The sequence below is a fragment of the Erythrolamprus reginae genome, chromosome 4 (genome assembly GCF_031021105.1).
Source record: "Erythrolamprus reginae isolate rEryReg1 chromosome 4, rEryReg1.hap1, whole genome shotgun sequence".
Classification (NCBI taxonomy): domain Eukaryota; kingdom Metazoa; phylum Chordata; class Lepidosauria; order Squamata; family Dipsadidae; genus Erythrolamprus; species Erythrolamprus reginae.
This window is the reverse complement of record NC_091953.1, coordinates 92,501,592-92,561,984: the sequence shown is the minus strand read 5'-3', so window position 1 is coordinate 92,561,984 and position 60,393 is coordinate 92,501,592. Positions and strand designations below refer to the sequence as shown.

The 60,393-nt window shown below is 38.5% G+C and overlaps 1 protein-coding gene across 1 annotated transcript; it reads right to left on the bottom strand.

Moving 5' to 3' along the window:
- Positions 1-18,855: 18,855 nt before the first annotated feature.
- Positions 18,856-46,362, bottom strand: CRLF2 (cytokine receptor like factor 2). The gene is made up of 10 exons (XM_070751816.1): positions 46,287-46,362; positions 45,057-45,107; positions 42,571-42,697; positions 36,771-36,937; positions 34,658-34,791; positions 32,336-32,489; positions 30,394-30,511; positions 26,889-26,973; positions 23,152-23,272; positions 18,856-18,918 (listed from the first exon to the last, which is right to left on the bottom strand). Exons 1-10 carry the CDS (start codon positions 46,360-46,362, stop codon positions 18,905-18,907), a joined length of 1,047 nt encoding a protein of 348 aa, XP_070607917.1. The 3' UTR covers positions 18,856-18,904.
- Between the last annotated feature and the right edge of the window lie 14,031 nt (positions 46,363-60,393).

Genomic DNA, 60,393 nt, shown 5'->3' with positions numbered 1-60,393 from the left:
TTCAAACTAGTTTCCCAGTGGAAAAAGTTTTGAAAAAGACCAAATTCAAGTACCTAAAAAAAATCATTTTGGTCCGGGTCGTATACGGCCCGAAACAGACTCAACATGATTTTTTTCTTTGCCCAGAAAAAAATTAGCCCCACCCCCACAAATATTTTTATGATGATCAGCAATGTTAAATTGAGTAAATGAATGCCTAAGATATTAAAAATATTTCGGATTTGGAGCCTAAAAATGGATTTGGAGTGAAAATGGTTGCAAGCAGCCAAGTTGGGGGGGGGGCTTATTTCTGATTTTAAAAAAAACAATAAGAATCATTTCTTTCAGTTCATTTATATTTTTCTTATATTCAGAAATATTCAAACTACCAATCCCACACCAACTTTAGTAAAATTGAACACATTTTGCAAGCTAAACTATCTTTAAATTGAAAACAAAATCACCAAAATGGGGGGGGGGCTTTTATAATCAAAATAAAGCATTTTTTCAGTTCAATTTTCATTTTTTTCAGTTCAATTTTCATATCATTGTGTGTAGAAATGTTCAGACCACTTTCCAAGTGAAAAATGTTTTCAAATTGACCAAACATAAGCACTTCAAATAAAGAGGTTTTGGTCCAGGTCGGGGTGACCCGGGAACAGAACAAATGTGACTTTTTTTTCAGCAAAAATGAAACACCCCACCCCACCCCAAAAAAGAATTCTCATAGAGAGAACTCCTGAAATGATGAAAAGTCATGAAGTTTCAAGTTTCAAGTTTCAGATATGCAGGGAAAATTTTTTACAGGGTCTCAAACTTTGATTTCGTGTCTCACTGACCCGAACAGCACAGCAAGGTTTTAAGTAATTGTTAAATAACTTGCAGACTTTCTTTCTTTTCTTACAGACCGTTAAACCTGAAATGCTTTCATTTCCCCCTTTCTTTTGAAGGCATTAGATTCACATGATAATATTCTACAGCTCAGCATTCTGAAGAAAAGTGTGGTCTGATTCAAAGCTTTGTCAAACGCAATTCAAAGAAAATCTATGCAAAGACTGTTTCTGTCTTCAGATGGGGCTATCTGGTAAAGGTTATAAGGAACAGTCTATTTTGTTGTTGTTGCTGCAGGAGTAACTAAGGAAAGTAGTTCTCTTTAGACAGAACACTTCATTTCTATCAATAGTTCAATTTCAAGAATCACTTCATAAGCCCAAGAATTCAAACATACCACTTCCACCATCAGTGAGGAAGAATCTGGCACTGCTGTTCTGCTATTTTGATATTTGCTCATTGGAAGCTGTTTATTTGTTTTGTTAAGTATGTATTGTTAGTATACAAAGATGTAACAATGTTTATATACATGATACTATTTATTTATTTGTTTGTTTGTTTGTTTGTTTGTTTATTTATTTGATTTTTATGCCATCCTTCTCCTTAGACTCAGGTCGGCTTACAACATGTTAGCAATATCACTTTTTAACAGAGCCAGTATATTGCCCCCACAATCCAGGTCCTCATTTTACCCACCTCGGAAGGATGGAAGGCTGAGTCAACCTTGAGCCGGTGATGAGATTTGAACCGCTGACCTACAGATCTAGAGTCAGCTTCAGTGGCCTGCAGTACAGCACTCTACCTGCTGCGCCACTCCGGCTCCTAGTAAGAGAGAAACATTAGGACAGGGGGCGGTAGGCAAAATCTAGAATAAGATGGGAATCTTAGCTAGCTTATTATCAGCTCTTTGAGTCTTACAGGTGTTGTGGTTAGCTCTGGCCCAGCTCCTACCCCAAGGACTGTGGATGTGGGGGAGACATCCACATGCCGCAGGCCTGTTTTGCTCCCGGTGGAATCTGCTGATGAAGGCTCCTCTGACCAAGAAGACATGAGTGACAGGGAGGAGGAGAGTGTGGCAGACAGCTCAGAAGGAGATCAATTATCTCTCTCCTCCTTGGATTCAGAACAAGAGTTAATGATACCTGTGGTTGGGTGGGGCTGTGGTAATTAGTGAGGCTGCTATAAAGAGCAGCGTGTGGGTTTGGCCATTGTGGAGGATTATCTGATCATTGTGTTTCGTGCCTGCCTTGCTGACTTCGACCTTGGTGTGTTGCTTTTTCCCCGCTTTGAAACTAAAGCAGAGCAAAGGGTGTTTCACTTTGTGAAAGAAGAAGGACTGTGAATTGCTTCACAGCTGCAAGCTAAGTATCTCAGAACTGATAAGGGACTTGTACCAATTACCAGTTTGTTTGGAGACGAGTGCTCTTTGCTATACAAAAAGAGGGTTTAGTTTAAGTGAATTTTCGTTATAAAGAACATTGTTTTGAATTTTCAAACATGTGTGTGTCTGAAATTTGTATCTGAATTTTCAGGAGGATTCTGCCAGAGAGCTCGACAGAACAACCGGGAACTGTTTACTAAGTTTGTAATGACAGCTATATTGCAAATGTCCAAATCTGTGATTTTAAAAAGACGTTTGCATACAAAATATGAAGATTTTAGTGTATATTTACATGAAAACAAATGTACATATTTTGAGAAGCATTTTTCCTAATATTATTGTCTTTCACATGTTTTCACAAATACACCCATTATAGCAGGACCTTTCAAAAGTGTGACATTTGCATTAAAATGTGCACACAATAATGTTTCTGTTTTCTTATCACAGCATACATAGAGGAAAGTACCAAGGTATAGCTGCTGGAAGTACATGAAGTTAAATAAAACATAAAGGTTTTAGGAAAGTTTATACTTACTGTAGTACAAAATCTTGTGTTTATTTTACTTAACAATGCTTCACTGTTATAGTTATGAATCTCTGAGTGATCTCAACTAAAAACAACTATATATAAAAATTAGCAGAAGGTTCTTTGTAATGATATTTTATGTTTGCACCACAAAAATGTATGTGATCCAACCTTCAATTAACTTCAGATTTATAGCATCTCAAACATGTATGTATGTTTGGTTTTTTATATTAATGGGTTTTTAATTGTTTCTAACATCAGACTACTATTGTACACTGCTTTATTATTGCTGTTAGCCGCCCCGAGTCTCCGGAGAGGGGCGGCATACAAATCCAATAAATAAATAAATAAATGAATGAATGAATGAATGAATGAATGAATAAATAAATAAATAAATAAATAAATAAATAAATAAATGTTTATAATGACCTTGGATTACACCCTTACACCCTTAAAACTAGGACTCTGCAGCACTTCTTCTGACTAACATATTTTATATACTTTTTATGAGTTGCAACTCACAAACCTTAAATCTTTTAATAACATTTATCAGTTTGAAAAGGTACTGCTCCCTCTGATTTTTTCTACCATAAACAAGCTTTTATAAAGCTTGAAATATCTGACTGCCATGCTTCTCCTTTTGTTCAATTACATTTTTGCATTTTTAAAGCAGAATTTGTTTCTTTTACACAATAGATAGATTCCATTAAATGAAAAAGAATAGAAAATATGATATATGGGTAAGATCTTGGAAGATAGAGAGACTGTTCAGACATGAAGTAGCTTAGCTTGCAAAAGGAATGTGAACATGGCAAGAGGGACTCTCCCTACTTTCTTGAGTTGTAAATGTGATGGGGAGAAAATATACTTGCAAATCTCTATTATTTTAGCTGTACAATACATTAGTCATTCTTCCTGTCTGGATTACATTGTTAGACTGCCATCACACTTGCAAATCTGAATGTACATATAGCACATAAGAGTGTCATTTTTCTGTTCTTCACTTGGAAAGAGCACCTTGTTGAAACTTAACCATAATGTTAGAGAAAATGTCCACAGATAAAGACTTAGGGTCTGAATAGATGACAGAATTCGTATAGTTCAATAAATCTCCATAAACCATCATGCTTTACTTTCTTCTCTTCCCCTACTATTGCCATGTGTTCCCAAATCTATAACATCACTGACAAATTTGAGAGTGAATCCATTCTACCAGAGTGTCTGTTTGCTGGTAAATAAACTCTGTTAGATGTGGTCTCATTTATGGCTCATGTTACCACTGATAGTGTGACTTTTCTAAATAACATATTTTTTAAATTAGATTTTTGAATGGCATTTCTATATATAAATATCTGACCCTATATAGTAAAGGAAGTTCAAATCCTGTTGGACTTTATGAAGAATTTTCCAAATAATCACAACACATATCTGAACATTGCCTCTCTCTCTCTCTCTCTCTCTGTGTGTGTGTGTGTGTGTTTGTGTTTGTATGTGTAAAACTACCAGCATGAGCAGATCTTGTTGCCTAGCAAGGCACATATGATACCAGTCAAAAACAAACATTACTAACCATATTTCTAGAAAGGTTGTCTGATTCAGATTATTCTAATTTCTGCAATCTTCCCAAATGTATTCCCAAACTATAACCTTGTATAATATTATGCATTTAATATTTTTCAGGCTAATATTGCATGTAGTTTAACATTCCACCTTTAGAACATGAGAGTTTCTTTCCTCCTGTACTATATGTGGACAAAATCTATGGTTAAGTGAAAGCTATTGCCATGTTTTAAACTTACTTTTATGTATATTAAAATTTCTTTACTAAAACTGGCTGCTGAAAGCGATGAAGAAAAAAGACCAAGAGATTGCATAGTCTTGCAGATTAAACTCACAGAAGCTGGGGGTGAAGTTACTGGCTGGAAGTTGAAAATCTGAATGACAGAACCAGGAGAAATGTAGTGGCCCACGTGCCTAACATTGCACGAATCATATAACTGTAAACCAAAAATAGTAATACATTTAGGGTTAGTGCAGTGTAATGCTTGTTTTGCAGCTGTGTATTGAAGTATTCTTTTCAAATTTAGATACTGACCCCTTTGTAAACAAATTACTAACCAAAACAGATTACCTATCTAGAATTTTTAATCTGAGGACTAAGGTAATTTGTTTCAGGAGGAGGAGTGAAGGACTCTTCTTTTAAAGTATTTCTGGACTCTCTCAATTGTATTAATGTCAGTTTTGCAATGTGGGTTCCATACAGATGAACTGTATTCAAGTATTGGTCTGACAAATGTTTTATATGCTCTGGTTAGCAGCTCAGTGTTTCTAGAGAAGAAACTACGTAACATTAGATTTGTAACTCAATGCTTTTATGGCAATGTTGTTACAGTGGGCTCTAGCACTTAGGTTATTGGATATGAATACCCCAAGGTCTTTGACAGAGTGAGGGTCAGCTACAAGTTCATTTTTTCCAAGTATGTATTAAACCATTCAGCTAGATGATCAAAGTCCTTTTGAAGGGTAGCAATGATGTCAGTGGTATTAAGTAGTTTATTATCATCAGCAAAGAGACACACAGTTGCTTGTAATATGGTCACAAAGATCATTTATGTAGAGTATGAAGAGAGTTGGTCCTAAAACACTGCCTTGGGGTTCTCCACTGTTGACAGGAGCAGGATTAGATATGGCACTACTTGCCGTATTTTGACCATTTGTTGTCTTTTGGGTAGGAATGCTGTTAACCAATCATGTAGTAGTCCAGAGATGGCATTGGACTTTAGTTTATGAATCTGTGAACTGCTTCATTGAAGGTTTTACAAAAGTCAGTGTAGATTGCGTCTATTAATTTAACCTGATCAAGTTGAGTAGTCCATATATTTTTGCAATGTAAGCATTGCAGATTACAGGAAAGTTTTTTCATGAAGCCAAATTGTTTGTTGGAAAGTAGGTTATCAGTTTCAAGATGGAGTGTGATGGATTGGTTTATAATTGATTCCATAATTTTGCAAGCGACACAACCCAACAAAATTGATCGGTAATTTTCAACGTTACTTAGTTCTCCTTTTCTGAAGATAGGGATGACTGTAGCTAGTTATCATAGTTTGGGTAAGGAGCTGGTTCTGAAAGATTTATTTAAAACTATCCTTAGAGATTCAGCTAAGGTTGAGGAGACCTTATGCACATAGACCATCAGGTCCAATTGATAGAGATGGTTTTAAGTTGCGTAATGACTTGGTTTTCTTCTGTAAAATCAATTTGTGTTAGGTCATTGAGGTTGATTGTGGTGCGACTAGAAAATAATGGACAAGATGTGGTACCTTGCTCAATAGTAGTAACTGTGAGAGGAACCTTGGAGTCCTAGTGGACACCCATTTAAATATAAACAAGCAGTGTGCAGCAGCTGCCAAAACAGCCAACTCAGTTCTAGGCTGCATAAACAGAGAGAGAGAATCAAGATCATGTGAAGTGTTAATACCATTTTATAATGCCTTGGTAAGGCCACACTGTATGCATTTTGGTTGTCACAATGTAAAAAAGATGTTGAGACTCTAGAAAGAATGCAGAGAAGAGCAACAATGATGATTAGGAGACTGGAGTCTAAAATATATGAAAAACAGTTTCAGGAACTGGATATGTCTAGTTTAATGAAAAGAAGGCCCAAGGGACACATGATAACAGTGTTCCAATATCTCAAGGGATATCACAAAGAAGAAGGAGTCAAACTATTCTCCAAAGCACCTGAAGATAGAACAAGAAGCAATGAGTGGAAACTAAACAAGGAGAGAAGCAACTTAGAACTAAGGAGAAATTTCCTGACAGTAAGAACAATTGATCAGTGGAATGGCTTGCCTCCAGAAGTTGGGAATGCTTTAACATTGGAAGTTTTAAAGAAGATGTTGGATAACTATTTGTCTGAAATAGTGTAGTCTCCTGCCTAGGCAGGGGGTTGGACTAGAAGACCTCCAAGGTTCCTTCCAACTCTGTTGTTGTTGTTGTTGTTGTTGTTATCTTTTACTAAGAGGAATAATTTAAGATCTTAACCCTGCTGTTCTGTTCGGGTCTGTGAGACCCGAAATCAAGGTTTGAGACCCTGTAAAAAATTTTCCCTGCATATCTGAAACTTGAAATTTCATGACTTTTCATCATTTCAGGGGTTCTCTCTATGAGAATTTTTTTGGGGGGGTGGGAGGTTTCTTTCTTGCTGAAAAAAAAACACTCCCTAATGTTATGTTTCCGGGTCACCCTGACCCGGACCGAAAACTCTTCATTTGCAGTGCTTATGTTTGGTCTTTTTGAAAGCTTTTTTCACTTGGAAAGTAGTCTGAACATTTCTTCACACAATGGAATGAAAATTGAACTGAAAAAATTAATCCTTATTGGTTTATTTTGCCCATAAATGTGCCTCCCCCCCCGTTTTTGTGAAAGTTTTTTCAATTTATGGATAGTTTTGCTTGCAAAATGCAGTCTATTTTACTGGAGTTGGTGTGGGAATGGTACCTTGAACATTTCTGAATATAAGAAAAATATAAAGGAACTGAAAAAAATGATTCTTACTGTTTTTTTAACATCAGAAATAAGGCCTCCCCCCCCACCTGGCTGCTTGCAACAATTTTCACTTTTTATTTTTTTATGCTCCAAATCCGAAATATTCTTTAAAATCTTACGCATTCATTTACTCAATTTAACAATGCTGATCATCAAAAAAAGATTTGTGGGGGTGGGGGAAAAATTTTTTTCTTGGCAAAAAAAAAGTCACATTTACTCTGTTCAGGTCATATAGACCCGGATCAAAATGATTTTTTTTAGGTACTTGAATTTGGTCTTTTTGAAAACTTTTTCCACTGGAAAACTAGTTTGAACATTTATGAACATAATGATATGAAAATTGAACTGGAAAAATTGAGACTTATATTTTTATTTTGATCAAAAAGCCCCTCCCCCCATCCTTTTTGAATTTCGTGTCAATTTATATTTTTTAAGGCTACAAATCCCTAAGGAATTTTCCCCCAAAAGGTTTGATATACTAAATTGAACAATCCTGAACATAAGAAAAATATAAATGAACTGAAAAAAAAGACTCTTATTGGTTTATTGTTTTATACTCGAGTATAAGCCTACTCGAGTATAAGCCTATTTGAGTATAAGCATGGGGGCCCATTTATGAGCAAAATAAACCAATAAGGATCATTTTTTCAGTTTAATTTTCATATCATTATGTTCAGAAAGGTTCAAGCTACCAATCCCACACCAAAATAGAATAGTAAAATAGAATGCATTTTGCAGGCAAAATTATCAATAAACTCAAAAGTTTTGATATACTAAATTGAACAATCCTAAACATAAGAAAAATAGAAATGAACTGAAAAAAAATGATTCTTAGTGGTTTATTTTTGAATATAAGACCATATCATTTTATACTCGAGTATAAGCCTACTCGAGTATAAGCCTATTTGAGTATAAGCATGGGGGCCCATTTATGAGCAAAATAAACCAATAAGGATTAATTTTCTCAGTTCAATTTTCATATCATTGTGTGCAGAAATGTTCAAGCTACCAATCCCACACCAACTTTAGTAAAATAGAATGGATTTTGCAAGCAAAACTATCCATAAATTGAAAAAACTTTCACAAAAACGGGGGGGGAGGCACATTTATGTGCAAAATAAACCAATAAGGATTAATTTTTTCAGTTCAATTTTCATTCCATTGTGTGCAGAAATGTTCAAACATGTTTCCAGGTGAAAAAAGCTTTCAAAAAGACCAAACATAAGCACTGCAAATGAAGAGTTTTCGGTCCGGGTCAGGGTGACCCGGGAACATAACATTAGGAACTTTTTTTGAACAGAACAGCAGGGTTAAACTGATTTTGTATTACTGGGAAATAAGGCTGAAATTAATTTGCATGATAAATATGTTTTATAAATTTAACCTCTGTGAATTTTGTTATTGAATATTAATTATATGCTTTCTAATTAGATGTAAACATTCACTACACAAATATTTTAATAAACTCCATGTGAAGTGTAACTATTATAATCTATGGAACCAATCTGCTTCAATTTCAGGACTTCTTTTCTGACAATCCATTCCACATGTAGTTATGGATTTTCCACATAATTTTTCAATTATATTGTTGTAGTAGTTATAAAATGTTTGCCTCAAAAAAGAATAAGAAGCCCTTACATGTATAAAAAAACTACAAGTAATTGTAGATCATGGATGTGGTTAAGTTTTCTTCCTGAAAATATTAGTTTTAGTCTATAATGTCTATGATTACAAAATAGGATTTCTAAATTTTCTACCTATACGTGAAAACCCCAGACACATACACAATGGGAATAACACACAGAAAGACATCAGTTTATTAAAAAATATTCTTAATTATATGTATGTTGCAAAAAAAGGCAATCAAAAATATATATGAGTTTTCATAGGTACAAAAATGTATACTTTTCATTCTTTTAAAAAAAATTCAAACAGGGTGTAAATAATTTATGCTTGAGAAATTAAAAACTTTATGCTTACCCTGAGATTAAAACCCAGGGTTAATAATTCTTGTTTAAAGTTGCTACCAACATTCAGTTTTCAGAAGTCATATTTGTTGGGCTGTTTTATATGATACTAGTAACTGGATACCCGTGCTTCGTTATGAAACTATGTGATCGGGGCTTGATAAATTGACAGTTAAAGCTTAAAAATGTATACAGAATGTGTAACTCCTCAGTATCAGAATGTGTTAATATAAAGCAACTGGCAGTTGAAACAGAGTTCTTTTTAGGTGGGGAATGTGAGTAGAATGTCTAAATTTCCAGCCTGCAGGTCAGATGAATCATGTGCTGGCTACACCCAGTTTAGCATGTTAATATAAGGCAACTGGCAGCTGAAACAGAGTTCTTTTCAGGTGGGGTGGGGGAGTAGACTGTCTGACTCCTTAGCATGTTAATATAATAATGTATAAAAATACTAATGATCTGATGAACATTTTGAAAACTCTTTTCTTAGTGAGCACCTAGAATCCAAGAGGAACACATGTGACAAGTTTAAGTTTTTGGGTTTTACAGTTCTGTAGATTTTATGATGAGCGAGCAGTATTTGGATTTTATCTGCATAGATAAAACTGAGTTTTATCTATGCAGATAGATTCTCTATTTTTAGAGAAAATATCTAGCTATTTCCTAAAATGATAAAAATGTGTATGTCTACCTTCTGAACAAATGGTTATGAAGAGCAACCAGCAATTTGATAAATGTTTATGTGTGCTATGGAGAAACCATGGAAAAATAACCAGACATAATGAGCCAGTTGGATACAATATAAATAAGGTCACCCAGATGATAACCCTAACCCTAACCCTAACCCTAACCACTACTGGCTCTGCATTAATAACCAAACACAGAGTATAACATCTTTAAGAGGCATATCTCTGAGAGCTTCTCTTTCTCAGGTGTGCAAAGTTGTAATTTTGGATGAGAAAGATATCTGGAATTTTTTTACTATTAGCAGCAACAATCGAAGGAAAGTTACAAGCAAAGTCATAAACCAAAGCCTATCTATTAGTCTTTGTGATCTGCAGACTCTCAAGATAGTCTTACAATTGGGTAATTCTTATATATGAGAATACAGTGATCCCTTGTTTTTTATGGGGAATGCATTCCAAGACCACCTGTTAAAAACAAATTTCAGTGAAGTAGAGGAAATATTTTTTTTATGTATTTAATGAGTATTTGAATGAGAATAATTTCCGGTTCCGGTGGGAGGAGGAGGGTGGAATATAGCTCCACCGGACTACGGCTAAATATCAAGAAAAATATAGGAACACCCCCCCCCCCCCGTTGAGTCAGCAACTGCTTTGAAGTTCTGGGGAGGCGAAGTGTCCCCGTTTCCAGAAATCCTAGATTCGGCGGTGTTCGTGGCGGTGGCGAGCTGTTTGGCCACGAACACGCCTGGAGTCGGGTTGGCGGAGACACGGAGGAATGGCGGCTGCTATTTACAACTGAGCCGCGCTGCCGAGAGTGAGTCGGGTGAGTCGGAGAAGGGAAGAGTGGAGGACCGTGACGGCCAGGGAGAGGGAGCAAACCAAGAAACAACTGGCTTGGACGACCCAGACTCCGGGGGAAGCCTTTTTTGGAGGAGGTCTCCTGAAGCTGATGGTCCCCTGGAGGGGTCTGGAGTGTGCAAGGAAGGACAGCTGACGGGAGGAGAGAGCGTGCACCGAGAGGAAAGGAGAGAGGGGAGAAAGAGGGGCGACGTCTGAAATTGCCCTCCCCCCACTGCATAGACCCGAGACGCCAAGGAGCTGTATGGTGGGAGCACCTGGCGTCGGAGGGACTATGAAGGAATTAACTAGTGGGAGGAAGGAGAGGAAAGAAAGAGGAAAGAAAGAGGAAGGAGGAAAGAGGAACTGAGACTGAGGCTGTGCCTGAAGCTCGCCCCACTGAGCCCACATGGAGTTTCTATTAAGACCTCATAAGACTGCAGAGGGTCTGGAGACCTGGAAGCATTGTAAGAGCAGAGGAGAGGAAGTGACTGAGAACCCAGAGAAAGACATGAGAGTGCCAGCCAGTGGCAGTGGCTGGCACCAAAAACTTAACAACAATATGCCAAGATTTCTCCCTCAACAACATTTTTCCCCTGATCAATTCTTTTTTCCCCCAGAACTCACCTTTAAGAACTGGTGTCAGTATTGCTGGCTTGATGGATAGTTGATTTTTAATTATTTCCTATATTTTTAGCACTTTAGAACTTTGCACTTTACCAACTTTAATTAATAGCTAAGCTCTGATTTTATATTATTAACTATTAATCTATGAACTTTTTATTCCTATTTTATATTGTGATATATATTATTAGTATTTTAATTATTATTAATTTAATTCATTTTAATATCGCTAGGGGGTTTTGTAATTAATGGATGATTGGGGTAAATATGGGACGAATGATTGGTATGAATGCAATGGTTGGGGCGGGTGGGATTATGGTATGAATGTGATAAATGGAAGCAGTATGAATGATAGACTTGGCCCACCTGACGCCGGAGAGGCGGGAGGGGAGGGGGCACTAATCTCTGGGGTGACAGAGGGTCAGAATATTCCTGTGTTGCTGGGGAGAGGCAGATATGGCGGGGGCCGCGGAGTTAGCCGTTCCAGGGGAACGAGGGACCGTTGCTTAATAACGATCCCTTTTTCTGGCTCCGTGAGCCCAATCTTGGGTACTGGTGATGAGTGTAACTCTGGCCCTGGGCTCAGGTTGCTGCTGCTTAATGCCAGGTCGGTGGTAAATAAAGCTCTCCTCATCCGGGATCTGATCCTGGATGAGGAGGCCGACCTGGCATGTATTACTGAAACCTGGCTGGGCCCAGAGGGAGGTGTTCCTCTCTCTGAAATCTGCCCAGCTGGGTTTCAGATATGGCATCAACCTCGACCCCAGGGAAGGGGGGGAGGAGTGGCTATTATAGCCAGGGAGAGCCTTTGCCTACGTGGACTCATTGCTCCGGAAATTGCGGGTTGCGAGTCACTCTTGATGAAGTTGGACTTAGGGGTTCAGGTGGGCTTATTTCTCACGTACCTGCCTCCCAGCTGCGTGTCAAAAGCCCTGCCTGTGCTACTCGAGGAGGTAGCCGGGTTGGCGGTGGAGTTCCCCAGACTTATTGTCTTGGGGGACTTCAACCTGCCGTCACTCGGCGAAACCTCTGGGTTGGCACAGGAGTTCATGGCCACCATGACAGCCATGGACCTGACTCAAATAGTACAGGGTCCGACTCATGAGGGGGGGCACGCACCCGACATGGTATTCCTTTCCGAGCAATTGAGTAATGGTCTGAGACTAAGGGGCTTTGAAGCAGTGCCTTTTTTCATGGTCAGACCATTTTCTACTACGGCTTGACTTCCTGGCTCCAATCCTTCCCCGCAGGGAGGCGGAACCAATTAAGATGTTCCGCCCCAGACGCCTGATGGACCCAGAGGGCTTTCAGACGGCGCTTGGGGTTATTCCAGAGGCACTCGTCCACAGTTTGGCAGAGTCTCTTGCGGAGGCCTGGAACACGGCTGCTGTGGAGGCTCTCGACCGGATTGCGCCTTTGCGACCTCTCCGAGGCGTTAGACCCCGTAGAGCCCCATGGTTCAACGAGGAGCTCCGGGAGTTGAAACGCCAGAAGAGACGTCTAGAGAAGCGATGGAGGAAGAGTAGGTCTGAATCCGATCGAACACTTGTAAGAGCTTTTATTAAGACTTACAAAGTGGCGCTCAAGGCGGCAAGATGCGCGTACCATGCCGCCTTGATTGCATCAGCGGAATCCCGCCCGGCCGCTCTGTTTAGGGTGACCCGCTCCCTTCTCAACCAGGGGGGAGTTGGGGAGCCCTTGCAGAGTAGTGCCGAGGATTTTAACATGTTTTTTGCTGATAAAGTCGCTCGGATTCGGGCCGACCTCGACTCCAATTGTAAAACAGAGTCGACTGACAACGAGTCAGTCGAGGTGACTGGGGCACATACTTGTCCACCTGTCTGGGAAGAGTTTGATCTGGTGACACCTGATGAAGTGGACAAGGCCATTGGAGCTGTGAGTTCCGCCACCTGTTTACTGGATCCGTGTCCCTCCTGGTTGGTTTCGGCCAGCAGGGAGGTGACACGGAGCTGGGCCCAGGAGATTACCAACGCTTCCTTGGGGAGGGGAGTTTTTCCATCACTCTATAAAGAAGCGCTTGTGCGCCCCCTCCTCAAGAAGCCCTCCCTGGACCCAGCTGTGCTTAATAACTATCGTCCAGTCTCCAACCTTCCCTTTATGGGGAAGGTTGTTGAGAAGGTGGTGGCACTCCAGCTCCAACGGTCCTTGGAAGAAGCCGATTATCTAGGTCCCCAGCAGTCGGGTTTCAGGCCCGGTTACAGCACGGAAACCGCTTTGGTCGCATTGATGGATGATCTCTGGCGGGCCCGGGACAGGGCTTTATCCTCTGTCCTGGTGCTCCTTGACCTCTCAGCGGCTTTCGATACCATCGACCATGGTATCCTTCTGCACCGGCTGGAGGGGCTGGGGGTGGGAGGCACTGTTCTTCAGTGGTTCTCCTCCTACCTCTCTGGCCGGTCGCAGTCGGTGTTAGTGGGGGGACAGAGGTCGACTCCTAGGTCTCTCCCTTGTGGGGTGCCTCAGGGGTCGGTCCTCTCCCCCCTGCTATTTAACATCTACATGAAACCGCTGGGCGAGATCATCCAAGGACATGGGGTGAGGTATCATCAATATGCGGATGATACCCAGCTTTACATCTCCACCCCATGCCCAGTCAATGAAGCGGTGGAAGTGATGTGCCGGTGCCTGGAGGCTGTTGGGGCCTGGATGGGTGTCAACAGACTCAAGCTCAACCCGGATAAGACGGAGTGGCTGTGGGTTTTGCCTCCCAAGGACAATTCCATCTGTCCGTCCATTACCCTGGGGGGGGAATTATTGACCCCCTCAGAGAGGGTCCGCAACTTGGGCGTCCTCCTCGATCCACAGCTCACATTAGAACAACACCTTTCAGCTGTGGCGAGGGGGGCGTTTGCCCAGGTTCGCCTGGTGCACCAGTTGCGGCCCTATCTGGACCGGGACTCATTGCTCACAGTCACTCAGGCCCTCATCACCTCGAGGTTCGACTACTGTAATGCTCTCTACATGGGGCTACCTTTGAAAAGTGTTCGGAAACTTCAGATCGTGCAAAATGCAGCTGCGAGAGCAGTCATGGGCCTACCTAGGTATGCCCATGTTTCACCATCACTCCGCAGTCTGCATTGGCTGCCGATCAATTTCCGGTCACAATTCAAAGTGTTGGTTATGACCTTTAAAGCCCTTCATGGCATCGGACCAGAATATCTCCGAGACCGCCTCCTGCCGCACGAATCCCAGCGACCGATTAGGTCCCACAGAGTGGGCCTTCTCCGGGTCCCGTCAACTAAACAATGTCGGTTGGCGGGCCCCAGGGGAAGAGCCTTCTCTGTGGCGGCACCGGCCCTCTGGAACCAACTCCCCCCAGAGATTAGAACTGCCCCTACTCTTCCTGCCTTCCGTAAACTCCTTAAAACCCACCTTTGCCGTCAGGCATGGGGGAACTGAACATCTCCCCCTGGGCACATTTAATTTATGCATGGTATGTCTGTGTGTGTGTCTGTTAGCATATGGGGTTTTAAAATATTTAAATATTTTAAATTTGTCTGATTGCTTATGATTTGTTTTTACATGTTGTGAGCCGCCCCGAGTCTTCGGAGAGGGGCGGCATACAAATCTAAGTAATAAAATAAATAAATAATAAATAAATAATTTGGACTTTTAAAACCCACCCTTTGCATTAAACAGTCATTCTATAATGTTTCTCAGCTGGAACTACATGTGATATCCTACCAGTTTCTTTAATAGAGTACAATAGTACTGTAGAAGAAGTTTATGGAATTTTAATGGATTTAACATTTTAAATTTTCAATGTATTTAAACCCCCTTTGAAAACATGTGAAGTAGCGAATCCGTGAAAGATGAAACGCGAAGTAGCGAAGGATTACTGTAATACTCTTGATCAAAAAGAGCTGCATAAAGAAGTATGTAGCAGACTTCCAAAATTATTGTATTTTGGAATATAAGGCACATTTTTTTTCTCCCTAAAAAAGGCTGAAAATTTTGGTGCATCTTATATTCTGAATGTAGTTTTTTCCAAAGCTTTTTTTTTCCAGCCCTAACTAGGTGCTACCGATGTTCCCAGCTCTTACTGGCTTGCAAACTCTTTCATTGTTACTCTCTACAAATAAGGGTTTTTTAAAGCCCTAACCAGGGGATAAAATAATGTGCTAAAGCTGACCAGACTAAGGACACTAGCCAGGTTAATATCTGTTGGGCATAATTTTCCCCTATTTTCCTCCCCCAAACTAAGACACTGTCTTATACTCCTGTGCATCTTGTACCCTGAAAAATACTGACTAGTTATTTCTGTGCACTTGCTTCATGCTGAAGAAATGAGGGTCTAACTTTTTAATCATGACAGATTTTAAAGTAACTAGTATGTTTTGAGGAGAGGAAGACTTTCTGATCTATAATAAGATATGTAATGACATTAACAGGTTAATGAAATAGCATGATTGTATAATGTCTACAGATATGCATTGAGGTCGGTGATAATTTAACCACAGAGAAAATACAATATGTAGATATTTTTCTGTGGAAAAGATGGCTTTATCATTTTCTGTGAATCAATTTGAAAACATTGAACAGACTATACTGGTTATGACCTCAAAAAAAATACATTTTTTCTAATAAATTTCCTAAGAGACTTAAAGTGGTAACAGCACCAATTGTTAACTTCCTAGTTCTAACTTGGAAGGCTATCTTGGGATTTCTTACTCAGAAGTTTCTCCAGTAAATTGTCCTTATTGCAACACAGCAGAACACACTGGCTGAAGCATCTTACATACATTTGGGTTGCATCAAAACTGTGAGTTGAAAATGGAGAATGCCAATCTTTCTTTATCATTGGGTTTTCAGACATGTTGATAGACCTTCCTTCTTGCAGAGCCAAGAATTTAGCTTCTTATCCTAGTGCTTATAAGATCCAATGTGTCCATGGATGCTTCATTACTGCTACAGAAGTTTCCAGGGCTAACACTTTAATTTTAGAAACTTGCCATTCTGCAAAATAGCAACATTCAGCATTTTCTCTAGTTATGGAAATGTTTTTTGCAAGTTATAGCATCATAGATATACTGTATTTAGAAAAAAAGTTTTTTAAAAAAAAATGGATGTAGTGCTTTGTTTGGTCCACTTGCTTCCCTATATAGACACACAAAGTCCAAATAGTAAGTTTTAGCAAAAGGTGAATTTAGAGAACATACTACTTTGCTTTCTGATAAATGGCAGTCTGTAACTGATTCATTGGTGTCATCCAAATTCTACGACAATGCAGAGAACATATTTTAAAAACTCCAAACCTGACCATTTGACCCCACTAATAAGAAAGAAAGCTTAAACACTAGTACTTATTTCTAAACAACAAAATGGAGGAGGATCCAAAGTTAATTGTTGATTTTCAAAGATATTGAAGCTTTCCAAAGTCAGTAAAGCTGGGGAAACAAGAAACAGAAAAAAAATAATGTCCAGCTAGTTAATGAGCCATTGTGGGATTACAACCAGAAGGAAATAAAATGCATTCATATTTCATTATGTGAAATGAGAATGAAATATTGTAATTGAAAAGCAAATACCCCAGAACATATTCACTAGAAAGAAGTTTCCCACAATTCAGTGACATCCAAGAATGGAGTTTTTATTTTTGTTTTGTATTGAAGAATCTCACTTTAAATACATCACTAAAATATTTTAATATCACTACTTTCCTGAATATAATTGGATCTTTGATTATACTAATGCAGATTGGAAAATCACTAGGGTAGAGAGAAGATCTTTGCTTTTTTTCCTAGAAGTAGGGTTTACACATTAACTCATTCTTTTCAAGAAATAGACCAAGGGTTTATTGACCTTCCACAAAATATACCATATAGAGTACCAATGATGTTGGTTAGGAACAGAACATCAAATAGACAAATTTAGCCTGGAAGTATTACATTTACCCAGCTGAGATTTATTCTGGAATAGCGATGAGATTTTTGACAGCATTCCCGATGAAAAGCATGTGCTTAATTACGGAAATATGGATCCCATGCTAATGAAGAGGAATCCCAAAAGCAGATGGAGACCAGTAAACTTTCACTTTAATCTCTTTTGAATATCAATAATATTAAGAGCCAAGCAAGTTGAGTTACATATGAATTGACAGAGTATTCAAGTTCAAAATTACAGCAGAAAGTTATAATTACAAAGACGTAGTTGATTAGAACCTCATACATTCTTTAAGTTTTTTTCTGTTAGAATGCTTTTCTGTTTTTTGAACTGATAAAAAGAACAAATCATTAAAAATTGTACTAGTTTAAAGTCACCTAACTAAATAATATTTGCATTTCCAGAGACAAACAAATTTGCAAAATTTCCAAAGCAAATTGTATATCATCTAGATGAGTCATAGTAAGCATTTTAAATTTTTTTTACAAATAATAATACTTCTGGGGAACTGCATACCTGGAAAAAGTAGGAAATCCCCTTAGTACATCTAGTTGGTGAATCTTACTTATAAAATTAAATGTACGTATGAATATCTTACAGCAGTTCAGGTGAAAATATATAATGACTAGAAAAATATAATTTAGAACAACTACAATAATAATTGTTGTGCTTATTACAGTTATAATCCTTACAGCTATTTGGCAAGTGTAATTTAATATTCTGGCATAAAATTCACAAAATGGAATGGCAAACTGTCTACAGAGAAGAAACTTTAGGAACAAAACTGAAATGATTGCAGATGAGTCATTCATTGCTGCTTCAGGAAGAGATTGTGAGATACATGCTATCATGTATTTGTTGTGAGTTGTCCCCACAACAAATATGTGAGTCACAGATTCTGAGGATGATGAACCGGGTCTGTCTTGGTACCTTAGGCCAGTTTCTTGACAACTGAGTCAGGGAGTGAGAGTGAGGGAGAGTGGGAACCTGCAAAACCCGAGGAACCAGCAGAGATTGCAGTGACTCCAATGATGGTAGTATCTGACTCAGAGGAGGAGGGGGACATTGGGGATCAGGAGCCACTATTAGATGCCAGGTTCAGAAGATCAAGAAGCAGACAGGAAAATCTTTATGGGAAAAATTCTAGAAGGTGATATCTCTATGAAAAAAAGTCTAGACAATCATATCCCTAGGAAACAGTTGACCACACCCAGACAGTATATAAATGAGGATTTATGGGTAAGAAGGTGTGTTTGTAATGGTGAATGTCCTAGAGCCGAGATTCCAGAAATGCTTTGCTTGCAAACTGCTGTTATCCCTTTAAATTCATTGTGCAGAGATGCAGCTGTCTGAGGAACATCTGAAGTTTGGAAATGTGTGTTTTGAAAACATTAGAGCACTGAAAAATGTTTGGATTTGGCTCCCGGCATCTATTAATCAATTTGCCTGGGAACACTGCCAACATGGAATAAGAGACTGACCTTGTTTTTGTATAAATCATTTTTAAATATAGATGTGTTTGATTTGAAATCCTTGTGAGTAAGTTCTCCTTTGTTCCGATCTGCGTAGGCCCAAACAGAACAGTATTAAGCATCGTGATACAAATTATACTTCTTGATTCTTAACACCAGAATGCTATGGAGAAAAAATATCAACAAAAATGAGTAATTAATTATCTGAGTTAATCATAAATTCAGTTCAAGTTGTTTTGCAAAATATGCACTCAAATTTAGGATAAGGCCTTAAGAAGCAAGAACCAACACTGCTCAGGCTAGGCAAAACCACCAAGCAGTCTTATCCAAACCTCAAGATTAGCATTACAAGAACACTCTCAATTCTATCTTTAACTCAAATTTATATGTAAGTCAGAACTTGTACTTACATATGGACTGCCATTTTGCTGCCATTACTAAAAATGGTAAATGGCATTGTCCTTCCTCAAGCTGACAAACCCCTGAATCATGAATGCTGAAGACTGCTGAAAACACATTGCATATTAAGAATATGCAGCAGCAGTATCTGAAAGCAAATTATTCATATGATATATCTAACTTCTTTCTTACGTGCACTAAACCAGTGCTTCTCAAATAGTGGGGCGGGGGCCCTGGGGGGGCACAGAGTGCTGCCCTGGGCGGGGGGTGACCCTGGAAACATGCTTTTTTTTGCCATAAGGAGTAGGACGCACATCCTTGTACTGGTACCTCCATTGCATTCCTCGGCATTGTGTCCAGGGCATCCTGTTCTAAAAGAAAACATCTTGCAAGTTCAATCAAACTTCTCAAACTTGCGAGATGTTTTCTTTTAGAGCGAGCTGCCCTGGACGCAACGCTGAAGAATGTGACGGAGGTACTGGCAGAAAGTGTCAGATAGGATGCATATCTCATGGTGGGGCGCAATTTTGCATATCTCATGGTGGGGCACAATCAGCGGAGTGTTGGGGGCGTTAAATCTTCACTTCTTCCTGGGGGGGGGGCTAACAGAAAATAATTGAGAAACACTGCACTAAACCCACTTATCTAGCTGCAATAAAGACTATGAAGCTTCTCTGTTAACTAGTTCCTGAATGCAATCTTGTTTCTGGGAGAATTAAGATTTGAAATCTGATCACAGAGCACCTCTTACTGCCACCAATTCCACTCTCCAATTTCTCTAAAGCTATTGAAAATCACTACACAAATATTTTCATGGATGACAAATATTTTCATGGATGACGTTGAAAGAAAACAGGCATGCATACATCCCTTACAAACTATCAGTAGTCTGTCCAGGTGACCAAAAAGGTCATTCAGACAGCTCTCCATTTCCTGAGTGGTCACACTGCCTGAAGTTATAAGAAGTCCTTCACTCTTTCACTGCATAACAAGCCAAAAAGAGCTGTTGATCCATTTGCTTACCCGTTTATATTTTCAATATGTATTTTGTGTACATTTACCCCATGCTTATTTTTCAAGGGGAAAAAAGTCTGAGCAATTATAAAACAGCACCAAAACCATCAAGCTATCTTTTTATATGGCATTCAAGATCCTCTGTAACACATTTTCAACCAAGGCTGTAGATAGGGAAAGGTGCCTTCTCTTCCAAAGCCAAGAGATAACTGCTGTCACATCACAACAGTAGTCGGTTTATTTTACCTTTGCTACTGGTTCAGGAATGGGAGCACGTGGGCATGCTTCACACATGCACAATATCTCTGTGCATGCGTAGAACCTTCTGTGCTTGAGCAGAGTATTTTTGATGAAGTTCGGACAGGTGGGCGGAGCCTCCCACTGCCGCCGCTATCAGTTTCCCCAATCTCGGGTGAACCGGCAGTGGCCAACCACTGCATCCCTCCCTACACATTTTATTGAGACACAGCACTACATAGGAAAGGAACTTTCTTCCCAGTTTAAATAAACTGGAATAGAACTAGTGACTAGACATTAAAGGACTATATGTAGGTCTGACTTCTTCTGAAGCAACACAAATTTTCACATGTTACTTTGCATAGTGAAGAAACTGCAGAGGGCTCTTCACTACATGGGACAAGAGAGACTTAACCACTTTATTAGATTATATTTATCTTGCCTTTATTACTTTATAATTAACTCAAGACAATAAACATGCATAATACTGCTTCCTCCTCCATTTTCCATATGGGATGAATTGGGCTGAGAGAGAATAATTGGTTCAAAGTCACCCACTTTCTCTTGATTTCCAAGCCAGCAATTTCATCACTACACCAAAGTGGCTGACCCTTCACATAAAGTCCTTCCCCAACCCCCAACCCCGCTTCAATTCCAACATGGGAGATTCTTCTCTTTCACACAATACACTATTTCGTGGTCCAGCTATTGTTTGATTAGTGATTTCATATTTTGATGTCACTCACTAATTTGATTATATAGGGAAGAATATTCTAAAGGCTGCATTCAGGGTTTCTTTAAAAGCTTCAACTCTGTTCTTACTTTTGAAAACAGTCAAGAGAGACAGACAGTTCACTTCTCAAAATTTGCCAGCATAATTTTACTTATTGGCTAAAATGTCTCAGGGCATTTGAAACAAGAATTTAGTATACTGTATATGGTGAGATATATTAGTTCAAATAATACTTTGTTTACTCCAGAAATGGGGTCTTCAGAGATCTATTTTTACCAGAGACATCATTATGGTTAAAAAGGAGCTTAAAATTCACATTATAGATGCATCTCTGCAGAATGATTTTGTTTTGCTTAGGGCCATAAAGTTAGTCTCTTGGTATAACTTACTTAAATATATTCTGAACCCATAGGATTATCTCATCAGAATTAAAAAGTTCAGTTTGTGAAGAGTACTTATCGTTAAACTAATAAAACTAAACTAAATTAAACTAAACTAATGGATGCTCCTACATTTTTGGAAGAAAGGTTTACCAAAATCTCTGGTTATTTGTGTTCATTTATCCCTGTAGGCTAGACCTGGTAAGGATTCTTTTTCAGTATTTATTTAATTGTTCACTGTCTCTGGGAAATTTACATTATAGAATTCCTTTATTTCCCCTTTTTATTAAATTAATTATACAAATTGGGATTCCATTGTTCAAGGTAGTAATCTCCTGTGTAGCAGAAAAATAGGACTCATTCTGTTCCATTAACATGTTTTGCTCGTCCATGATTCCAGGTGTGATCTTACTAAAGATTTATAAAGTGTTGCTAATACTTCACGTGATTTGTATTCTATGCCTCTGTTTATACAACGAAGGATTGTATTAGCATTTTTGGACTGCTGCTGCTAAACATGAACTATAAGTGATCGTTCACTAGGACTCTAAGGTCTCTCTCACACAATTACTGTTTTTGAGCCAGGTTTCATCTAATCTGTTCTTGTACATTTTGTTTTTCCTGCCTAGGTGTAAAATTTTACTTTTCTCCACATTAAATTTCATGTTGTAGAATAGGCTCTTTTGTTCAAGTCTGTCAAGATCTTTTGGATACTGAGCTTGTCTTCTGCAGTGTTGACTATTTCTGCCAACTTAGTGTGATATAGATTCCCTCATCTATATCATGTATGAGATGTTGAAGAGTACTGGGCCTAAGACAGAAACTTGTGATAATCCACTGCTTACTTCTCTCCTTGTAGATACAGTAGCATTAAGAACTAATCATTGAGCATGGTTTGTCAGCCAGTTGCAAATCCATCTGCTGGTGATGCTTTATATTCCATATTTGTCTAGTTTACCAAGAAGTGGTTTACTTTGTCAAATGCATTGCTGAAGTTATGTTTTTGGTAGGTTGGGCTAGAGTTTCTTTTTGTGTGAAGACTGATGCAAAGAATGAGTAAAGCAGCTATGTTGTCTCTCTACTGCCTGTTACTTCCTTGCCATCTTCTCTTTTTAGTGGACCAACTGTTTCCTTGACTTTTTTCTTGTTGTTTATTTAACAATTTATTTATATATTGAAGTAAAGTTTTTTATTATTAGCCTTGTGTTTTCTTGCAAGTCTAGGAAGCCAAAATCTGCTGATGACACTGGTTTTTAAAGCAGTGGTTTGTTTCTAAAATTCTTTGCTCCCTCATTGGGTGTTGACCACCAGGGACCCACAGTTCATCCTTGAACTACAAATATTCTCTTCTATGGGTATATGGATACTTTTATATACCTGATTGTCTGTATTTCTATTCCTTTTAATAAGTCCAGATAAGGAATTTGTTGTAGTTATTGTTTATTCAAGTTGTTCTTTTCTACAACTTTCTCATTTTTGAAACACTAGCATTGCTTCACTAATAGTTGGTGCAATTTGGCATTACAAATTGCTATGTTTAGTTCATAAGTTTAATTTCAAACAAAAACTGTAATTTAAGTTGGAAAAGGGCAATACAGCCTTCATATTCATACATTGGATTTCAAAAACATACCTTTGGCTTCCATTTTAGCTTGTTGGAGATCTTCCACTTTTTCCTCTTCAATTATACATTCTTTCTCTTTACATTCTAACTGTGTTTCAGGCAGCACATTCTCAGTTTTATTAATCCATTCCTTGAAAAAAAATCACCAACTGATTACCATGATTTTTTAAATGTTAACTTCCAGGAATGTTTACAGGTAATAAAAAATAAAATCCTCTTTGGAACTGATATTTGATTTCTAGTGATGCCATGCTCATGTCTATGTAGATGGAAATGATTTGTCTTCTTCCCAGATGTATTTCTGGCTTCTTGATTGAATGTATATCCTTTGTATGCCCATTCTATCACTCAAGGTCTAACCAGATTTGATTCAGCTTAGCATTAACACATACCAGGAATAGATTAATTTTGGTTTCTTTCAATTTCTCAATTTTTGTAAATATGACCAAATTCTTAAATTTCTCTAAATTCTTTTTATTGGATAAATACCGTATATACTCGAGTATAAGCCGAGTTTTTTAGCCCCAAAAATGGGCTGAAAAACACAGCCTCGGCTTATATTCGGGTCATTGACAAAGTCACCACACGAGGGCGCCATTGCTTGAGCCAGAGCGAGGAGGCACCAGCTTTTGTCCCCTCTGGCACGCCGTAGTTCCTCTCCCTAGCTCAAGCAAAGAAGGCAGCCATTTGCAATGGTAAGTCGGATTAAAAAGGCCCCCTGCTGTCAGATTCTCCTCCCCCTCCTTTGAAAGGATTTAAACTGTTTAAAAAATGGTATTTTGTGGTAGTTGCTGTCCTTGCTTGGATAGGATCTAATAATGTGTTATGAGGCAAAGCTAGACAGGAATTCTTTTTCTATCTGTCTATCTTTCTATCTATCTATTTTTCTATCTATCTATTTTTCTATCTATCTATCTATCTATCTATCTATCTATCTATCTGTATCTATTTCTATCTATCTATCTATCTATTTTTCTATCTGTCTGTCTATCTTTATATCTATCTGTCTATCTATCTATCTATCTATCATCTATCTATCTATCTGTATCTATTTCTATCTATCTATTTTTCTATCTAACTATTTTTCTATCTATCTATCTATCTATCTGTATCTATTTCTATCTATCTATCTATCTATTTTTCTATCTGTCTGTCTGTCTGTCTATCTATCTTTCTATCTATATCTATCTATCTATCTATTTTTCTATCTGTCTGTCTGTCTATCTATCTTTCTATCTATATCTATCTATCTATCTATCTATCTATTTCTATCTATCTATCTATCTATTTTTCTGTCTGTCTGTCTATCTATCTTTCTATCTATATCTATCTATCTATCTATCTATCTATCTATTTCTATCTATCTATCTATCTATCTATCTATCTATCTATTTTTCTGTCTGTCTGTCTGTCTATCTTTCTATCTATATCTATCTATCTATCTATCTATCTATCTATCTATCTATCTATCTATCTATTTGGTTTTCTATGCTGATAACCTCACAGCAGCTAATGCTGAAGCTCTTCTTTGGATACACTTATTTGTTTGTTTGTTTGTTTGTTTGTTTGTTTATTTAATTGGATTTGTATGCAATCCCTCTCCAAGGACTCAGGGTGGCTCACAGCATATATAAAAACAGAACAATAATGTAAATCCAATTAATGATGAGAAGGAATCCAGTTTTGAAGGATTTTAACTCTTAGGTTTTAGCTTTGTTCCTGATCGAGCTACTTTTTTTACTTTTTAATTTATTGTTAATATTGTTAATTTGTTTACCCTCTTTTAAATTTACAGAGCTAGTTTACTGGTTTTCTTTAAAATAAATATTCTAAAACATGTCTCAATTAATGTAATTTTATTGTTTTCCATTTTTATAAGTTACCAGTAGCCACTGCATTTTCTAACCTCGGCTTATACTCGGGTCAATACGTTTTCCCAGTTTTTGTGGCAAAAATTGGTGCCTCGGCTTATACTCGGGTCGGCTTATACTCGAGTATATACGGTAAATTTATAAGAAAAAATATACCACATTCCCTTGACTTTTCCATGCTTTTGATCTCATATTTTACAGATTTTGTGTAACAATGGTAGTTATCCCTACGATGAGCAACATTGACACTAATTCCTAATTCATGAATTAATGGGTTTATTCCAAGGGATGGAGTGTTATTTCATGAACATAGTGATTCTTGCTGTCAATGACTGAATAGGAAAAGTAATAAATTAATTCACTACCATAAATATATAGGTTAGGTTAGGTTTATTGGATTTATATGCCGCCCCTCTCCGCAAACTCGGGGCGGCTCACAACAATAATAAAAAACAGTACAGTACACAATACCAAATCCAATGCCCACCCATCCAGTTCCAATTTAAATTAATAATCTCATAAAAAACAGTATATATAAAAAACAGGCACACAGTCAATCAATCAACAAAACAACATGGGCAAGGGGGAGGTGTTTTAGTTCCCCCATGCCTGACGGCAAAGGTGGGTCTTAAGGAGTTTACGAAAGGCAGGGAGGGTGGGGGCAATCCTAATCTCAGCGGGGAGCTGGTTCCAGAGGGTTGGGGCCCCCACAGAGAAGGCTCTTCCCCTGGGTCCCGCCAGACGACATTGTTTAGCCGACGGGACCCGGAGAAGGCCAACTCTGTGGGACCTAACCGGTCGCTGGGATTCGTGCGGCAGGAGGCGGTCCCAAAGATATTCTGGTCCGGTGCCATGAAGGGCTTTATAGGTCATAACCAACACTTTGAATTGTGAATTTATACCATATATATGGTAAATTTAATTTTTAACATTTTAATATATTAATATGTTAATATGTATCTAATTGTTTTATATATGCACTGTTTTATTGGATTATCATATGCTACCCAGAGTTACATAAAAATAAAAGTTAATTTCTTGTTCACAACAATTGTCCAATACTGCCAGCAGTTACTTAGGATGAGAAGCTCGATTACCATAGGTAAAATGAACAATAAAATTAAGGCTCTTTTAACCCTGAACCTTTTCCCCACTCCCAAGGTTTTAAAGAACATATTATTATTATTATTATTATTATTATTATTATTATTATTATTATTATTAATTAGATTTTTATGCCACCCATCTCTGAAGACTTGTCATTAAAGTTGATATTTCTTGTCATTAAAGTTGATATTTCTTGTCATTAAAGTTGATATTATTTGTATTTCTACTTTCTCTTAAAAATTATGAAAAATGTAATCTTCATCCTCCCATGCTGGTACAACTACAGTGGTACTTCTACTTACGAACTTAATTTGTTCTGTGACCAGGTTCTTAAGTAGAAACGTTTGTAAGAAGAAGCAATTTTTCCCATAGGAATCAATGTAAAAGCAAATAATCTGTGCGATTGGGGAAAACAATTAATTAATGCTTTTGGTATGAGGTTGTCAGGGCTAGAAAACAATTTGATGGCATATAATCAATCAATTTGGTTTGATCTATTTTACATATTTTAATTCTACTTGTCATTAATTGGTGATATTTATTTTGGCTAGGTCATGGTTTTAATTGCTTTGCTTTGAATTTTGAATTATCTAGAATGCTTCAAGAACAGAACAATCCAGAACTAGTTGTGCAAATAAATAAATAAATAAATAATCTTTGGCCGTTGCAAGATATGTGCAAAATAGCTTGGAGATATCTAATGAATCAAAAAGTTGTCAGGGCAATCAAAAATTAGGAAGAGGAATTCAACATTCCATAATAACTTACCTGGAAGTTTCCATTATGATTCCTGAATAAATCAGAATATATATTTTTAGGGTCTGGTACAGCCGGCATTAAAGTTGTTCTAATTCTGTAATCGTTTTAAAGATAAAGATAAAGAAAAATGATTATTTATTTATTTATTTATTTGATTGATTGATTGATTTGTATGCTGCCCAATCCCATAGGACTCTTATGTCTTACAGGGCAGCTTGCAGCAAGAAAAAAACACTATAAATAATTAAAATACAACAATTAAAAGTACTTTAAACCCTTTAAATAAACCACAACAATCTTACTATTAATCTGACCAATCAAATCATATCTAGGCTGGAATAGGATGTCAGTCTCATGACCCCCAGGCCTGCTAGCAGACCCAGGTCTTCAGGGCCTTTTGGAAAGCCAGTAGAGTGGGGACATTGGGAGTTAGTTGGCTCCAAAGACCCAGGGCCACCACAGAGAAGGCTCTTTCCCACAGGCCCACCAACCGATACTGCTTAGTTGACAGGACCTAGTGGGCTCGTAAATAGTCTGGTCCTAAGCTGTGTAGGGCTTTATAAGTAATAACCAACACCTTGAATTGTGACGGGAGACTAATTGGTTGCTAGTGCAGCACACAGAGTGTTGGTGTGATGTGGGTAAACCTAGGTACATCCACAACAGCATCTCTTAGCTGCATTCTGGAGTAAGTGAAATCTCCAAACACTTTTCAAGGGTAGCCCCATGTAGAGCATATTGCAATAATCATGACATTAACTGATAAGGGTGTAAATTACCGTGAGCAGAGCCTCCTGGTCTAAATAGGCTTCAACTGGTGAACCAGGCAAACCTGGGCAAAAGTCCCCCTGGCCACAGCCAAGACATGTTGATCAAGCCTCAGCTGTAGATCAAGGAGGACACCCAGATTACAGACCCTCTCTGAGGGAATTAGGGTTTCCCCCCCAAAGGAACATGGACTGACAGATGGTATGATCCTTCGGAGGAAATGCCCAAAGCCACTTAGTCTTGTCGGGGTTAAGGTTGAGCCTGTTGACTCCCATCCAGAACCTTACAGCCTCCAGGCACCAGCACATCACATCGACTGCTTCACTGAATTGGCACGGGATGGAGATGTACAACGGGGTATCATCAGTGTATTGCTGATACCTCACCTCGTGCCATCAGATGATCTCACCCAGCGGCTTCATCTAAATGTTAAATAGCAGTGGGGAAAGGACTGATCCCTGCAGCACCAGTCAAAGGTGGTATTTACCAGTTCTCCAAACTACTCAAAACGTCTGTTACCAATTTTGCAAAACTTGTCAGAATCTGCTGAATATACCTCTGATGCTACTGTAGAAAATTCAACATGTTTATTATGATAAAGAGACAATATCCCACTGATAATCTAAACAGAGATTAGACAGATATTTTTCCATTCTTCAGTTTATTTATTTATTTATTTATTTATTATTTAGATTTGTATGCCGCCCCTCTCCGCGGACTCGGGGCGGCTCACAACAAGGCATAAACAAATCGTAACAAATCCAAATAAATTTAAATATTTTTTAAAAAGTTTAAAAGAGAACCCCAATATACTAACAAACACACACAAGCATACCATACATAAATTATGCATGCCCGGGGGAGATGTTTCAGTTCCCCCATGCCTGACGGCAAAGGTGGGTTTTAAGAACTTTACGGAAGGCAGGGAGAGTAGGGGCAGTTCTAATCTCCGGGGGGAGTTGGTTCCAGAGAGTCGGGGCCGCCACAGAGAAGGCTCTTCCCCTGGGGCCTGCCAACCGACATTGTTTAGTTGACGGGACCCGGAGAAGGCCCACTCTGTGGGACCTAATCGGTCGCTGGGATTCGTGCAGCAGCAGGCGGTCTCGGAGGTATTCTGATCCAATGCCATGAAGGGCTTTAAAGGTCATAACCAACACTTTGAATTGTGACCGGAAATTGATCGGCAACCAATGCAGACTGCGGAATGTTGGTGTAACATGGGCATACCTAGGTAAGCCCATGACTGCTCTCGCAGCTGCATTAACCTTCAAGGAAAAAGTTTAATCTGAATTTAAAAATGTCACAATAAAACTTCTCTATGTGCTACTCTTGTTTAAAACAAACTTATCTTTCACTTCTGTTTTAGTTCTTTGGAACTTTAAATTTCCATCTATCACCGGAAGCTGAGCCAGTGTGTGTTTATAATGAAGGGAAATACAGTACAGTATTTTAATTTTATCCAGTGAAAATGATCTAAAGCAGTGATAGTGATCCCCCCCCGGGTGCCAAAAAGACACACAAGCAACACCAGTGCATGCATGCTCATGCCCACACCCATAATTTTATGTCCTCTCCTTGTGCATGAGCACAAGCCCCCTATGTTGCCCCTCACACATGTGTGTGCAGACCTCACTAAAGCATCTGGACTTTCAGTAAGCCCTTTGTGCCTTTTTTTGCTGTCCCCAGGCTTCAGGAAAGTCTCAGGACCCTGTGGATGGCAAAACAATGGGCCCAACAGGTCTACCAGAAGTTCAGGAGCTAAATTCCTGTAGGCCCATTGAATCCATTTTTTACCATCCATAGGCTCCAGAAGCTTTCCTGAAGCCTGGGGATGGCAAAAATGGCCTCCCCCGCCCTCTGGAAGGCCAAAGTTCGGCTGGCCAGAGCGCACATGAACACTGGAGGTGACATAGGGCAGCCCCTCGCATACCCTCAGATATGGCTCCACATGCCACCTGTGGTACGTGTGCCTTAGGTTCACCATGAAGGAACTAAAGTCATAGTAGGTAATGATTAACTACAAGGATTTGCATAAATTCCTTGCTTTTGTCAATACATAAATTGTGAACAAATCTGTCTGCTTGATTTGCAAATATTGGGATTTTTTTGAACTTCTCTAGAAATCCTTTGTTCTCTCTCTCCCCACTCCAATTGCTTGCTGACAGCACTTTTCCAACAAACTTCCTCTTTTTACACTGTGTTGAAAATAATTCCTCTATCAATAACTACTTCATTTCATCTGCTTTTCAACATACTGGCCTAATTCACAATTCCTAGCCTGATGTGAATCTTGGGACATGGTTATCTTTCAAATGGTCATGAAGCCATTCTGCACTGTGCGAATCACCTCTTCATCATCCTCAAAATGTCTTCCATGAACGGCATCCTTTAATGGCCCAAACAATTGGAACAAACATTTGTGAATGTTCCCAACAGTTTCTTTCTCCTCAATGAGAAATTCAATGACGGCACACTGTTTGTAGAGTACATCATTTACAGATGCCATGTTAGAACACTGCTGCAGCCACACTATCTGTCTGAAGAAATGCAAAATTTACACATGCACCTCTGCATTCAAATAATGTATATCTAAAGTTTCGCATTCGTACCACTAATGTAGGCTGAGAAACAAAATGTGGTGCATTTTTTCTGGGCGACCCTCATATAATTGCTTCAGTTTTATAATCATAATAAAAGGTATTGTTAGAGTAATTGACAAAGAGTTATAAAAATAAGCATCACATACTTCTTTAGCCTGCAGACATAAAGCAGAATGGCTGTCATGATTAGGAGGCCAGACATCACCAAACTTGACTGGAGGACAATATTTAAATCTGGATTGAAGTCATCCGCTTCACAGGAATCTTAGAAAAATCACACACAGATGCAGACACAGGCACACAGAGACAAAAAGTGGTCTTTAAGGGATTAACAAAAGAAACATCAGTTCTACTTAGGTATATTTTTTTCAAATATTGTCTCCTAAAAAGGAATAAAGCCTAAAAAGGCTTTATGGGGGATTTTCAATATAATATTGCCATGTTAAAATTTCATGGTAATACATTTTGTATTTCACTAGAAATATTCTGGTAAAGATACCCAATAGAAAAGCCACCTGAAGTGACCTTAAATGATTTTTATTACAGCTACATTTAGAATAGGAAAAAATAAGGTCTAGCCTAAAAGAATTTGCTCTTAGTTCATGTTTGGGTTGTTTTCCCCCCCCAAATAACACAAGTACATATTCAACTGCATTTTATTACTAACTTGCAGTTGGGTACTGAGACTTGAAAAATGATTTTCCAAACTGAGAACTAAAGGCAGCTCATTATAGAATATGGGTCAGAGTCAGATCTTACATGTATTTTTGTAATTAACTTTGTAAAAAGAAATATCCACTCTCTTTCTCTCTGTAGCAAGACCCTCTCCAATTCAGAAAAGTCAGGTTAGATGGAGCAAGTAAGGAGATTAAGGAGAAGCAGATTTGCGGCCTAGCCACAGAATTTGTAATATATCTCAATTGCCCAGCCAATCCAAATTGGCACTCATGTGAATTGAAAGCTTGAAGAAAGATATGGACATCCTAAAGGGTTTCAAGCAACATCCTTTCCCTAACTCCTAGGTTAAGGTGACCAGATTTTAACATTGGTAAAGTGGGAGACCATTGACCGGGAGTGGGGGTATCTTGATTAAAAATTTGGTCTATAATTAGCCACTTCCTCATTCTTCTCTTTATCTTCAACTCAAAAATCCAAAAGTATAGTTCTTAAAAAAAATTAAATCCAGCAAAAATCTCATTATCTTTAATTTTCTTTCTCTTCCACCTCCAGTACAAAAGCTCACCATTTTTCTCTTTCTGGATGACTTCCACTTTCTGTTTCAATTCTTTCTATTATTTAGCTGAAGCCGCGGCTAAGGCAACCAAAGCAACTCTGTACTGCCACCATTGGAGGCCCCAGATGGGCTTTCCATGGGGTGTGCAGACCCCAAAAAAGATTGCCCACCAAGTCCCCTTCTTCACTTCCCCTTCAGGGAGGCTTTGGGCCAATTCAAACGAATCGGCACCCGCAAGCGACGGGCGTTCGGATATTCTCCTGCAAGAGTGAAGAGAATTCCATTCCGCTGTGGTAAGTGGCCACCTTTAAAAAAAAATCAGGACTTTTTAAAAATGTTGTGGGATGCAGGACAAATTGTTAAAAATTGGGACTTTCCCGCCAAAAGCGGGATGTCTGGTCACCTTGCCATTTTAGTATTGCAAAGATATTACATTGGAAAAGTACTTCTTTGTGTGCTTGTTGCCTGGAGTACTTCACAAGACTATGACCCTGGTAATTATACATTTGTGTCAGGGGTGAAATGTTCCCAGTTAGCTCGTGCATGTTGGTTGTCAGATAGACGGTCGTGAAGGGAGTACAAGGCTCCGCCCACCCACTAGAACATGCCATTTGGGTTCCTTTAGCTTCTGCGCATGCACAGAACACTTTGTACATGCACAGAGGATAAAAGAACCCAAATGGCAGTGTCTGGGCAGGTGGGCAGAGTTTTGCATTCCCTTCATAACAGACTCTCTGACGACCAACAGGCACAACCAAACCAGGAGCATTTCACCCCGATTTGTGTTCACAAATATTAAACATCAGAGAAATATTGATGATGACAAAAGGGAACTAATATTTATCATTTTTTACCTATAGAACTGCCATTTTTCCAATGTATTTTTGGTCCCCATTCACTTGGATAAGAATAACTACCGCAGATGAATCTTGACCTAAACTGGAAGGAATAGCATTTCTCTGGATCCAAATTTTGTATTTCAAACTTGCAGCTTTCATTTTTCCTAAACTGAATAGCAAGAGTGGTGGTCATTATTAATTTTGTTTACTGTATACATTTCCTCTTTGGTTTAACCTAGTAAATACAGTAAAAAACCAAGATTATATAGCAAAGGTTTTTGAAATACACAGATCTATTAGAAATATTCACTCTTTGTGTTAGATGCTAGTAATGTAAAAAGTTACATTCTTCATCAGTCTCATTTATAATTCAATCGCTTGCACCACAGTTCAAAACTAATGGGAATCAAAGACCATAAAAAAATTAAGCAAAAATATTTTTTTAAATTTCCATCTTTGTATTTTTACATTAGCAATTAAGAAAAAATATCTGAATGACAATTTGCAAGCCCATGGGTTTTTTTTATAATCACCACAATACAGTGATCCCCCGATCATTGCGAGGGTTCCGTTCCAGGACCCCTAGCAATGATCGGGTTTTCGCGAAGTAGCGCTGCGGAAGTAAAAACACCATCTGCGCATGCGCAGATGGTGTTTTTACTTCTGCAGCGCTAGCGAGGAGCCGGACTCAGCTGGGAAGCGGCGCTGGGGTTTCCCCACCGCCCACGCAAACTCCTCGCTGCCGCTCGCCCGCCCTTCGCCCGCCCACCCCGCTCGCTCGCGCCGCTTCCCAGCTGAGTCCTGAAGCGAATTCTCAGCTGGGAAGCGGCCCGAGCGAACGGGGTGGGCGGGAGAAGGGCGCGCGAGCTGCGGGCGCACGGGCAGGCAGGCTGCAGACAAGCCGTTCGCTCGGGCCGCTTCCCAGCTGAGTACTCAGCTGGGAAGCGGCCCGAGCGAACGGGGTGGGTGGGAGAAGGGCGCACGAGCCGCGGGCGCGCGGGCAGGCAGGCTGCGGACAAGCCGTTCGCTCGGGCCGCTTCCCAGCTGAGTATTCAGCTGGGAAGCGGCCCGAGCGAAGCGGCAGCAGCGAGGAGTTTGCGTGGGCGGTGGGGAAACTCCTCGCTGATGCCCGCCAAGAGGGGGAAGACCTAGGGAAGCCGCCCAGCAGCTGATCTGCCCAGCGCCATCTATGCATGCGTGCCCATAGGAAAAAAGGGCGCGCATGCACAGATGGTGTTTTTACTTCCGGGTTGCAAAATCGCCATATAGCCATTTCGCAATGATCGGGGTCGCAATACCCGGGGGATCACTGTAAACCAAAAATCATTCTGAGATTTATCACATTAGTATGAAACCTGATAGAATCTTATAACATATAAACTGGAAGACACCAGGTAATCTTCTACTCACATGTCCTAATCAATGTAGCAATCTACTGGACCATCCCTGACAGGTGTCTTCCAACCATTTGAATTCCAATCCTTTTGATATTCTTCAGAAAAGTGAGTGTCCATCAGTGTCCTAGGCAAACTATTCTGCTTCTACAGAACGTTTAATACAGTGGTACCTCTACTTATGAACTTAATTTGTTCCATGATTAGGTTCTTAAGTGGAAACGTTTGTAAGAAGAAGCAATTTTTCCCATAGGAATCAATGTAAAAGCAAATAAAGTGTGCAATTGGAGAATCCACAAGGAGAATGGGGCCCTATTTCCTCCCAGGAGATTCCAAGAGAGGCCCCACGGAAGCTTCTCCCCACCTTTTCTGGCCCTGTTTCCTCCCAGGAGATTCCCAGAGAGGCCCCATGGAGGCTTCTTCCTGCCTTTTCCGGTTACAGTTTTGGAGGTTCGGGTTTGTAAGTGGAAAATGGTTCTTGAGAAGAGGCAAAAAAATCTTGATCACCCAGTTCTTATGTAGAAAGGTTCGTAAGTAGAGGTGTTTGTAGGTAGAGGTACCACTGTATTCTGAATTTTCTCCTAATGTTCATACTGTATCAACCGTAGTCAGTTGTAAATCCCGTTGCTACTGGTTTACTCGTGCACGCACAATGCTCCTACGCATGCGCAGAAGAATCCTGGGCAGATGGGCAAAGCCTCCCACCACCACTGTTACCAGTTTATTGATCTGGGCCAAACTGGGAGCAACCCACCACTGCCCTTAATGCATATTTCCATTTCATTTCAATCTGTCATTCCACATCGTGCTGTCCATTTTAACAGAGAACAGTTCTATATCTGTTGCATATGACAGACTTTTAAATATAGGTTAACTGCTTTTCAAAATCGCCATCCCCTTTACCTTTGAATCTCTGTTACAAAAAATTCCATTTAACACATACCCAATCTTCATCAAATTCACTTTTGTACTGATATTCCAATTTAAAACAATGTGGAACGAAAGGTGGCTTATGTTCTATGATCACTTTGTTATGTTTCCAGAGGAAGGTTACATTTTGAGGAGATTTGGGCTTCACTGGGAAAGATGAAAATAAATTAGTACAGATTGCAATTTTTCTAGATACATACAAATATGATTTTCATTTTTAAAATGTTTACTACATTGCAATAATCCAAATGCTTAATATTTTTTGTAAAAATCCCTTTTGCTTTTATATTAATATTTTTATGTACAGGAATTATAATATTATCATTATTAAATATAATATAATAATTATAATAATCTTTTAAATATGAACCAGGTTTTACCATAAAATTTAAAAATCCAGAATGTATCAGGTAATCTGATAGGGAAGTACTATATCTACTGGGAATAAAAGGTAGGAGCAAAAGTAGGTTAATAATATTTGCAGCTCATTAACTTCTTAAAATTGATGACTTCTATTTGGTTAAGTGCTCTTGGTTTTGTTTAAAAAATATTTTTTTTAGGAAGCCCTGATGCTGAAGCAGGATGTTATAAAGGTGCTGAAAAAATAGTATTTTCTCAGGTACTGCAATGAAATATATAATGAAAGAACCGCACTTTCTTGTCTGTAGGGCATCGATAGGCGGCAGGTTAAATTTAGAGGTGTGTAAAGGAACCCAAGGAAAATATTCATTATTAGATTTTTCTCCCACTTTTTCCTTCAAAATTGTATTTCAGATGGCTGGTAATTCTTTCTTCCCATTTTGTCTCAGGAATATTTTCCTACATCCAAGAATTAAACTTAAATTTTCTTCATCTAGTTCATGACTCAAGAGCCCTACATTCTTAGGAACCTCTTTGGGTTTCAGCCAAATTTTAGCCACTGGGAAAAGATATTATTCAGATTTCAGTTTTACTTATTGTGAAAGGACAGTTCTAGCAATTTCTCAGGTCAGGTTTATCATTTTTGGCTGTACTTCTGCATGGCAGCTCAGTCATAAAAATAGATTTATTCTGTCTGTATTAAATATGTAATCATCATCTTGCGATAGAAAATTTCAGCACTCTTTTCAAGATAAAGGAAAAAAACTGAAATGAGACTAATGTTAGAGTCTCTAATCTTCCTGTAGTCTAAAAGCAAAATATTTTAGGCTGATCCCAGGTAGACTTGAAAGAAAACCCTAAAAAGTTGCTAAAAGTAAGATGATACAATGTCTAATTTGGAATAAAACAGCTTCCCATGGCTCCATTGTAGAAAAGAAGGATATCATCTCAACACAAATGCCAAATCAGCATATTTTGTTAAAAATAGTCTGTCTGGATATTAAATACTTAATTCTCTAGAGCAGGGGCCCCCAACTAGCCTCTACTGGTCTGTGGCCCATTGAGAACTGCACCGCACATGCGGCGGGTGGAGCACACAATTTGTGCATGTGATGAGTTAGGTTGCACACAGGAAACCATTGCTTATACACACAGAGAGAGAGAGAGAGAGAGAGAGAGCCACCCCTACCCTTGATGGTCAGAAACGTTGGGGATCACTGCTTCAGAGAGGGGTGGCATACAAATCTAATGAATTATTATTATTATTACTATTATTATTGTTATTGTTGTAGTTATTATTATTATTAATAATAATAATATTTAAAGGGGGAAAAGTGATTTTAATGTATTTTCTCACACTTCCTCCAATTTTCTTGAGTAACAAGAACTCATTAAAATCTCAATCAACTGAAATTTCCAACTCCGTGAAGACCTGAGAAATTTTTAAAACTTTAAAAATTTTAAATGTGCCAACTATCATATCAAACAAGATATGTCTCTTTATCATTCCTATCACTACCTTATACTTATATTATGTTAAACATACTACAATACTATATTTGTATAATAAATAAATAAATAAATAAATACCGTCTGCAATTAATCCAGCAACTAAGTGACATTCTTATGATTGCTGACCATGTTTTTCCTGTCAAATTACAAATGCTACTATTCATGCAATTGCAATTATATCAAATACCAAGTACCCCAAAATTAAATTTAAAGTCACTTGAGTAGATTTATAATAGATAAAAATATAGACTTACAGAATTTTAGGCTCTCTAGTTTAAAATCCTGGTAAAATTCCTTTGTCCCATTTGTATCTCTGATAGAAATATCAAATTCACGTCCTTCAATTTTAAAAATACAACCAATTATGTATCCATGATCATGGACATACTGGATACACTGCTTCCAATTCTTTTTGTCAAATCTAAAATGGAAATAACCATATTAAATAGTGATATACAGGGGTGGGTTCTAACTTACCTCACTGCCGATTCACTTCCTCCTGCGCCTCATGGGCCTCATTAGTGTGCATGATTTGCAAATGAGTACATACGCAGTGGCAAAAAATCCAAAAAATTCCCCCCTCAAAAACGCTAAAAAGAAGATAGCAACTGCCTGCACAGTGCTAAGAACTTGTTTTTGTGCATGTGTAGAAGGGGGGGTGGGGGTGATGAGAACAAATAAAATAAAATAAAATAATTCCATTTTTTAAAAAGATGGCAGGAACCATGGACCGGCATTGATGTCATCGTGATATCACCAGTGGGTTGCTATCAGTTCAGGCAAACTGGTCTGAACTGGGACGAACCCACCTCTGGTGATATGACTGCAATTTAAGTGTGACCAGAAGAAAGAGGTCTTAGCTGGCCTCTGGTATTATACAAAATTATTTTTTGAGAATCACAAAAATGAATATTTTTAGGTATACCTATTTTGAAAATACTGTAGTACCTCGTGATACGAACCCCTCGTCATACGAACTTTTCGAGATATTTTTGTCTTTTGTCAGAAAATTTTTGTCTTTTCTTACAAACTTTTTTCGCCTTACGAACCCGCTGCCTGAACGCCAAACCCAGAAATTCGGGTTTGGCGTTCAGGTTTGTAAGGCCGCCGAGAAGCACCGCTGCTTGGCTGTCGCCTTTTGAAACAGCCGGGGGGCTTCTTGGCATTCCCCCGAACGCCAAACCCAAACTTTTGCTGAACTTCTGGGTTCGGCTTCGGGAGGCCGCCAAGAAGCCCCGCCGCCCGGCTGTCACCTTTTGAAACAGCTAGGCGGGCTTCTTGATGTTCCCCCGAATGCCAAACCCGGAAGTTCAGCAAAAGTTTGGGTTCAGCATTCGGGTTCAGGAGGCCGCCGAGAAGCCCCACCGCCCGGCTGTCACCTTGCCAGAAGAGCCGCGGAGCTGTCAGACGGTCAGTAGGCTCAAACGAAGGTAGGGAATTCCAATAGGGAATTCTATGGGTGGAGCTTTGATGTCATGAAGACATCTTTCCTGGCCGGCCGAAATGTGGCAAGGTGACAGCCGGGCGGCAGGGCTTCTCAGCAGCCTCCTGAACCCGAACACTGAACCCGAACTTTTGCCAAACCTCCGGGTTTGACGTTCTGGAGAACGCTGAGAAGACCCCTGGCTGTTTCAAAAGGCAACAGCCAGGCGGCGGGGCTTCTCGGCGGCCTCCTGAACCTGAATGCCGAACCTGAACTTTTGCCAAACATTTGGGTTCAGTGTTCGGGAGAACGCTGAGAAGCGCCTGGCTATTTCAAAAGATGACAGCCAGGCGGCGGTGGCCAGCACAGTGTGGCATTTTTGCGATATTTTTTTTGCTTGCACGCATTAATTTATTTTATATTGTTTCCTATGGGAAACATTGTTTCATCTTATGAACCTTTCACCTTCTGAACCTCCTCCCGGAACCAATTAAGTTCATAAGACGAGGTATTACTGTACTCTATTTCCCATCCTACAAAATATTCATATTATTTTACAGCAAATGTGGATTGCTTTATTCCCTTAGAAATAAACTTAAGAAATTCCATGCCATCTAAAAGAATTAGCTTTTTCCCACAGTGAAAAAAAATATAATTTTCTAATAAAAATTCTCTGTTTTTGTAGGCCAAGATTTTATAGGCCAAGTAGATTTTTTTAGGTTATGTAACCCAAGTAAAGAATAGTAAGCAATTCACTGAGAATTTGCAGAGATATGTTTATGTTTATATTTATGGCTATGCCTTTCTCTCTCTCTTAGTATTAAAATATTTGTTCAATTCAGTTTGCTCAAATCAAATAAAAATAAGCAATTTAATCAATATAAATTCAGGTTTTCAGTGAAATAATATACATTCAATGGTGTTAACTTGCATAAAAGAAAAGACAGGGGGGAAAAATAAGACCAAGTCCTAGTGCTGTTGTCAGCCTTTCTGCAATATGAAAAGTCAATGCAGACTGACTTAAATATTTGAGAAGGATGGACTTCTTAGATTCAAAAAATTCTCCATCTCTTTTCTCCTTTAAAAAATGGCAATAGCAGCAAAACATAAATACCAGGCAGGCACAATGATATTCAAGTGTTCTGCAGATATTCTTATTGTCACAGCTAATATTGTTAATTTTCTCTACCAATGAAATCCTTATTGCTCAAAAGCACCATATAAGCATGTTTCAGATTTGAAGTTTGAATGTGGTAACTTTTTGAACCACATTCTGCATGACGTATAATGTCTCACGTGTAGTGGGGAAAACCCACACAACCACAGGACTGCAATCACCACCAATTCCTTTTACTGCACACCATTCCTACACCCAAATTGCTAACATTTATCCTTAGAATAAGATCCTACAGAAAGGAGTGGAAAAGGAAAACAAAAGTCCAATATTATGTTTCCAACTGTCAGGGCAGTTTACATATCTGCAATATAATAAATATGTGAAGTCAAGATCAGTGGGGATAACAGCTACTTCATCTGTTTCCTAAGGCAAAAGAATTCAGCGGTAAGGAGCTTTTCAGTTTAAATGCAAAAATAGTACATAAAATACAATTACCAGGGACCTCCACTGGGAGACCAAAGTTGTTAAGATGGTAATGGCTTTGACTCTGTAAATGAAGCCCTGTCCTCAAATCTCAATATATTTTGATCTGCATTTCTCCTGATACCTTGTGCAAAATGATCCCAATCACTAGGTTGTGTTAAAGATATAATAATTGTATATAATATAATAATATATGATATAATAATTTTATATATAATATAATAATGGTTAAAGATATAATAATTTGCAACTCTTACACTACAAAAGCATTTGAACCACTCAACTTAATCAGTGTAAAACAATAGATGCAATTTGCATAATTTAGTTTAGTTTAGTTTTATTGGCTTTATATAGACTTTTGTAAAGCCTTTGATTCACTAGTACATGACAAACTACTTCTGAAAATAACATCCTAAGGCAACTCTAGACCACTACACAATTGGATAACTGTGCTCCTGTCTAACAGACTATAAGTGTTCAAAATTGGAAGTGGCATATCAAATCCTGCTCCTGTCAACAGTGGTGTCCCTCAAGACAGCATACTAGGACCAACACTCTTCATATTCTACATAAACGATCTTATGCTCATATTATAATCAACTGTGTTCTCTTTGCTGATAATGTTAAACTATGTAATACCACCGACAATGCTGCTACTCTTCAAAAAGACCTTGACCATGTAGCAGAATGGTCAAACAACTGGCAACTTCAAATCTCAACCAACAAATGATTTGTCTTACACATTGGCAAAAAGAATCAGAATATAAAATACAAACTTGGAAGAAATGAACTTATAGATTACCCTCACTCTGTCAAAGACCTTATAGTACTCATATCCAATGACCTAAGTACTAGAACCCACTGTAACAACATTGCCAAAAAAGCACTAAGAGTTTTTAATCTAATCTTATGTAGCTTCTTTTCTGGCCATATTACACTGCTAACCAGAGCTTACAAAACATTTGTTAGATCAATTCTGGAATTAATGAGTCAGTGTGGGGACAGAGGTGTGTGCAGCCATGAGAACAATTATGAGAGTACCAAGCTACATGCATATAATACCAATGCTCTGCAAGCTGCACTGGTTGCTAGTTGATCTCCGAACACATCTCCGAACACAAAGTTTGTTATCACCTATAAAGCCCTACATGGCTTAGGACCAGATTACCTTTGGGACCATCTTCTGCCGCATACTCCCAGTGGCCAGTAAGGACCCACAGGATGGGCCTTCTCCAGACCCCATCAGCTAAACCCTGTCAGCTGGCAGATCCCCAGGGGAGAGTGTTTCTTGGTGGCGGCCCCAACCCTATGGAACCAACTGCCTCTGGAGATTTGTATTCTCCCCACCTTCCCAGCCTTCTGCAAAGCTGTAAAGACCTGGCTATTCCAGCAGGCCTGGGACTGTTGAATGAGAAATGTTAGTTAGATGTTAGTTAGTTAGTTAGTTAGTTAGTTAGTTAGTTAGTTAGTTAGTTAAATGTTAGAGCCGGAGTGGCGCAGCAGGTAGAGTGCTGTACTGCAGGCCACTGAAGCTGACTGTAGATCTGTAAGTCAGCGGTTCAAATCTCATCACCGGCTCAAGGTTGACTCAGCCTTCCATCCTTCCGAGGTGGGTAAAATGAGGACCCGGATTGTGGGGGCAATATGCTGGCTCTGTTAAGAAGCGCTATTGATAACATGTTGTAAGCCGCCCTGAGTCTAAGGAGAAGGACGGCATAAAAATTGAATAAATAAATAAAACAAATAAATAGTTTGAGTATGTTTGTTTTAATTGGGGTTATTTTACTGTCGGGAGTTGGGTGGCATATAAATATGTTAAATGAATAAACCACAATTAAGACAAGACTTTCTGTCTAAGCAAAACATGATGGTTGTTAAGTTGCCAAGGGTATTGAGCAAATCAATGCAGTTGTTATGTGAATCATGGGATTGTAAAGAGAATTGAGTTCTTCCCATTCATTTTGCTTGTTAGAAGCCAACTGAGAAGATATCGAATGGCAATCACATGATAAATACAAGCTGGTTGCCAAGTACTCAAGTTTTGATCAGTTAACCATGCGGCTGTTGTGACGGTTGTAAATATGAAGACTAGTTGTAAGCCATTTTTTTCACTACTGTTGTAACTTTGAATTATAGCTAAATAAGTGATTGAAAGTCAAGGACTACCTGTATGCAGGTCTTCATTCTCTACCCCCCACAGGATGGGTGTTTGCAAGCTGCAATCCTGGTGCTCCATTTGTAGCTTTTTTTCTTTTTTTTGCAGCATCTATTTGCCCACCATTGGTACAAAATATTGTATTCTTGCTAGGTTGTAGATTAGTTCTACAAAAAAACCTATTTGTAGATAGTTTTGAACAGTATGTTAGAACGGTGAATTAAAGAAGATCCAGTGAGATCAATAGTATTAGTCTCCTCATACTAAGGTTTTTGGTTAGTGGAAATATCAGAAATACAGAATGTTTAGCCAATGAGATAAAAATTGTATCTGGACTTTTTTCAAACTAGAATTAACAATGGGTATTTGTGAAAGTCAGATCAGTATTCACCAATTAGTGTCACAATTTAGAGAGATTTTTCTAAAGACACATTTATTTATTTATTTATTTATTTATTTATTTATTCCATTCAGTTCCACTTATATCAAGGTCAGCCTTCTGTGGTCCTATCCCAAAATTATGCCACTGACATTCAATTAATGATGTATCTGCTCCTTCGTTTTTTTGTTTTAAATAAAATGTACAGTAAATCTCTGATAATGCCATCATATCAATGATATTTTTAAAAGCTGTCAAGAATTTTAAAAAATGAAAAAGGGAGGCCTAGTAGTAAAAATATTCTTCTAGAATCTAGACAAAAGAATGAGGAAAAGTTATTAAGAATACCACCATATGCTTTGTTTGTAAAGCCCTACTTATTCAAAGAAATCTCCAGCATTAAAATGTAGTAGTTCAAAGGAAGTCAATTTTATTTATTTATTATTAATTTTGTATGCCTCTCATCTCACTGAGTACAGTCTTTCAATAATACTCACCTATAAAACACCATAAAGTTCCCTCTAGTAAACCTTTCTGTAGAATCCCACAAGATCTTCATCTGCACATTATGGATATTTTGTATTTTATAATTTATACATTTCTCTTCATTGTATGAAGAATCCGGGTTGATCATAATGAAAAATAAAACAATAAGACATTTGTGTAATAAAAATAGCCTGGAGATTTTATTTAGAGATTCTCTTGCTTGACCTGCTTCAATAATGAAAAATGTAGAAAGTTAGCACCCACCCCTCTCCTGGAAGAATGAAATACTTTGAGAATTATTTTAAAAGGCAGAATAGTTAAAAGGGAAAAACTCTAGTTCCCCCCCCCAAAAAAAATAGATATCTTAACAGAGACAGAAACTCAGAGCACAGTTCCCTTTCACAAGGAGATACTAAGCTTGGGCCAGCTTTTAGAAATGCAGGTGTGGTGATCCATTCAAGACAGGATATTTTGAACAAGACAGAATTAGATTGAAATGGTACGATCAGCCCTCACTCAAGATCCAAACCAGGAAAGCCATTAAGACACAATAGGAATGGCCCAACACCCTTTCAGAACACAAGTCTCTTCATTGCATCACCCAACAGGCTTCAAACTTAATTCAGACAACCTAAAAAGTTAGCAATGATCCAGCGGTGAAATCTATTTATCTTCCCTACTTTGGAACTTTGGATATCTATATTTTTCCTTCATTTCCTTATTTATTTATTTGTTCAATTTCTCTGTGCATCCATCTCAGTCAATGACTCTAAGCAGCTTATAATTCATAAAATATATTATAATTCAAAATTAAGAAATCATTTTAAAACAATAAAAAAATTAAAATATCCAATTCACGCTACACAACAGTACAATATTAGATTTTTTAGTGATATAGCTAGGGAATAGGTCCATTGCCATATTTGATGCCCCAGGCTTGAAATTGTACCAAGGCTTTTAAGGCTTTATGAAAGGCTAAAAAGGTTGGGGATAGAAAGGAAGATGGTCCTTAGAACAGTGGCCACTGCAGAAAAATCTGACTTCTGGCTTCCAGCAGCTGATGGGTTAGCTGATGGCAGTGAAGGGCTACCAAACATTTTACTACCACACTGTGGGTGTGGCTTATGCAGGATGCCCTGCATTTTCTTTCAACATCTTTCAGTGCAAATTGGGTGCTCTGGGGTGGACAGGGGTGGCTACTGCCTGGACCGGGGGAGGAAGGCACAGTGGGGTAGTGAAAATAGAGCTCCACCCCAGAGCACTCAATTTGTACTGAAAGATGTTGAAAGAAAATGCAGGGCATCCTCCATAAGACATGCCCATAGTATGGTATTAAAAGTTTTGGTAGCCCTTCACTGGGGGTGGAGGTCTATTTTCGCTACCACACTGCGTTCCCCCCATCAGGGCAGTAGCCCACCCCTGGCTGTTGGAATCTACAGCATGCCCTTTCTGCTTCACTTAATTGGATCAACAGAGGCTTATGGAAAAGGCAATCACTCAACTACCAGGTCCCAAGTTATACAGGGATTCTGTATAAGGTTTTATAGGTACAAGTACCTTGAATTGGACCCAGAAACATCTGGTAACTAGTGCAGATGGAAGAACCTTGTCTAAGGTCCCTCAATTTCAGTTTCTTTGAAGGAGAAAAGTACCTTGACATATTTCAGATCCATTTCATAATAACTGATCAGATTGTTCAACATTTGATCAAGCCATATAACATGGTTTGAATAATTTAGTCCTTATTTACAGTTTTCTGAGCACAAATAGCTTGAAGACAATCATAAGTGTCCTTCAGAGTGCTTTCTGTCACTCTCCATCACTCAAATACAATCAGAAGAAGGCAGAAAAATAAATTCCAAATCAAGCTGAAATTAAGATAAAATATCCTCTTCCTTGAGACAAAGCATTTCGGAAGTCAGAAAAAGATTTTTATGCAGCATGGTATAGAACTGAAAAGACTATGAGTACATATTTGTGGAGGAATTTTAGTGTTGAAGAAAAGTGCTGAGAATATTGTAGATGGCCAAGTAAATAAACCAATGGATCATCCAACAAATGTTCTCAATTGAGGTAAAACTAACCGGGGGGACCGCAGTGGGGTACCGAAAGTGGAGCTCCACCCCAGAGCACCCAATTTGCACTGAAAGATGTTGAAAGAAAATGCATAAGCCACGCCCACAGTGTGGTAGTAAAAATTTTGGTAGCCCTTCACTGCAACTAACCAATATCAAATTATCCTACTCTGGATGCATTATGCAAAAACCCAGCTCTCTAGAAATATTTCTAATGCTAGGAAAGGGGAAAGAAAGAGAAGAAGAAGGCAACAGCAAAGTGAGTGGACTCAGATACAATAGAGATGAATATACAGTTGGAAGACTTGGAAGAATAGGTTAGAGACACACTCTCAGGAAGAAAATCTCTCTATGTGGTCCCTAGGAGTCAAAGATGACTTGATGGCAGATAATGAATCAATCAACTTTTAAAATGGTACCTGTTTCTTTTCCTAAGACTTTTCCAGCAGAATTTTCACGAGGGGGACATAACCCTTCAAAAGAAATAAGTAAGAGTGATTGAAAAAGAAAAATCCTGTGCAACTGCCATATAAATGGTTCACTATTCCTAACACTGTTTATAATATTTTTGGTTTGCAAAATGGATTTATAATAGGGTAACAAGAGAATGTTGATATAACTTTAAATATCTTAAGGTTTTCCAGGAAATCAATGATACCAGTCACTCTAATTTTATATCTCTCTTTTAATTATAAGCAATGCATTAATCCAAACTTAATCACAGTACAGTAGACTGATTTGAGTTAATGTAATAACTGCAATCCCATTGGTTTTAGAGGTTTATTCTGTATAAAGACAAAAAGTGTTTTATGTATTTATTTTTAATTAACTTACAACCTGTCATAATTATTAAGTGTTTAACAATATAATAGATACAAATTAACACTAACACTGGGCAATAACACTAAAATATTAATAATCCATGTTGGAGAGATAAAAGTCAAGTTTATGCGTTCTATGAAAGATAAGTCAGCCAAAATTCAAATCAATATATAATATAAATAATAAATTATCCTGACACAAAACCTGCTGGGGAAAAGCAAAACATTATTAAAAATGACAACATGAATAAATCAAATGACAAACTAAATAAAATGCAAACAAAATTATATCAGAATTAAATTGCTTTAATAAAACTTCATTAATTCTTATTCAAAACATTTTAAAATTATATCTTCTTTATGTATTATCACTGTGCAAAAAGAAGAGAGTTTTGTGAAAATGGGCTCCAGCATGAATCCAAAATGTCAGAAGACAAAGCCTCTGATCCTGGTGACTGACCCAGATTGCATACTGTCCAAAAAGTTGTAGGACGGTATAGTCTATTGCTGGCTGAGGAACTCTGGTAATTGAAGTCCACAAGTCTTAAAGTTACCAAGGTTTGGAGGCCCCTGGTCTATATTGTTGTTGTTTATTTTCTCTAGCTTGTGGTAAACATTAGAATATTTATATGTGCTATTTACCTTGAAACCTTATCGAAGTTTTGTTAAATCTAAAATCAATGTATATCAACATTAAAGTCATCTGGAAAATAATAGTAGTAATGTTGAAGGCTGATTAAGCTCTGACTTTTATCCCGTTTCTTGTATACAGATTAAAAAGAAAAATACATCATTTACATTACAAATGCATGTGTTTAAATTGCAACTTACTTTGTGCCCATAATTTGGAAATTAGCAAGTAGATCCAAAGTAGTACAGCAACATAATTTTGAATAGTCCATCCCATAACGTTAATTGAATAAAATTTCATCTGTGTTAATTGCAGCAATACATCTCTACAACTATGTGTTGCTAGATATCTTTATCAATCAAACTGGAGGAAATGACTATAGGAAATCATTACATAATTGTGGTGTGAAGTTCTTAAAAGACTTGTGCACTTCACCTTCTGTTATAGAGCGTGACAAAGGCCTTCAAACATCATTTTCAAACAGAATCCCAACCTTTGTCAACTCAGAGTTGGTTGGCACTAAAGTGTCTAGCTGAATGACGTCTAAAAGGCTTAGTTGAGCTAATGTTTTTGGACAATTCGTAATTTCTTTGGCAACATTTCACATTTAAAATTGAGATTGTACAAGTTTAAGAGTTCTATTACATTTTAAATGTTATGGAAACAGAGGTTTGTAATGGAGTTTACATTAAGCTCAAATCATCCTTGCAAAACTTCTACTTTAGTTAATGATAAATGTTGCCTTGTGATTACTCTTAAACTTTTAAACTTGTTATCAAGCTGTTTTTAGCTTTAGCATAATCATAGATTTCATCAGTTAGATTACAGATTACAAGTTTCAAGCCTAATAGCTAAGTCAATATCTGTTTTACTGTACGTATATGCAAAAAATTGTTTAATCCTATAATAAACTAATCTGTTTTTGTGGTCCAACGTAAAATACACCTGCAAGCACTTCTGTTTCTCATATCTTAGCATATCTTCCCCAGAAATCAATGCAAAACAGGCTTTCGCAATGTGTAATTGTAAGTATAGTTCTAGGTATGCTCTGGATGAAAAATCTTTCTGATGCAAATTTATCTCAAAGTCTCTATGCTTATCATTCATCAGATAAGATTATTTGCCTATTACAGTAGTCAAATTTGTTAAAACACAGCATCTATAAAAATAAGAAAAAGGTATCACTACTCCTTCCTCGAGACATATTAGAAATAAGGTTTCTTGTATTAGTTTAACCATATTGTTATTTCTAAAATGAATATGGCAACCACATTATACATTAACTTTTTTTCAATTTTTGTGTTTTGTGATTTCTACTGGGTCACTCAACAGCTATAAATAAGAGCAAAGTGACTGTTGCAATACTTATCATAATTATTCCCTCCCTGAAATCCCCAGAGATGAGAAATCGCTTGCCACTTTTTCCGTACTTCAAGAGAAAAACCAACACAGAAAAGTACTGTTTGGCTGAACTCCACATCCTTTTCATCTTTTTCACAGGCACACTGCATTCATTTGTCTTAATCTCTGCACCATTTCTGTGATGTTATCAAGTATCTCAGTGTCTTTAAGTCTGTTTTCATCACTTGTGACTAGTCCCCAGTGAAGAAGTGACAAAAGGGTCAATTAAGAGTTTTTCAGAGAATGCTTCTTTTTTTAAAGAATCTTAATTGTATTTCCTTTTAAAAAAGAAAGATAAGGAAAAAACATGCAAGGATACAAAAACAATGTAAATTAAGAAAATGCTGTTGAATTTTTTAAAAAAACAGAATGTTGAAGTAAATCATATAACGTTGACAATACAGAATGTTATTTATTGAATATATATATAGTTTTGTTAAGCCCAGCTAAAGTGAAACTAACCTTTAGATGACCCTAACTGTTAACTTCAACTGTTTTGGAGGGAAACTTAGAACATTCATATTTGGGTGGCTCTTTCTAGTATTATGATTGGCTAAGGCCCTAAGAGCTCACAATATAAATTACAGGGATTTGCCTGTTGTTCCTCAGTTCAGTTTGAGTCAATAAATGCTATTGTATCTATACGTCTATTGCAGCCCACTACGCAATACAGAAGACAGCATTAATTATGGAAAACAGCATAACAAAGTACTATTAAAACAGATTCTATTAGCCTCAATGGAATTTCTTAAGACCTAGAAAGTATAAAAACCTCCCTGAGCTAATTCAGTCTAATAAATATATTAAATGTAATATATTACAATATTAAACTATAATTATTATCAAACTATACTAAATTAATATAGTTTCTTGTGCAGAATTAAGACTTAGGTGGCTGAAAAGCATATAAATAGATATATATGTAGATATAGATTAAATCAGATATAGATATAAATGATATGCAGTAGATATAGATGTAGATTTATATGTAAATGTAGATATATAGATATGCTTTTCAGTCATCCAAGTCATTCATTCATGTGTGTGTGTGTGTGTGTGTGTGTGTGTGTGTGTGTACGTATACATATAGTATGTGATTTCACTGCTAAATTAGTAAATCACTATATTTGGAGTCTTTAGCTACAATTATGAAAGTATAAAGCTAAACATATACTCCTATATGTATATATAATATGTGACTGAAATCTGAGACCTAAGGCATGCATTATTGCTAAAACACAATCATATTAGCCAAGGAGTATATTGGCTGTGTATGAAAGAACTTCAGCTGCAAGTCTGAGATGAATTGAGAATATAGACTCTATGTATACAGTCAGAGATTGGAGTATATAATTGTTGGTGAAGAGTTGCTTGTATGGCAGTGAGGATATTATTTGCAAGCAAATAACCAACCTCCAACCTCCAATTTCACTCCTTACCTATGCAGACTTTCTTCTATGAAAACTCACCAAAAATTATTTGCTATACAAGCCTAAGTTTCAGTTAGACTTTTCCCAAACAATACAACATGCAAACAACATAAAGAGTTGTGAGCGTCCTACTTTTGTTGAGCAGCACCCGAACAACAAGTTAAGAAAATTATTGCAGAAGAATCCTTGAGATAGAAGTCCAAAAAGATATGGCTACTCTCATAAGATTAGTAAGCTGAAATGGATGAGTCTCTGTAAATATAGCTATCAATTGTCCAGTTGGCAAATCCAGAAAAAGAAACTCTTCTGACATTATTTCAACAAGAGCATTAACTTTATTGAATAAACCCCATTGGCACAGAAAAAACCAGCTCTGGGGTTTCTCTATGCCAATATTTCTCAAATAGTGAAGCGGGCCCCCTGGGGGGGCATGGAGCAATGCCGGGGGGGGTATGACCCCAGGGAACATGCCTTTTTTGCTTCAGGGAGTAGGGGTTTATTGCATTGAACAACAGCACACAGCACAGAATAGGAGATATGAAGTGCATATAACAAACCTTAAAAGACACCATGGAAAAATATTTTACAGCGATGGAAAGAAAGGAGGAGAGAGATGGTGATAATGAGACAAATGTACTGTATTTTTCGGTGTATAAGACATACCTTTTTATTTCAAAAAAGTGCTTTAAAATTGGGTGTGTCTTATACATCGAATGCGGGAGGCCTGCAGATCGGCCCCAGGGATGGGCGGGGTGCCAGGCATTCGCAGCACAGGGTGCCGGTGGGCATTGGCCAAGGAGCCCTCCTGGCATGCCAAAAAGCGGCTCGGGCAAACAGCTCCACCCCGCACCAGCAGCAAACTGCGGCAACTGCTGAGGCAACTTTCCCCCTTGGCTGCCTTTCCATGGGGGGAGCGGCAGGAATGTTGCTCCGGTGCCTGGATGAGCTTGTCTCCCAGGACCTGCCATCGGAAACAGGGTATACTGGAAGATCGGCTCCAGCTTCGCCCCTGCCGGCAGTACAGCCAACACTAGAAAGCCGCTCGGGCAGGCCATTGCCCACGCTCCCCTAGCTGGAGCCACCAGTAACCCCATGGCTGGTAGCAGGTCCTGGAAGATAGGCTCATCCAGGCTCTGAAGCATTGGTGCCACCATTCCCACCATGGAAAGGCAGCCAAGGGGGAAAGTCGCCTCAGAAAAGTCACCTTTGCTGACGAATGTGGGGCAGAGTCGCTCACCCAAGCCGCTTTTCGGCCTGCCGGCAGGGCTCCTCAACTCACCATCCTCTTCCCACTGCTGCCTTTTCCTTGAGTGTGTGCCTGTGCTGCCATGTGCCGGGGCACCGACGCCTCTGTAACTTGCTCGCTCGCTCGCTCATTCCCGTGCCAGAGCAGCCTTGGCCTCACGGATTTATCCGTCTCAGCCCCAGGCTGCCCACCTTTCTGCCCTGCCTCCTCCTCCTGCTGTTTTCACAAAAACTTTCCATGGAAAGGCAGCAGAGGGGGAAAATATGGCAGGTCCTGAGGGACCGCCCTTTCCCTTAGCAACACTAGTAACCAGGTTTCCCACTCAGCCCCCGTGGGGTTGGATCCCCCAAAGGAGAAAGTATGGCGCAAAGGCTTGGACAGTTTATATGCCAGCGAACGTGATGCGCAATACGGGAACTTTTTTATCTCTGAGGGAAAGCGATAATTGAGAAAGCGGTAGTCTCAAAAGGTGTCAGGGGAGGCGAGCAGTGGAGAGCATTGGATACTGTCAATAATAGCCTGAAGCCGAGCGAACTTTCGGGGGATGGCTGTTTAGATGGCCCTTAAAGCAATGGAAGTTTTACACTTTGGTTATATTTTTGGCACCTCACAACTGAACTCTGAGAGAGAAATAAAGGGAAAGGGGCAAAATGGAATAAAAAAGTCTTGGAAATGAAGTTTTGTTTTTACACACACATACACACACAGGGAGAAAGAGTTAGAAGACACTCTGTACTGTAGGTCATTTGGTCCAGGGGTCTCCAACGTTGGCCACTTTATGACTTGTGGACTTCAACTCCAAGAGTTCCTCAGTCAGCAAAGGTGGCTGAGGAACTCTGGGAGTTGTAGTCCACAAGTCTCAAAAAGCTTAAAGACTTATCTATGCCGCCAGGCCTGGGATCATTAGATCTTTCCCCCTGACCAATGAGTGTTTTAGTGTGCTTCACGGAGTGAATGGTAATGAATGTTTTTAATTATATTAGAACTTTTATGTTTTTAATTATATTAATTGGATCCAGATGTATCGTTATGTTTTCTTTGATATATTGTGAGCCGCCCCATACAAATCAAATAAACAGATAAACAGATGAACAGACGAACAGACGAACAGACGAACAGACGAACAGACGAACAGACAAAGAGACAAACAGACAAACAGACAAACAGACAGACAAACAGACAAATAAATAAATAAATAGAAGTATAACAGGAGCAAACCTAAAAACATCCAAAGCTGTGCATTCCACTATGTTCTAGTTTTTGAGTGATTTTCAAGAGCGTTCCCCTGAAAAGCACATTACAGTAATCCAAACAGGAATGATTAATATATGCAAATCAGTTAATTGTCAAAAAGTGTATTTAATTTTCCAGATTTTCATTGAGCATTTATCCTAGTTCATCATTGTAGTAAAACCTGAGTGGGCTTTAGCTTTAAAGATATTATCTGACCGTTCAGATCCTGGTGAGTAATGAAAACATTCTTTGCTCCATTTCAATGGCTATAGTACCATATTTTGCCATATAAATATATTCTATAAAATTTTAAAAGGAACTGCTTAGCTTTAGTTATTTATCTCTTAATGTTTATTTAGCAAAGCATTTATTATTCATTCTACTTGGTACAGATGCTGCTTCTGAAGTTCAACAGTAGTTGAAGACTGGGGGAAAATTAACTGTTCTTTTAGTAATCCAGTGACCCCTTTTTATGGGATATTGAAGGATGAATTTTATATTAATTATTTGCTCTAGAATAATGAGCTTTCATACCCTATGGAGAGTTGCTATAAATAGCATGAAATAATTTTCCTATGATCTTAAAACAGGTTAATATAACAAAAATGATTTGTGAATATTTATTCTCTGTAATCACAAAGACTCTTGGCTGTTTGTGATACATTTACAGAACAGTACAATAAAATGCTAATGGTGCAATAAATAAAACAAAATGTAGGAAAGAAAATCTTACAATGCCAAACAATAAATCAAACAAAGAAATAAACAGGTCAGCAATCCAGTCGCGAAACCAATAAAATTAGCAGTGATACTTTATGCTTAAAATGCTTTCCTAAAAATATGTTATTTTAGTAGCTTGTAAAATGTCAACAATAGAGATGCAGATCAAATTTTTGAGAATTTGACTCTAATTTTAGACTGTAAGTATAGTAACAAAAAAATAATGCCTAAACCCCTTCTCTTTAATTTTTCAAAACTCTCCCAGGGCATATAATCAGAGCATAGCAAAATAGGTTAGAGAATAGATACTTCAAAACATGAATAATAAATTTAAATTCCAATTCTCTTTTATTGGACTTACAGTCCAGGTGTTGCAATAATAATACATAACTGCATGGACTTATTGCCTATATTTTGGACTGAAGTCAAATGTATGTATGTAGTTCTTTTCTACATCCCTAGTAGTATTTGAAAACTGACCACCTCAATAATTTTTTACCTTTGCTACATGGAAATGACTATAAAAATGTGTATGGCATGAACAATTAAAATCTACACCTAATTTGCAACAGAGTAGATTCTTAAAATATGGTGGTTGTTAATCTCTGAATTATTTAAAGAAGGGAAAGAAAGCAAAATTTGTAATTTTTCCTAGATATAATATAATTTTAGATGGTTTTTCTCTTCCATTTGTTTCATAATCATCTTTATTATCATCATAATGAATAATGTTGAAGATACATGCTATTAACATTATTGAATATGCACATTTTCTTCTGTAATACAATGAATTTACTGTATTCATTTTTTATTTTTAAGCGCTAAGATTCACCTACTAAAGGACTTGAACACAACACTATTTTAAAAATTATGGAGCTCTCATTTAATTTACATTCAGGACTTACTTCTCACACTTTTCTTTTGCCATTATATATTCAACTATCAGATTCATATGAAGTTTGTTTATGGTGCCACCAATTGTGGAATAAAGGAATAATTAACAATAGAAGAGTTCCAATATAATCTGCAAGTCTTTCAAATAGTTAAATTCATTACCTATTCTGTATACTTGGCTGACCTAGAGTAAAAAACCATAGAACAATGTAGTTTATCTGAGGGGTTCTTTTAAAAAAAATAATGAATGGAAAATGCATTCCATAGATTATTGATCTAAATAGTGCTAAAGGGACCACTTTCCTAGTATGTGGATTTCTGTCCTCAGTATTTTCCAGCCAGCATGACCACTTTTTAAAATTATCAGAGCTGAAATCTGTTTATTCCCATAACAAGAAACCTCTCATCAATCCTATCTGAAATGTTCTCAAAATCAGTATTATTATGATTGCTTCTGATTAATTATCAATAAAGTTTGAATTGGAATTAAACCTTGAAATTATCTCATGTACTTTGAAGTGGAATTAAAATAACTCCATTCAGGTTTAGTAGAAATACATCTAAAGTAGAAGTAAAATCACTTCCTTTTTTTTTTCTCCTGATAACTGGGAAATTTTGATGCCAGTGCCCATTATTGTGGACACATGTGCTGGAAGCCCAATTGAAATGAGTGATCAGTATTATTTAGATATATCTTAATATAGAATATAAAATAACAGAATTGGAAGAGACCTTGGAGGTATTCTAGTCCAACCCTCTACTTAGGCAAGAAACCCTCCACCACTACAGACAAATGGTTATCCAATCTCTTAATAACTTAATAACCACCAGTGTTAGAGCATTCACAAGTTCTGGAGGCAAGTTATTCCACTGATTAACTATTCTAACTGTAAGGAAATTTCTCCAAGTTGCTTCTCTCCTTAATTAGTTTCCACCCATGGCTTCTTGCTCTGCCCTCAAGTGTTTTGGAGAATAGTTTGACTCCCTCTTCTTTGTGGCAATCCCTGAGATATTGGAACACTGCTACCATGACTCCCCTGTCATACCCAGTTCCTGCAACTGTTCTTCATATGTTTTAGCCTCCAGTCCCCTAATCACCTTTGTTGCTCTTCTCTGCACTCTTTCTAGAGTCTCAACATCCTTTTTACATCGTGGAGACCAAAACTGAAAGAAGTATTCCAAATTTGGCCTTACCAAGGCATTATACAGTATTAACATTTCACATGATTTTGATTCTATCTGTTTCTATCTCTCTATAATAATACCACTTAGCATGTAAAATGACTATATGTAGCTTTTTTTGCTTTATTACTATTTTTATGAGCATAGGAAGAACATTTTTGTAGATACAGTGGTACCTCGAGATACGAGTTTAATTCGTTCCGGACCTGGGCTCTTAAGTCGAGCAGCTCTTATCTCGAACGACTTTTCCCCATAGGAATTAATGTAAATAATTTTAATTGGTTCCAGCCCTCAAAAAACTCACAAAGTTAGTCTAAATTATGCAGAAAGACATGTTTTTAATGAAGAAATGTACATGTACATATAAATGAATAATGAAGTTTCTTTCACTTAACTTGTAAACTTTCTTAAACTTTTAAATTTACATATGTTCAACTTCTCTGCCACCCAATCCTGTAGGACAGAGGTCCCCAACCCTTTTTGCACCAGGGACCGGCTTTAAGCGATCAAGAGAGGAATGGGTGAATGAATGGACGGAGGGTGGGAAGGAAGGAAGGAAAGAGGGAAGGGACAGGAACAGAGGAAGGAAGCAAGGAAACTTATGAAAGGGGAGAGTAAGAGAGGAATGAGTGAAGGGAGGGAGGGAGGGAAGAAGGTGGGAAGGAGAAAGAAAAGAAGAAATAGAGGAAGGGAAGGTAAAAGAGAGAAAGAAAAAGAGCAAGAAAGAAAGCTGCAAGCACCCCCCCGAGCACCCCAGGCCGGCTGCAACCTTTTAAAACACGCGCACCGCTTCGCAGCTGTCTCCTGAAGCCGAACGCGGAAGTTAGCGTTTGGCTTCAGGAGACAGCTCCTTGGCGCTTGTATCTCGAATTTGGGCTTGTAAGTAGAACAAAAATATCTCTCCCCTCCCAGCTCTTATCTCGAGTTGCTCTTAAGTAGAGCAGCTCTTATGTCGGGGTTCCACTGTATCTGTCCTACTTCACATGGAACAACTTGCAAATATGTATGACTTATTAAACTGCTACCTAGCTGTTCTGACCTAAGATTCCACAAACTACGAAGCAGACTCCTTATCCCAACAAAAAACCTCCCTTTTTATTAAGATACTATCAATTCTTTTCATTCACATCCAGCAAATTCTTTCAAGGGTAAATTTACAGTCACAGACTTTATCTGGCTTGAAGAGCTGCCAGGCCGATATCTTCAAAACTTGGCAAGAAGTCTTTTGAGAATCACAAACTAATTAAGCAAACTAATTGTCTCCTGCAAACTCCCATCCTCTTTTGCTCCTAATTTATTCTCTATGGGAGGGGCCATTCATTATCCACCTGTGGCCTTATTCCCAAACTGGCCCTTGTTCCTTAGCTGTTCCCTTTGTCTGGCAGCTCTGCACACAATGGGAACAGGCTCCAGCTGTTTGTCTGGCTCACTGATGTCTGACTCAAAAGACAACTGATAACTATCATACTGCCCTGACCCCATCTCTGCCTCTGATGCAGAGCATTTGTGAGCCCTCTGCAGACTCCAGGACTGGCCCATGTTCTTCCCCAACTGCCTCATTGTCTGAATCTGCTGCCAGCTATGCTGGCCACTGGTGAGCCACAACACTAGCAAACCATCGAACCAGTTAGCAATTTTCACTAAACTCATATGTCTTCAAAAATACCTTATTTCCATTTAATTTAAAACAATAGCAAAGGGTCATTAAAAAGATACTGGGAGATTCTGAAAAATCTATTTCCACTTCAATAGAAAAACTGAACAAAATATGTAGCCAGATCTGTCTGTCCATCCGTCTTTGAAATGTTGATGGCTTTTTAAAGGCAAAAAAATGGGAATCATCTATCTAACTTATAATTAAATCAAAATTGGAAAAATATTAATATAGCCCATAAAACATAATCTATAATGAATATAATTAAATGCACTTTATTGATTGAGATAATCCACTGTGATAAATCATTGAATTTGAAGACTCTTTGAAGGAAAAAAAACTTTGAAGACACATTCTGTTCTTTCTAATGTATTAAAATATTAAATATATAAAAAAGATAATAATGAAGTGAGTTTTTAGATTGTGATGAAGTACCTTAATTATTTTAGAGTATAATATTTATGTGTATTTTGAAAAAGCAGTTAATATTTGTTTAATAATCTAGGTTATTTATCAATGAGTAGGTTTAATTTTTAATGATAGTGTTCTGTCTCAGTGCCAGCCCTAATAACCAGATGCACACAAATGTTCTAATTAATAAAAGGATTTAATATGTACAAAAGTCCCAATATGGTAAAAGTCTTTTAAGAGTCTTTTCAGAGAGAAAGAAGCACAGTTAGCAAAGTGTTATCAGTTGGCTAAAGTCCCAGAGCGAAGATAATCCAGTAATAATTACCAGCTGTAGCCAGAGTTCTCAGACAGAGTATTCAGAAATTATTTGGAAGATCAAATCTCATGCCCCACCTTTTTTTCCAAGTGTTAATTTTTTTTATTTTCCCCCCACAATGAAATAAAATGCCTCACCCTTAAATAGTGTGAGGGCATGACCGATTACCCAGCAGCCCTACATATGAGTGACTCTTCTCCTGGCCAGCCATTTGAGTCTCTTTGAACCCTAGCAACCAAAAGCGGCTCCTCCTCTTCCCTTGAGTCACTCAATCCTGGAAGTACTAACTCATTGCTGACAGGAAGTGCTGTATCATCCCTGACAGGAAGTGCTGAAGGACCTGGCTGTTGTTCCACCCCTAACCCATCGTTACTGTCACTGTCACTGTCAAGTGCTAGAAATACAGGATGCCCTCCTCGCCCTTCCACTGTATTTGTGTTCCCGGACCCAGAGTCCATAACTATTTGCGCAGGATGCAAGCGAACCATCACAGATAGCATGAAAGGATAACCCATGAAAAAATGATGCATTTTTCCTGTTTTCAGATTGTTTTGATGATCAAGTACCTATCTTAGCTACAGTATGTATGCCTCAGGAGAAATACCCTAAAAATTGAACCAATACTTCACAATTCAGAAAATTAAGAGTGTGAATAGCTAGTGAAGGAAGAGAATTTTTGTCTGAGTGCATTAAAAGAAGAGATGGAATTCACATATTCCCATAACAAAAACTACAAAATAATATTTTAAAAATGGGAGATCTAACTCAAGAGCAGTTTATTTCTATGTAGCCTTTGTGGTTGATAGTTACCAAGTACAGTAGTACCTCGTGATACGAACCCCTCGTCATACAAACTTTTCGAGATACAAACCCGGGGTTCGGAATTTTTTTGCCTCTTCTTACAAACTTTTTTCACCTTATGAACCCCCCGCCGCGAACATCGAACCCGGAAGTTCAGCAAAAGTTCGGGTTCGAGAGAACGCCGAGGAGCGCCGTCACCTGTCTGTCACCTTTTGAAACAGCCGGGGGGCTTCTCGCTGTTCTCTTGAACGCTGAACCCGAAAGTTCGGCAAAAGTTCAGGTTCGGGAAGTGTTGTGGTTCAGCCTGGGACCCCTCCGGGAATGGCTGATTTGCTGTCGGTGTCCGGCTCAGAGGCTGAGGACCAGGAGGGGCAGACTGATGAAGAAGCTGAATCCCAGGCTGAAGATGAAGGACAGCCAGAGTTCCACCAGGGGGAGCTCTCCCCAGCAAGCAGCCTGGATTCTCTGGGGGAAGATGCTAGTGACTTCATAGATATGCGACAGAGGAGAGCTAACGAGAGAAGAACGCAATTGGCCAGATATTTCCAGCATTAGGGGTCGCAGCTGGGTTTGGGTGTGGTGCTTGGGAAAGGATAAAAGGCGGCCCCACCCTTCCTGGCTTGTGGAGTTTTATCTTGGAGATTCGTGAGACCTGTTTGTGAACTTTGGTGGCTACAATCCTGGTTTGTGCCTTGGACTCTTGAAACCTTGGGGGGGGGGGGGTGCCAGCAAGAAGATTTTGGAATTGACTGGACATCAGGACCCTGTTGTAAAGTATTGTAACCTGTCTGCTGTGAAGACAGGTTTTCCTTTGTGCTTATTTTTTCCTGCTATAAATTACTTTTGGATTTTACCAGAGTGTCTGGCTGTTTTTCAGTGGGTGTGGAGGTCTGGGAAAACCCAGACAGAACAGGAAGCAGCCAAGAAGTGCCGCCACCCAGCTGTCACCTTAGCAGAAGAGCCATGGAGCTGTCGGCTGGTCAGGAGGCTCAAACGGAGGTGGGGAATCCCAATAGGGAATTCCAGGGGCGGAGCTTTGACATCACAAAGATGTCCTTCCTAGACTCCACATTTCGGCTGGCCAGGAAGGGCGTCTTCACCTTTTGAAACAGCGCCCGGCTGTTTCAAAAGGTGACAGCCGGGCAGCGGTGCCCAGCGGAGCGCTGTTTTTGCGATATTTTTTTTTTGCTTGCATGCATTAATCAGCTTTACATTGTTTCTTATGGGAAACATTGTTTCGTCTTACGAACTTTTCACCTTACGAACCTCCTCCCGGAACTAATTAAGTTTGTAAGACGAAGTATCACTGTACATGATTTGTGCCTCATGTTTACTTATTTTGAAAGAGCAGAAGAACATCTCCTCTGCCTAGTAATTTGTACTTTAAATTGCACTCCGAGTACATTTGGGGATATTAAAATTCATGTTTCCACTGAAAAGAACAATTTAAACTGAGGAAAATGCAGGAGACAGTAGGAAGCTGTACACTGCAATCATTGAGTAAAGAAGAGATTAGGTACCTTCTTCCCATTTCTTACTTTCATTTGCAAATCACATGGCTCTATGTGAGTTAAAGCAAGGATAGAGTTTAGATGGTAGAAAATTGATGCCACCTCTGAGTAGATTATTAATAAGAAAAAGTAGCCTTCAAAATACACACACACACACACACACACACAGAGAGAGAGAGAGAGAGAGAGAGAGAGAGAACCTTCCTGCCCTAACTATAGATTTGACCCAAATCTGCTATGAAGAGATCATAATTGACTGAGAAATCACATCAACTGGAAAAGCCTCTATGCATTCATCTGTTCTTGTATGTTTGTTTATAAGGGCTACTGATAAGTAGGGAAGGCATATAAACCTAATTACTAAAAAGTAATAAATATTGTACAGCTCTATATAAAATATACCGGATGCTCACCCACTAAAGTTGGTGGTATTCTATTTATGTTCTTTTTAAAATTCCTTGCAGATTTCCAAGGCTCTGTTGTTTTTCTGCAATTTTTGAACATAATTTTGAATGGAGAAATTTTAGCTTGTAACCATGAAATTTTCTCTGTTCTTAACATATCTATTCATCTAAAGGCTTTATTTTCATCCTTTCTTACTTCTTGATTATCTGGTTCCTGATTCAGATTGCTTTGCAAATTTAATTTTTAGACTTTTATTACCTTTAACTCTCTCTGCTCTCTTTTGCCCCTCCCTCAGACTATCACTTCCAGTTCTCCTGCTTCCTTGCCCTTTCTCTCCATCTCCCTTCCCCATTTCTGGGCATGACCTGGGAGAGAGTAAAAATAAAGGAATTTACTGTGTTACTGCTGGAATTTTCTATAACATGCCCCACATGATTCTACTTCCTCCTGGAACCACTGAATCAAGCGTCTTGGGGAAAGCTGCTATCTGCAACCAGCCAAGTCCTTTCTCCCCATTCTTGGATGGAGTTTTTATCCCACTGTGTCTTCACTTCCCATTTTTCAGGGTAGCCACCCCTGGATCCTACTTCTTCTTTCCAAACAGAAACCAGCTGCTGTGTGCACTTAACTTCTCCGTCCAACCTTTCATTCCAGCCACTGGGTTCATTCTGTGCACAGACTTCCTTATTTCTTCTACTTCTTTCTCACCCCAATGTTTAGGTTAAAGACCAGCAGCATATCTCCCAGAAACTGAAGAGGGTGTTTAGATAATCCTATGCATCCAGACATATTTTTTTATTCTTTTTATTTCTTCAGGCATGTATCAGATAACAGATATAAGTATAAACATAATTATGAATCAATGAAATGTATATAAATAAAAGGAACATTGGGATAGGGACAGTAGGCAGGTTGGTGCCAATTGTTGTGTCCATAGGACAGTTAGGCCTTGTACCTGCCCCATATTCCTTGGGCGGGAAAATACTGTAATTTGATTGGTTGGCTTAGCCTGGCAGCAAGGAGTATAAATAGCTGCCAGGCACGCCCATGTTGGTCTCCTGTTCTGAATCGGTTACCGTTGTTGTTTTCACTGTTGTAATAAA

What these genes read in the sequence shown, in the direction of transcription:
- CRLF2 (XM_070751816.1), bottom strand. Translation starts at nt 46,362, where the DNA reads ATGGGATGGACTATTCAAAATTATGTTGCTGTACTACTTTGGATCTAC. An exon ending in TTCCAAATTATGGGCACAAA is followed by an intron (nt 45,108 to 46,286) that starts GTAAGTTGCAAT and finishes TTTCTTTTGAAG; the next exon opens with GGTTATGTCCCCCTCGTGAA. An exon ending in AACTTTATGGTGTTTTATAG is followed by an intron (nt 36,938 to 42,570) that starts GTGAGTATTATT and finishes TTTCCATTTTAG; the next exon opens with ATTTGACAAAAAGAATTGGA.